This window comes from Adiantum capillus-veneris, chromosome 4 (assembly GCF_014529385.1).
Source record: "Adiantum capillus-veneris isolate H3 chromosome 4, ASM1452938v2, whole genome shotgun sequence".
NCBI classification, from domain to species: Eukaryota; Viridiplantae; Streptophyta; class Polypodiopsida; order Polypodiales; family Pteridaceae; genus Adiantum; species Adiantum capillus-veneris.
The window spans coordinates 130,659,341-130,731,429 of NC_140934.1; the positions used below are offsets into that span (position 1 = coordinate 130,659,341).

General features: G+C 41.3%; 1 protein-coding gene across 1 annotated transcript; it reads right to left on the reverse strand.

The window, feature by feature from the left end:
* Window positions 1-36,288: 36,288 nt before the first annotated feature.
* LOC147459980 (major pollen allergen Bet v 1-L-like) lies at window positions 36,289-37,961 on the reverse strand. Its single transcript, XM_086509937.1, has 2 exons — window positions 37,685-37,961; window positions 36,289-36,751 (listed from the first exon to the last, which is right to left on the reverse strand). Exons 1-2 carry the CDS (start codon window positions 37,857-37,859, stop codon window positions 36,420-36,422), a joined length of 507 nt encoding a protein of 168 aa, XP_086366063.1. The 5' UTR covers window positions 37,860-37,961; the 3' UTR covers window positions 36,289-36,419.
* Between the last annotated feature and the right edge of the window lie 34,128 nt (window positions 37,962-72,089).

Genomic DNA, 72,089 nt, shown 5'->3' on the forward strand with positions numbered 1-72,089 from the left:
TCTCTCTCTCTCTCTCTCTCTCTCTCTCTCTCTCTCTCTCTCTCTCTCTCTCTCTCTCTCTCTCTCTCTAAGATACACACGCGCGCACACACACACACACACACACACACAAAATTTATTACATCTAAACAGAGTTTGACAAGTTGCTAGCTGAGGTCTCAAGCATTGATTGGTCAGATGCAAGAAATGAAGAGGCATTCCATGATAGCATGGAAGCTTTAGAGGAAAAGGGTCGTAGTGGTGAGCCCGAGCCCGAGCCCGAGCCCGAGCCCAAGCATATTAATGTTGCTACAAGGTATACTATCCATGAAAATAAGAAAAGAAAGCTAAGAGGTGTGAGACAAAGGTCTTGGACAAAGTGGGCAGCTGAAATAAGGGACCCCAAGAAAGGTGTGCGAGTTTGGCTTGGAACCTTTAACTGGCCAGAAGATGCCGCTAGGGCTTATGATAAAAAGGCCTTCGAATTTAAAGGAGCACGTGCTCATCTAAACTTTCCAGATGAGATTTTTGGTGCTATAGAAGAAGGGTTCTCATTTTGATCTTCAAGCTATAAAAAGGGGCGCCTTTGCCAGTCTAAGACCTGCAATTAACACTATACAGTATGCCAATCAATATTGTAAATAACTAAAAAGGATGCTCTGAGCTTCAATCTATAATAGCCTTAAATATAATGAGTTATTTGCTGGATTTAAGATAGATAGTAATTAACTTTTATTTAACATATCTTTAAAGTTGTTATTGACTTGAAAATACGTGCATTAATCAATGTCAAAATAAATTGATTATCCATAATAATAACTAGATGCGACAGAATTGAATGAATTAGTGTCAAAATAAATTAATTATCCATAATAATAACTAGATGCGACAGAAGTGTCTTGCTACTCCCATAAAGTGTATGAATTTCACATAAACATGATGATTAACATTTCAAAGGTGAAGGGATGATTAGTATGGAATAGTATAGAGAGAGAGAGAGAGAGAGAGAGAGAGAGAGAGATGATGCTCACTAGGGTGTGCCATGTCGAGTTCCCAGACTATACATCGAAGATGCCTCATCACTTCACCGAAGGTTGCCTCTCTGTTAGAATAAGCATGGCTTTGCCCTCTCCTCTTTCAACTCCACCCCTGCGCTGCAACAGGGCATGAAGTGTTAGGGCATTGTTCTATAGAATATGACCCTGTTGTCATGGCTAACTTCTTGAAAGATGCTTTAACCCCCTAATCTTGAGGTAAAAGGTGAACATAAGGGTACTTGGAAGTCCTCTTTGCCTGGTCTCAACTAATTATCTTCAAGGACCGTGTGGTAGTCATGTTTTTTCCAAGCAAGTTGTCACATATGCGTAATATCGCTGCTAAAATCAACAAGGGGTTTCAGCACCCTTTGGTAGATAAAATTTTCTACTTGGGCTTTGGTATGTTCAAATTCTTGGCCTTTAACACTAGTTTCGTAACCTAACAATACATAAAAGTGTAGTTTCAAGGTTTTGGGAAAAAATTCAATCCTAATATGATATGTATGTGTTTTAAGAAGTTGTTACATAAACTCAAAGCTAAGACCACACTTTATGTGGTAAAAATAAGAAACACTCATAACTCTTGATTATACGGTCATGAGAGCTCTCAAAGCCAAAGGAGTACTCAAATTGACCAAAAACAATACATTTTCGAGGTGAAATCCCAATTTTACACAATATGCAAAATTCTCTAAAAATCAAGGATTTTTCCTATGAACATCAATGGGTTCTTGACCAATGGTTCTTGATCAATGTATGCGGTTGCTATAGGCCGAAAAAAAATTGTTTGTAAATAGAATTAAGTTTTTAAAAAATTCAATTTTTCTTGTTTTGTTGATCTATCATCAATGTTTCTATGCCTACAACTATCATCACCACTATAAATCCTTCCTTTTTACACACTTTGGTTCTTTACTTTTATGTTAAGGCATCGAAAGCATCAAAATCATCAAAACCTATCCTCATAAGACAATTTGGAACACACTTATGAAGTACAAAACCTCCACTTAAAAAAAAACTCACATCCACAATGTGGCCTTTCATATCTCTTATAAACCTGTTAAGTTGAGGCCAAATTGAGATTGTATGTTTATATTTGGACCTAAGCTTCAAAGGCACCATGTTAATTGAGTGAAATTTAGAAATTTAAAGACAACATGATCGTAACTCAAAATGAGTCTAATTTTGGTAAAAAGAAAAATCACTCCCACCTCTATGTTGTTTGCTATTTAGGGTCTTAGGGGCCCCAAAACTCAAGCAAGAATACTAACATAGTAACCACTCCATGACCGCACTGAAACTTGCCTTATAATTTTAAAAACACTTTCAAAATATTTACCAAAGTGTGATTTAAACTAATAGATCAGCAAAAAGAATTTCTCATAAATGGGCCATAGCTTCCAATACATAGGCTTTCTAGCTATTAAAAGCAGGAAAAATATCGAGAATTATCCATGCTATCTATATAGCACTTTAAAATTCATTAAGTTGTGTTTTAAGGTGGTCTACTGTCAATTTTATGAAAATTGGTCAAAAAACAGCACACATTTTTCGGCTCAGGTTAGGTTTAGAAATGCTATTTAAAACAAACTCTAAATATGAAATCACTAGCCAAAAAACTTTTCAAGTTTTTTTAAGGTCATAAACAAGCTTTGTGAATATAAACCACTTTAAAAGCTACTTGCAAGGATTTTGTAACATTTAATGGTCTAGTAACTTGTGTGTAGTGGAAAATAACATAGACATAGTGAGCATTTCATTAAGAATAGATTCATAAGTAGCATAGCAAGAGTGCTTGGATGAAGAGAGCAACGAAATCATAACACCGAGTTAAATAGGCAAGAACAATACTTCAAAAAGAGAGAGATTAAGCTATTGACAACAATTGAGGACCGGATTTACATGGAGCCGGTCCCTCATCCAAAAGGCTTTGTATTAGAGGTTTCCCCATCAAGGGAGACATTTTACAATACAATACTTTGTGTTCATTCAATAACTTGCTGGTGCAATGAAGATGGAAGCTTCAAGCACCAAGCTTACACTTGAAAACAAAACATCAATTTCCTCACAGTCTCAGACCCAAGACCTCACACACCTTCGAAGATGGTGAGAGCTAGTGGGGTATGAGAGTAGATTGAGAGGAAGAAGGAGAATTCTTACGAGAAAGAAGTATGTCTCCTCACATAATCACTCTTAATAGCTTAGCATAGCTTAGTAATTAGCATGGTGGAGGAGATGAGCATTCATTGGATCTTGGATCTTGGATCTTGGTTGGATTTTCATCACAAAGCCAAGAGTTGTTGGTGTAGGCCTCCCTTCTCACAAGCTTGGAGAGATGATGAGCTTTCCATTAAAGCTTGAGAAGGACATTGTCTTCTTTACTTCACACATGAGCTTGTGTGAGTGTGTCTGTTTGATAATGCCTTGCAAAATTCAGTCCCCCTCTCTCTCTTGGTCAATCCCTCTTGCTAATTCCTCTTGTTGGCCCCTCATTGGCTCATGCCAGGCTTAGCCAATAGGAAATTAGAAGCATAATTTCTAGCCTTGTGACGTGTGTCGCCCTTTCCCCTTTTGTGAGAGCTTTAGGTATTTAAATGATTCAATTAATCTCTCATTGGACCTCTTGGTCTTCTGGTCAATAGGAATCAGACAAGCCATTGGGCTGTTGAATGCTCATTGGACCCCTTGGGAGACTATCCAATAGTCTTTCAGAGACCTTAATTTCTATTGATTCTTTTATCAAGTGTTTTTAAATGAATTAAACTAAATGTACTTTAGCCTATTCTCATTGGTCCACCTCTATGGCCATCCAATAGGATTTGAATGAACCTTGGAGGCAACTGAGCTAGGAAGCTGACATGTGTCCACTATGCCCTTTGTGTAAAGGGAGCTTGGAAGAGTGTGTGTGTATTTCTCTCTCATCCCCTACAAAAATGGCTCGCCCCCTCCTGGAAGGGATGTGGGAAGACTTTTGAGTCTTCCCACAAGCTTCCAATTTTCCCTAAGGTTTGACCATTGAAGATTTCATTTAATTTTGGAACCTTAGCATTTTGGAAGTCTTAATGGGCTAAACCTTAGGGTCTTTGAAGCCCATTGACTCACATTGCTCTTTTGCAGATGGCCCCCCTTTGGATCCCTATTTTCCCTCCTTTGGATTCCTATTGTGACCGGTCTGCCAGCCTAACCAATATTCTAGTTTTTTCTCCCCTGGTACTTCCCTATATTAAATAATCAGTTTAACATGAGAAAATCATTTAGGAGAATTAGATATTAGTTATTATGACATTACCTCTCTCTTGAAATCATAGTCGTCCTTGACTATGAGGTAGAGACAATAAAGCCTAGTCATTAGTCCGTTTGCTAGCAGGTAGAGGACCCCTATTTTACCCTACAACATCGTCCTAGAATGGATGACTACTCCATTTGGTGCTTGAGAGCGTTAGCTGCCACAAGCATGTCTGCACATTAGTCTGTATCAATCTTCCATAGTAGAGTGACAAGATCTACTTGGTGTTCGGGAGACGTTGTCTCCACAAACATGATCCTAAGCATGCATACTCTTTAACATCTGCGCACTATAAAGAAAAAGAGAGTCTTATAAGACAAAAACTTTGTTCATTTAAACATTTTCATATTTGCTTACTCTAGGGAAGCATTTTAAGCATTGACAAGGTTTAGGTTAACCTTTAATTGTATTCCTTGCATCCATCTAGCTTTTTCAAAAGGATAGTTCTTATACTTAAAAAGATATCGTCTAGAACATAGTGGCCATTTCATTAGAATAGATTCCTAATGAGAATTACAAGAGTGCTTGGATGGAGAGAGCAACAAAAAGCATAACACCTAGTTAGATAGCATGAACAATACTTTCAAAAGAGAGAGAAATTAAGCTATTGACAAAAATTGAGGACCGGATTTGCATGGAGCCGGTCCCCCCTCCAAAGGCTTTGTATTATGGTTTCTCCCATCAAGAGAGACATTGTACAATAAAATTCTTTGTGTTCCTTCAAGACTAGCTAGTGCAATGAAGATGAAAGCTTCATGCACTAAGGAAAACACTTAGCAAACACAACATCAATTATCCCTGATCTCAGACCCAAGACCTCACACACCTTCAAAGATGGTGAGAGCTAGCAGGGTATGAGAGTAGATTGAGAGGAAGAAGGAGTATCTTACGAGAAAGATGTACATCTCCTCACATAATCACTCATATTAGCATAGCTTAGCTTAGTAATTAGCATGGTAGAGGAGATGAGCATGCATTGAAGCTTGCCTCTTGGTTGGATTTGCATCACAAAGCCAAGAGTTGTTGGTGTAGGCCTCCCTTCTCACAAGCTTGGAGTAGGTGGTAATCTTTCCATTAAAGCTTGAGAAGGAGAGAGAGAGAGTATTCTCTACTTCACACATGACATTGTTTGAGTGTGTGTGCGATAATGCCTTCCAAAAATCAGCCCCCTCTCTCTCTTGGGCGACCCCTCTCGCTATTTTCTCTTGCTATTCTCTCATTGGACCTCCCTAGGGCTAGCAATAACAATTAAGTAGCATAAGTGATATCCTTCTGACATGTGTCCCCCTTTCCCCTTTTGTGAGAGATTTAGGTAATTTAATAATTCAAATAAACTCTCATTGGACCCCTTTGCCTCCTGGCCAATAGGAATTAATCAAGCCATTGGCTGTTGAATGCTCATTGGACCCCTTCGGAGACTGTCCAATAGTCTCCTAGAGGACTTAATTCTCATTGGTTCTTTTATTAAGTGTTTTTTAATTTAATTAAACTAGATTTACTCTAGCCTGATTCTCATTGGTCCACCTCCAAGGCCATCCAATAGGAATTGGGTACACCTTGTGGGCATCTGGCGTAGGGAGCTGACATGTGTCCCTCATTCCCTTTGTGTAAAGGGATCTTGTGTGTGTGTGTGGCTTTCTCTCTCATCCCCTACATCCAAGGCTCGCCCCCTCCTAAGTAGGGATTGTAAAGACTTTTTTTTACACACACAAAGCATCCGATTCCCCTATGGTTGACCTTTGGACACAACCTTTGAATTTTGGAACCTTAGCATTTTGGAAGTCTTAATGGGATGAACCTTAGGGTCTTTTTAGCCCATTGTTGCACATGGCTCTTTTGCAGATGGCCCCCCCTTTGGATCCCTACTATGGCCGGTCTGCTAGGTTAACCAATATTCTAGTTTTTTCTCCCCTGGCACTTCCCCATATTAAATGATCAGTTTAACATGAGAAAATCATTTAGGAGAATTAGATATTGATTATTATGGCATTACCTCTCTCTTGAAATCATAGTCGTCCTCGACTATGGTGTAGAGAAGATAAAGCATATTCATGAGTCCTTTTCTTAGCGGGTAGAGGATCCCTAGGTTACCCTACGACATCATTCCACAATGGATGACTAGTCCATTTGGTGCTTGAGAGCCTGAGGCTGCCGCAAGCATGCCTGCACATTAGTCCTATCAATCTTCCATAGTAGAGTGACAAGCTCTACTTGGTGTTTGGGAGACGTCGTCTCTGCAAACTTGATCTAAGCATGCATACTACTTCATTTTTGTGCACAATAAAGAAAAAGAGAGTCTTATAAGACAAAAAATTTGTTCATTTTTAACATTTTGTACATTTGCTTACTCTTGGGAAGCATTGTAAGCATTGACAAGGTTTAGGTTATCCTTTAATTGTATGCCTTGCATCCATCTAGCATCTTCAAAAGGATAATTCTTAAACTTAATAAGATATCGTCGGATAGTCTCACTGCCTCTTAGTACCTTGTCTTCATGTCGGAGAATGGACTCGGGCTGCAACACCTACTCTTGGTCCTCGATCTCCGGTGGGTCTTCAATACTTGGTTCTTGAGGTCGCTCTCCTTTGTAAGGCTTTAATAGGCTCACATGGAAAGCATTGTGTATGAGCCAATGATTGGGCAACTTGAGTTGATAGGCCATCTCATTGATTGGCTTAAGAATCTGGAAGGGACCATAGTACCTTTTTGCTAGTTTAGCATAATACTTTTGGTGTCCCGTAGGATTCTTGCCTGCCGTGTGCCTTAATCGAGCCTTGGGAAACTTTAATAAGACCCAATCATTTTCTTTAAAGGCTTGGGCTCTTCTGTGCTTGTCAGCAGCAGCCTTTTGCCTTTGCTGTGAGATAGAGATAGCATCCTTAATCTTTTGAAAAGAATCTTGTAGGTCTCGGCTATACTCATCTGTAGCGAAGATCTTCCCATGTACCTTAAGTAGCAAGGGACTTTTTGATCTTCCCTCAATTACCTCGAAAGGTGCTTTTCCCGTGGAAGTATGTATAGTGTTATTGTAAGCATACTCCACTAAGGGTAAGTACTTCTCCCATTGGGATCTTTGACCTACTTCCGTTACATAGGCTTTTAGTAGATCGAGAATTGTTAGGTTAGCTATTTCACTTTGGCCATCCGTTTGTGGATGGTAGGCCGAAGAGAAGTTTATCTTTGTCCCTAAATTCTCAAAGAGACCCTTCCAGAAATTATTGGTCATTCTAGGATCTCTATCCGACACTATGGACATTGGCAAGCCATGGTACTTGAAAATTTGTGAAATTAAGAGAGTTGCCATTTGATGGGCTCGTCTTTTTGACAAGTATAAAATGAGCTTGTTTACTGAACCTGTCTACTATCGTCCATATTCTCGTATTCCCATGGATAGACTTAGGCAATGCAAAGATAAAATCCATGGATATGCTCTCCCATGGTGAATTAGGGATTGGAAAGGGTTGAAGCAATCCAAGTTGCTTCCCTCTATTAAATTTTGTCTTTTGGCATACCACACATTTACAAACATACTCTTGTATGTTCACTTTCATGGTAGGCCAATAGAAATATGTTTCAATTCCCTTTAAGGTAGACTGAATCCCTCTATGCCCCGCATAAGGTGGAGCATGAGATTCATACATTACTTTCTCGCGTAGTGAGTTAGTAACACATAGTCTATTGCCATAGAGAAGATAACCATCTTGTAAAGTAAATGGTTCTTCTTTCTTCCCTAATGCAAGGGCTGAAATCACATCTCTAAAATCGGGATCAATAGCGTACTCATCTATCATTGAAGATAGATCATTGTGAGTTGCTATGGAAACCGCATTCACTCTCGGCCGTCTTGAGAGTGCATCAGCTACTTGATTATGCTTGCCAGCAATGTGAGCAATATGAAAATGAAATTGCGAAAGGAAATTTGCCCACCTCATTTGTTTGTCAAAGAGCTTGGTCTGCGTCATGAAGTACTTAAGACTTTGGTGATCCGTTCGCAGAATGAAAGGAGTCGCCAATAAATAGTGCTTCCATGAGTCTAAGGCATGTAGAACTGCAAGGAGTTCCTTTTCATATATGCCTAGAGCTTGCTCAACAGGGTCGAGCCTTCGACTTTCATAGCCTATGGCGTGCCCTTCTTGGAGCAAAACAGCTCCAAGGCAATCACCACAAGCATCACATTGGACCTCAAATGGTTTTGAGACATCCGGTAGTGTAAGCACAGGTTGAGAGATAAGCTTTTCGAAAGAATTGTTCTCCTTAGTAGACCATGTATACTTAACACTTTTCTTTGTTAGGTCATGTAATGGTCCCGCAATTTGTGAGAACTTTTCTATGAAGCGTCTATAGTATGCACACATACCTATAAAGCTTCTTAGTTCATGAAGATTCTTTGGTTTAGGCCATCCTTTTATTACCTCTAACTTTGATGGATCCATTTGGATGCCATCTTGAGAGATAATGTGACCTAAATACTGAATCTCTTGCAAGAAAAATTCACTTTTCTTTCGATTAACATAAAGTTTATTCTCTCTTAAAACTTGAAATATTACCTGGAGGTGTTGCTTGTGTTCGTCTAATGAATTAGAGTAGATGATAATATCATCAAAGAACACTCCAGTGAAGGTTCGATGATGCCTGAACAGCTTCTCCATCAAGCGGTTGAATGTGGCTGGTGCATTGGTCAAGCCAAAAGGCATGAAATGTATTCGTAAAGACCAAATGTGGTGCGAAATGCGGTCTTTACAACATCTTCATCAACTATCCTTATTTGATGATAGCCACTTTTTAGGTCAATCCTACTGAAGTAGGTCGATCCTTGTAGCTTATCAAATAGGTCTTCTACCCGTGGAACGGGAAACCTATTCTTGATAGTAATCCTATTTAGTGCTCTATAGTCGATACACATACGATATGTGCCGTCTTTCTTTTGCACTAGTAGCACAGGTGAGCAAAATGGAGATTAGCTAGGCCTAACCATGCCCTTCTCAACTAACTCATGCACTTGCCGCATAATCTCCTCTTGTTGAGCTTGAGAAACTCTATAAGGAGGTTTGTTAGGCGGTGAACTTCCTGGAATAAGTTCAATTGCATGGTCATCATTACCTCGTTTAGGAGGTAGCTCACAAGGGATGTCGTCAATAAAAACATCTTGAAACCCCTTGAGAAAATTGGATAACTCTAATTCCTTTTGGTTTCTTTTATTTTCTTTTGCTAAAGCATTAGGTACATTTTGAGAATCTTTAACAAAAATCATGTACACGGAAATAGAGCTCTTTATTGACTTGTTGAAAGTTGGTGTATGTACAATGGGAATAGTGTTACCCATTTCCTTAGCATCTATATACATGTCTTTTTCCCTGAACTTAAAGGAGATTCTCCTTTCAGGGAATTTAACATTGGCAACCAGGCGATCAAACCATGGTGCCCCTAGGATTACATCCTCATGCTTGAGAGGAGAGATAAAGAAGTCCTCTTTGTCCACATAGCTTTGGACATGAAGCCTCAATTTCTCGATTAAGGGAGTGGCTGAAGCTTCTTGCTCCTTGAAAGCACTATCTGCGGGTAGGACATCTCCCATCTCGTTGGCTTGTATGCCTAGCTTGGTGGCCAACTCTATAGATATAAAATTGTGAGTAGAACCAGGGTCAAAGAGAATAAAATCAGCATGTTCTCTTACCTTTCCCCAAGCATGGCATAGAGGAGATCCTTTGTGGTGAGTTTGGTGAGTCTCCTCCTCTTGAATTTCAACCAAGGTAGCTCTAGGAGGATCTTGGCGGTTGTTCTTTTGGAGACAAACGCGGTACGCATGCCCTTGTTCGCCGCACTTGAAACACCGGTTATCCTTGCAATAACGTTCAAGCTCTTCAGGAGAGAGTTTGTTTTTACCTTTGTAAACTCCCTTCTCTTTAGCTCTATTGGAGTTGCCCTTAGGAGACTTTTGGACATTGTCCTTCCCCTTAGGCTCGTTGGAACCCTTGTTTTCCGTGGGCTTATTATTTCTTTTAGCCCTCGTTTGGAAATTGATTCGAGAGGCCACCATAGTATGGTGTATTACCGCCGATATGGTACGTGGCCTTTGGGAGTTGACATACTCCGCCATTAAGCCCGCACAAAATTGTTGCTTTTGCTCTCCAAAATCCAACTTTTTGAAGACAGTGGCTTTGAGTTGTAGGTCCCAAAACTTGTCTGCATATTTGTGGATGGATTCATAGGGAGAGAGCTTTAAGCTTCACCATTCGATGAGTACTTTGTCTTTGGCATCGGTGGCCAAAAACTGCTTCATAATGGAAGCTCTTAAAGCTTTCCAGGTTCAGGGAGCTTCACCGTTGGCTCGTAGGCTAGACCACCATTTCTGGCGGACTTGTGGACTTTTGAAAGTGCATAGCTACATGGCGTAGTTTGGAGGACTCCGTGAAGCCCTCATCTCCAAACGCCGCATCAAACTGTTGGATAAAGGCCAAGACTTTGTCCGTAGCACCAAAGGTGCCATCATAGGTAAGGAAAGAGATGCTCTTCCCTCCCTCTTTGAACTTCTTGAGCTTGGACGACCTCTTCCACGCGGCATAGGATTTCCTATGGCCTCTTCTTTTTTATGGTTCAAAGGTTGCACCATCACTTTCTTCAGAAGGTGAAGAATTTGAAGAAGATGGAGAAGAGGGTGACCTCTTTCTTGCCTTTTTCTTGTCTTGATCTTCGTCGTCTTCACCATCACTTTCATAAGAGGAAGAGGATGAAGAAGATGGAGAAGAGGGTGTACTCTTTCTCACATTTTTCTTCTCTTGCTTTTTATCATCCCTCTTTGAATTATGGTGTGGAGAAGGGTGCGATGGTCTTCTCCGCTTTGGTGGTGATGGAGAGCGTTTAGCCCGCCGTCTTCGTGGAGCCATCTCCGTCGAGGTGGCGGGAGACTCACTTCTTTCTCATTCCTTCGGTGGAGGCTCTGGAGTTCTCCTTTGGGAAGGAGATGCATCATCAAGAAGTAACTTCTTGAGCCCTTCGTATGGATTCTCTTCTTCTTCCCGAATTGGAGAGAGACCTCTTTCGGAAGTCTCACAAGGAGGCTTCCTAGCTATTCTCTCGTCATGGTGATGAGCTTGGAGAATCCCATGAGCACGGAGTTGCCGTTGCACTTCACTTTGGAGAGATGGATTGCCCATGGCTTGTTGAATCCTAGAAACAAGATAGTTAACAAGCATCAGGGCATCATTAGTAGCTTTCTCATTAGCAAAATCAAAGTTATCAACATAAATTTCACTCTCATTACTATTGTCAGCCATTCTAACAACTTTTAGGTGTAAACTTTTTAGGTGTACTTTGGCACTTCAAGCCCTAGTTGCTACTCCTCTTTACCCCTTTAGAAAAAGCACTCAAGCTATTGTACTCGTGGCTTGAATACCATTAATTGCAAGGAATAGAAGAGAGGGTCGTTCAACACCAAAACAGCATCGGCTCCTGTCAAGCTTCTAACAGCTCAATAGTGGTTAAGCCGTAGGCAAGCCCCGTAAGACTCTACTATTAAGACCGTAGCTCTTGATGGTGATGCCCCGTTAGTTGCACAAAGGCAGGCGCACTGCAAGGCTGAAAAATCCCTATTCTACTTACTCACAGGCAATTAATAATACCAACCATTTATAGCTAGCTTGAGGACCTCCCTTCTTGAGCAATAAAAGAGAAATCTTGTGCTCTAATACCAATGTAACATTTAATGGCCTAAAAACTTGTGTGTAGCGGAAATTAGCATGAACATAGTGGGCATTTCATTAGAATAGATTCCTAATGAGAATTACAAGAGTGCTTGGGTGGAGAGAGCAACAAAAAGCATAACACCTAGTTAGATAGCATGAACAATAATTTCAAAAGAGAGAGAAATTAACTATTTACAACAGTTGAGGACCAGATTTGCATGGAGCCGGTCCCCCCTCCAAAAGGCTTTGTATTATGGTTTCTCCCATCAAGAGAAACATTGTACAATAAAATTCTTTGTGTTCCTTCAAGACTAGCTAGTGCAATGAATATGAAAGCTTCATGCACTAAGCAAAACACTTAGCAAACACAACATCAATTATCCCCGGTCTCAGAACCAGGACCTCACACACCTTCAAAGATGGTGAGAGCTAGCAGGGTATGTGAGTAGATTGAGAGGAAGAAGGAGTATCTTACGAGAAAGATGTACATCTCCTCACATAATCACTCATACTAGCATAGCTTAGCTTAGTAATTAGCATGGTAGAGGAGATGAGCATGCATTGAAGCTTGTCTCTTGGTTGGATTTGCATCACAAAGCCAAGAGTTTTTGGTGTAGGCCTCCATTCTCACAAGCTTGGAGTAGGTGGTAAGCTTTCCATTAAAGCTTGAGAAGGAGAGAGAGTCTTCTTTGCTTCACACATGAGATTGTGTGAGTGTGTGTGTGATAATGCCTTCCAAAAATCAGCCCCCTCTCTCTCTTGGGAGACCCCTCTTGCTATTTGCTCTTGCTTTTCTCTCATTAGACCTCCCTAGGGCTAGCCAATGACAATTAAGCAGCATAAGTGATAGCCTTCTGACATGTGTCCCCCTTTCCCCTTTTGTGAGAGCTTTCGGTAATTTAATAATTTAACTAAAATCTCATTGGACCCCTTTGCCTCCTGGCCAATAGAAATCAAGCAAGCCATTGGCTGCTGAATGCTCATTGGACCCCTTGGGAGACTATCCAATAGTCTACTTGAGGACTTAATTCTCATTGGTTCTTTTATTAAGTGTTTTTTAAATTAATTAAACTAGATTTACTCTAGCCTAATTCTCATTGGTCCACCTCCAAGGCCATCCAATAGGAATTGGGTACACCTTGTGGGCATCTGGCGTAGGGAGCTAACATGTGTCCCTCATTCTCTTTGTGTAAAGAAAGCTTGTGTGTGTGTGTGTGTGTGTGTGTGTGTGTCTTTTTCTCTCATCCCCTACATGGAAGGCTTGCCCCCTCCTAAGTAGGGATTGTAAAGACTTTTTTTTACACACACAAAGCATCCGACTCCCCTATGGTTGACCTTTGGACACAACCTTTGAATTTTGGAACCTTAGCATTTTGGAAGTCTTAATGGGCTGAACCTTAGGGTCTTTTTAGCCCATTGTTGCACATGGCTCTTTTGCAGATGGCCCCCCCTTTGGATCCCTATTTTCCCTCCTTTGGATCCCTACTGTGGCCGGTCTGCTAGCTTAACCAATATTCTAGCTTTTTCTCCCCTGGCACTTCCCCATATTAAATGATCAGTTTAACATGAGAAAATATTTAGGAGAATTAGATATTGATTATTATGACACTTCATGTCATAGAATGGACTCGAGCTGCAGCACCTCTTCTTGGTCCTCGATCCCCGGTGGGTCTTCCATAGTTGGTTCTTGAGGTGGCTCTCCTTTGTAAGGCTTTAATAGGCTTGCATGGAAAGCATTGTGTATAAGCCAATGACTGGGAAACTTGAGTTGATAGGCCATCTCATTGATCGGCCTAAGAATCCGAAACGGACCATAGTATCTTTTTGCTAGTTTAGCATAGTACTTTTGGTGTCTCGTAGGATTCTTGCCCGTTGTGTGCCTTAGTTGAGCCTTGCGAAACTTAATCAAGACCCAATCATTTTGTTTAAAGGCTTGAGTTCTTTTGTGCTTATTAGCAGGAGCCTTTTGCCTTTGCTGTGAGATAGAGATAGCATCCTTAGTCTTTTGGAAATATTCTTGTAGGTCTCGGCTATACTCATCTGCAGCAGCAAAGATCTTCTCGTGTATCTTAAGTAGCAGGAGACTTTTAGATCTTCCCTCAATCACCTCGAAAGGTGCTTTTTTCATGGAGTTATGTACAGTATTATTGTATGCATAATCCAATAAGGGTAAGTACTTCTCCCATTGGGACCTTTGACCTACTTCCTTTAAATAGGCTTTTAGTAGATCAAGAATTGTTAGGTTATCTATTTCAATTTGGCCATCCGTTTGCGGGTGATAGGCCAAAGAGAAGCTTAGTCTTGTCCCTAAATTCTCAAAAGGACCCTTTCAAAAATTATTGGTCATTCTAGGATCTCTATCCGACACTATGGACATTGACAAGCCATAGTACTTGAAGATTTGTGATATAAAGAGGGTTGCCATTTGATGGGGTTTGATAGTCTTTTTGACAGGTATGAAATGTGCTTGTTTACTGAACTTGTCTACTATCGTCCATATTCACTATAACATATGCGCGATATTATCGCACACATTACCACTCAAAAACAAATAAAATTGTATTGTGAAATTTTCCGTAAGCGGAAATGATTGTGGCAATGACTGCGGTAATGGACTTGCGGTAATGCTTGCGGTAATGTGTGCGACTATATTTCCGCACGTATTACCGCATTTATTACTACAAGCATTTCTGCACATATTACCGCGAAGACTATTGTCACGAGCATTACCGCGTGCCGGTTTATGATAAAAAAATAGATGACCGTTTGGATGATCCTTTGCAGGACCATCCAAAAGGTCATCTATTTTTTTATTTATTTAAAATACTTTTCAAAATTATTATTGATTACAAGCAACTTAATTACAACAAAATATCAATTGAGCAAACTACAATTCTACAATACATTGAGCCAAAAAAATGATAGGTAATTGCATTTACATAAAGAGGGCAAAAAAAGCCCGCGTATACCAAATAGAGGATGATTATGGCCAAAACGCTAACGCGTGTGTGAAATTTGCTCATGGGGGACAGGGCGGCATTTCGCGTGGAACTCCTTGACTGTGCAAAACCAGAAAAATAAACAATTAACCATAATGCGTAGGAGTCCGATGGGATCTGGCCTCAACTTGGCGCGTATACATCCTCGCGCCCATTTCCCTTTCGTCCTCTTTCCCTCCCATAGCTGTCTCCCACTCCACATCATGGACATTTCCTGGCCGATAGTTGTGCTCAAGAGACTCCATTGTCTTCTTTGCAGCTCTCCTCACACTAGGATTTTTGTTCTTGAGAAATGTTTTGACATGCTCTTGCAACCATTGCCTTGAGAATTGTTGCCCCTCAGGGTTGGGAAAACGCATGTGCATGGTTGTCTCTATATATGTGAGGTTGTAGGGATCCTGTTGATCAAATTTGAGAAAACAATTGATATATGTGGAGTAGATTAATTGGTTGAGGTGTGTGCGGAATCTCCTCCCCTGTGTTGTCCCGAGATCCACCATACCTCCTGCCCTGCGTTGTCCCGAGATCCACCATACCTCCTCTATGAACCTGGTAGTATAACCCGCGAGCATCTGGTGCAGGCATGTCATGGTCCTCATCTTCTGCTAGACCAGGGAGCGGTGACTGTAGAGGATAATCTGTAGTACTCCCCCCCCCTCCAAAACAACAACGAGCTCCACTCCCTCATCGAGATCGACCCGCGCTAGCGCGCGAGCTGCCCTAGCGTTGACTTCCAAAAGAGCGCCAACGTGAATGTGGGGCAGAAGGTGGGAAAGGTGATGGATAGGTGGACGCCCGTGGCGTCGCACCCAACGGCGTCGAACCGTGGGGCGTCGGGACCTATGAAGGAAAAGATGAACCTGGAGCTGTATGTGGAAAACTTTGCAGGTACGGAGTGCCACCAGTCAAAGTAGAGACCTCAAAAAATCCAAACGCTGCTAGCTGCGCCGGTGAATAGCGCTGCGCAAGGGTCTGCTACAAACCTAAACACTCAGCCCAAAGACGCAATGCCCTCTCCACATCTGGATCGGTCACAGGTACGACAACGGACCCACCAAGAGCATCTCAAAACCAGCAAAACCTTGATGATGACTGCTGAGGTGACGGCTGTGAATGATAGGCAGAGAGAGCGTCAGGATATGACATCCCGTCCGCCATGAACTCATCAATGCTGTGAAAGCGTGGTGTGGAAGAAGAAGCCATGGTCTGCATTTCTTGCGACAAATATTAAACTCGCTAATAAAAATTGAAATATATGATTAAAAATTTACACATTGATTTTTTCAAACATTGGATTTTTTAACATTGGATTCTCTATAGTATCGAATGTGGAAAGAATCCAAGGTGTGTAACAACTACTGTTTACTCAATGCCACTATCATGACCAAATGGGTCAATATGTACTTGGAAGCCCGCGCAGCTAGAGAAAGGGATAGAGATGCATGGAAGAGGTCGGATGGAGGTAGACGCGCACCTCCTTTTCCTAAAGAGCTTGCAAAATATCCTGATTTGATTCAAGTAGAGTGGATCCATAATGCCATGATCAATTCCAAAGCACAAGGAGAACAAATAAGCCCTAAAGAATGGGAGTATGCGCGAGGATGTTTGCGCAAGGTGAGTGTGTATATGTTATGTATGCATGTATGCAAATCACTTTATGAAATGTGATGTAACCTCTTATGCATTGTGATTGTAGGGTCTCACTTTCAACTCCATTTGCCGAAGGCCGACATTTCCACACTCGCAAGATAGATGAGCGTCGGACCACTAACGATTGTGGAGTGATGGGAAACTTTGACACAACAGCAGATGAGGTCAGATATTGTGGTACTATAGAGAGAATAATCAAAGTGGATTTCAAATCTTTTCACAAATTCCTCTTTGAGTGCCGATGGTTTGCGGGTGAGGTCAAAAGACATGAAAATGGGCTCATTATGGTGGATTCCACCCAATTCCATCGGGGAAAAACTGACAACCTGGTGTATCCTAGTAGTAGCGAGCAGGTAATTTAGGCTATGCGCAATCAACTTAAATAAAAATTCAATATATGTATATCAGCTTATTGTTTGTGTGTGACGTACAGGTTTTTTATGTGCCATGTTTATATCAAAGAAGACTTTGGTATGTCATTCCAGTCACGCCGCTGGGTAGATCTATCTTTGTAGAGACGGACATTGAGCCAGTAATTAATCCCATCATACCATCACCACAAGATGCAGAGGAAGATGTAGTTGAAGTTGAAGAAGGTCAGCCAAGCCTTGCAACTAGTCATCTTGAGGAGGAGGAAGAGGGAGAAAGCGATGATGATTCTACAGGAGGTGATGGAGAGGAGGAAGAATCTCTAAACCTGTTTATTGATTTGAATACTATGGGTCTAAATATGTACCCTAGTGCTTGTAGAAATCTTATACAATATGAGAATTAATAAAACTCTCCATTCTTTTTTTTGGTGTAGTATATGATTAATTCGCAAATGTTTCATTATGTGCTACTTATGGATAGTATTTGTAATGGTTTTGTTGTGAGTATTATGATTTATGTAGAGAATTTTTAGAGTGAAAGAGAGATTAAGTGAAGTGAGCATTCTGGAGAGTGTAGGAGTTGTAGTTCGTAAATACATTTTGAGTTGTATTTGATTTAAATGGTAACCCAGGGGAGAGGAGGGGGAAAGGGGGTCTATGGCCTTGGCGGTAATGGGCGCGGTAATAAACGTCGTAATATACGCGATAATAAGCCGCATGAACAACAAACCTATTTCTCTCTCCTCATTTTGAATTTCTCTCTCTTGTTTTGCGGTAATGGTCCGCGGTAAACACTATGATCTCTCATAGTGATTCTTGTATTCCCATCAATAGACTTGGGCAATCCAAAGGTAAAATCCATGGATATGCTCTCCCATGGTGAATTAGGAATTGGCAAAGGTTGAAGTAATCCAGGTTGCTTCCCTCTATCAAACTTCGTCTTTTGGCATACCACACATGTTGAAACATACTCTTGTATGCTTGGTTTCATGGTAGGCTAATAAAAATATGTTTTTATCCCTCAGTAGGGTAGACTTAATCCCTCTATGCCCCGCATAAGGAGGAGCATCAGATTCATACATTACTTTCTCACGTAGTGAGTTAGGAACGCATAGTCTATGGCCATACAAAAGATAACCATCTTGTAAAGTAAATGGTTCTTCTTTCTTTCCTAGTGCAAGGGCTGAAATCACATATTTAAAATCAGGATCAATAGCGTACTCATCTATCATAGAAGATAGATCATTGTGAGTTGCTATGGGAATCGCATTCACTCTTGGTCTTCGTGAGAGTGCATCGGCTACTTGATTATGCTTGCCAACAGAAATGTAAAATTAAGTAGCCTTTCAACTTGGTCTACCAAGTGTAAAATCCCTCTCCATTAAATTTCATAAGTCCTTTCTCTTTCATTTCTCCTTGGAGAGGTCTTTGCACTTGGATTTTAATGTCAACGCAAATGTTTGAACTCCTCACAATTACACAGTATTAATAGGTATGCATTTCAAGATGTTTTTGTGATTAGGTGCATAAGAGTTTAAAGTTTAATTCGTTCATGAGAAAGGGGGAGAGAGAGGGGGGGGGGGGGGGGGGGGGGGGGGTGGGTGTGGTTCACTTTTGATGTGAAGCTCCTCTTCACCTATAGGGTGAATCCACTCTTCACAAATAAATTTTAATCCCTCTGAATACTCCTTGTGGGTAATTATTAGTTGGAGGATCAATTTTCCCCTTTGTTGCAGGAAAGACACCTCTTAACAAAGGGTGGTCCTGAGATAATCCCGTGGGATGGATCCCTAGGAAAGAAAAGGCTATGTGGCTTGAGAAATCTTCCAAAACTAAAGAGGGCTTGCTAGTGAGAGGAGCCTCTAGCTAGGGGTGAAACTCAAAATTCTATGAAGCATGCTTTGGCATATTTGGCAATCAATGGCTATGCAATCGGTGAGGATGCAATCGGCGGTGCCCCCCTTGTGGCATTACCTCAAATTGGAGCTTTGACCCTTTCCCACCCAACATCTAGGGAGAAAAATGCACACATCCAAACATAGGTAGTGATTAACAACTTTAATCCCTTGGGATTTGGGCTTGATCAATTTGTTGTGCATTAGATATAGCATTGGAACTAAACCAAGTGCAATTAGGAGATGCTAATCACACGTGTATAGCTATGATGCCAATTGTAGAGTTTAGGAAGGGTATATTAGAGAGTCATTCATAATGTTGGGATGGTAATGTTAATGCCAATTGCACAAAAGAAAGTGGATTAGAATGTAGACACAAACTTGATTGATTGATGTATCTAGAAGTTATACAAAAGGCTCATTATATAGAGCTAGCGTAGACATCTCATCTGACATCATGCATGACATCACATAGAGTCCCAAAAAATTGCCCAACTAAGTTGCAAACTGTGGGTGACTTTTCAAGGCACTTTAGGAGCCTCTTAACTCTTTTAGGTGAATCAGCACCCTCTACTAATGATCCCCATGGGTACCACACCCCTTACTTAGCTGCTTTTTCCACATGTTACCACATGGTTCTATGCCAACCATGCAATATAGTAGACAAGAGGTGTTACACACAACCATAGGCTAAAGCCCTTACACCTTTTTCACCACAATTCCCATATGAATTGTTGCCAATAGAAGCACTAGACTGTTGGAATTAATAGGGTTGCAGAGAAACGCACACAACTTGGAGAAGATGAAAGAAGCTCAAGGCACACAATAGAGAGTGTATTACTTAGTGTGAAATGGAAAGATAGATAGCCCTAGAGTGATGGGCGTATATACAATGCACGGGGGGAAAAACCTCCTAAAGAGGGAAAAAATGCCCCGGTGGTCGTCGTGTGTTCACACACATCACTACCACATGTATATGGTAACAAATCCCCCCTGGAGTGATGCGGTGAACGAGAGCTGGCACATGAGTAAAGGGAAGTGCCATGCCCTGAGGATATGATTAGTCCACAAAGGGGAGTAATCCCAAAGCTTTGTGGAAAGCTTCGAGCTTCTCATGAGACAATGCCTTTGTAAAAAGATCTGCAAGGTTGTCCTTTGTTGGCACATAGGCCAAGCTGATCTCTCCTGCAGAGAGCCTCTGCCTGACATAGTGGTAATGCACCTCAATGTGCTTTGTGCGAGCATGAAAAACTGGGTTCCTTGCAACAGCCAATGCGCTCTCACTGTCACTGTAGATAGAGTTGGCAGTGTCCTGGCCAACACCCAAATCAGCCATAAGACGTCTGAGCCATACACACTCAACTGTAGCTGTGAAGATTGTCCTATACTCAGCCTCACAACTCAAAGTGGCCACAGTGAGGTTACTTCTTGCTCAACCATGATATACATGAATTGCCTAGCATCGAACAAAAACCACTTGTGGACACTCACATGTCAAAACAACCAGCCCAATCTGAGTCCAAAAAAGCATGTACGTCTGGCAACAATGATCCCCCCATGGGATAAAACAAGCCAAGATGTAAAGTGCCACTAAGGTAGCAAAAAATCCTCTTGACAGTGTGCCAATGCTTAGACCCTGAGCTATGCATAAATCTGTTGACTTGTGAGACGGCAAACTGAATATCCGACCTTGTGTTGCATACATAAATAAGGCATCCAACAGCAGTTTGGTAAAGAGTGACATCAGCAGGATTGCAAGCATCATGTAGACTCAACTTCAAACCTTTTTCCATAGGAGTGGCAATAGGTTTGCAATACTCAAGTCCAAACTTACATAGCAATGTCTCTATGTAAATTTTCTGACACAAGGCAATACCACCATCACACTGCTTAAACTGTATACCCAAGTAATGGTGCAACATCCCCAAATATTTCATCTTGAAAGTAGCATTCAAATCAGCCTTGAATTCAGCAATATGCCTCTCATTTGGTCCAGTGATCAGCAAATCATATACATAAAGAACCACAATGAGAAGTACATCACCCTCCCGCTATACATACAATGTGCTTTCTGTTGTACTGTTACGAAAGCCTTGTTTGACCAAATGAGTGTCGGCTTTCTCATGCCAATCACGAGGAGATTGCTTCAACCCAAACAAAGCCTTCTTACATCTGCACACTTTGTCCTCTTGTCCTTTCTTGACAAAATCGCGAGGCTACGTTACATAAACTTCCTCAATATGTCACCATTCAAGAAAGCAGTAACAATGTCTGATTGATGTACACCTCAACCAAAATGAGTTGTCAATGCACATAGAAAACGCACAAAGTATCTTCATAATCTATGCCTTTTTGTTGTGAATAACCCTTTGCAACAAGTCGAACCTTATGGCGATCGATCTCACCATCCGGCTTGTGTTTCATCTTGTAAACCCACTTCGTACCAATGGCCTTTTTGCCAGGAGGCAAATCAAATAAAGTCCATGTGTCATTTTCTATAAGTGCATCATATTTTGATTGCATGGAAGCCATCCAATTTTTTGAATTCTGTGCTTCATCAAAAGATAGAGGTTTCTCAACATCATGTAAGCTAGACACAGCCAAAGCATAACAATCTGATGCATAAGATGCATGGCCAGAGCCTGAATGAGTACAACTAGACAAAGGTGCATCCAATTTACTGTCACGCAATGTGTGCACCAGCCATTTTGGCATACCTCTAGCCTGCTCATTTTCAGCCCTTTCCTCATCAAGTACATCATCTACATCTGCATCAGTAATAGGCCGATCTGTAACATTTTTGGAAACCCCCATAGGCTGTACATTTGAGTCATTAGAATTTACATTCGAACTTCCACCACTAAAAAGAGGCAACAAAGTGTCATAAATGTCCTGTGAGCTTACATTACTATCTCTAGTACATGACAGCAAGGGCTGAATAGAATCTTCCACAAACACTACATCTCATGAAACCAAAATATGCTTTGTTTGCAGACGATACAACCAGTAACCTTTGCTTTCAGCACTATAACCAATAAAAATACATTTGACAGCTTTATCATCCAATTTTTTGCGTTGTGTTTGTGGCACCAAAGCATATGCCAACAGCCAAAAACACGCATGTTCTCAATAGAAGGCTTTCTATCATGCCATGATTCATATGAAGTAATAGATTTCAAAGCTTAGGTAGGACACCTGTTAAGTACATAAGTGGCACACATGATGGCCTGAAGCCAAAAAGAATGCAGCAAAGCTTGACTTTTGACCATACATCGTGTCATTCCTGTAAGTGACCTGTTTTTCATCTCAGTAACACCATTTTGTTGAGGTGTATAAGGCACTGTACATTGGTTTTTTATCCCACGACTAGCCAGAAATGCATTAAATTCATGAGCCACATACTCCCCCCTCGATCGGAACAACGGAGGGTGCCCACAGTCCATTTCGAGACATTTCAGTCATATCCAAAAAAAAAAATGAAGCACATAAAAACTTTGGACTTCGCTTTAAGCGCAAATACCGATGCATTCCTGGAGTAATCATCAATGAAAGTCACGAAGTAAAGGTAATTGCCCAAGGAAGGAGTTTGCATGGGTCCACAAACATCATTATGCACAAGATGTAACCTGCATGTGGCTCTAATTGAACCATCCTTTGGAACCTTCAAACGTTGCATCTTACCTAAAATACAACCTTCACAAACATATTTGAGAGGTGCTTCAAGGGGCGGCAAAGAAGCAACCATATCAGATTTCTGCAAACCTAGCAAACTGACAAAATTCAGATGACCAAAATGTAATGGAATTTGCCTATTCAATTTGAGAATAGCGGAATTTAATGAGAGTACTTTCAAGAAATGATTTTGTGAGCATAGCGGGTAGACATAATTGAAGATAGCAACATAATCATAGCAATTAGTTAACTTGGCATAGACAATAATTTTGCAAGAGAGAGAGTTTAGAGAACATGACAACAATTGAGGACCGGATTTATGTGGAGCCGGTCCCCCCTCCAATAGGCATTTGTATTATGATTTCTCCCATAAAGAGAGACTTGTTACAATACAGTCTTTGTGTTCCTTGTGACCTAGGTGATGCCATGAAGATGGAAGGCTTCATGCACCACAAACATAACATAAACTTGAAGAAAGCTTTAACTATCCCAAGCCTCAGTCCCAAGACCTCAAACACCTTCGAAGGTGGAGAGAGCTAGCAGGGAATGAGGGTAGGGAAGAGGAAGAAGAAACATTTCGTAGGAGAAAGAATTAGTTCCTCACTTATCATACTCTTATTGCTAGCATACATAATAGCATAGTAATGAAGAAGAAGGATATGGCAAGCTTAAGCATTGAAGCATGGCTCTTGGTTGGATTTGCACTCCATAGCCAAGAGTGTTGGTGTAGGCTCTCAACCTCTACTTGCTTGGAGAGGGAGCTCTTGCACTTTGCATATCACACAATGAGAGTGCTTGTGAGTGTGTGTGGGTGAGTATACCCCCTAGGCACCCCCTAGCTTGCTTGGGTCGACCCCCCCTTGTAGCTCATGCCTGAAGCTCATTGGACCCTTCCAGGCCTAGCCAATCACAAGCAAGAGCCATTACAAGCAACATGGGTAGCCTTGGGACAAGTGTCCCCCTTTCCCCTTTGAGAGAGAGGACTTGATAAATGCTAAAACAATTAGATAATTCATGTAATTATCATTGGACCCCTTTGAAGCCTAGCCAATAGGCTTCAAGCAACACATGAAGGTAACATGGGTAGGGGCCTGACATGTGTCCTTGCTGCCTCTTCAAGTTGGGCTTCCCTTGTGTGTGTGTGAGTGGGTGTTCTCTCTCTAGCCCCTAGGAAAAGGGCTCGCCCCCCCTCTTGTAGGAATGCTTTTGACTTTTAGGTGATCAAGCACCTTACTCACCAAGCATGACAAAGCACTTGAAGTAGGGGGTGTTCCCACAAGCATCTCAGGCAAGCTTCTCAAGGCACCTCAAGTACTTTAATCATGCAGCAAGTCAAGCACCTCAAGCATGGAGCCAGTCAAGCACCTCAAGCATCTTAATCAAGCACCTCAAGCATGAAAAACACCTCAAGCATGACAAGCACCTCGAGCTTGGGCCGGGTTCCCACCTCAAGCTCAGCCCTAGCTTACTTAAGGTCAAAGGACTTTTACACACATTTATTGGAGGTCTTCAATGAAGCTAACCCTAAGGTCTTATGCTCCATTGGTTAGCCTTGACCATCTCCCTTTTGGGCCCCTTTACCATTGGCCCGTGTTGAGATAGATCTATAAGCACATACCTATATCTTAACACTTGTTCCCGTTTATTCTCCCACATTAAGTGATCAATTTAATATGAGAAAATCATTTGGGTTAGTTAGATATTAGATTTTATGACATTACCTCTCTCTTGAAATCATAGTCGTCCTCGACTATGAGGTAGAAAAGATAAAGGCTTAGTCATTAGTCAATCGTACTTAGCGGGTAAAGGATCCCTTTTTACCCTATGACATCTTTCCAAGATGGATGACTAATCCATTTGGTGCTTGGGAGACATAGCTGCCGCAAGCATGTCTGCTCTTTAGTCCATTTCATTCTCCCAAAGTAGAGTGACAAATTCTACTTGGTGTTTGAGAGACGTCGTCATCACAAACATGATTCTAAGCATGCATACTAGTTAAATTTTGTGCACAATTAAAAAGAGGACTAATCATATAAGACAAAAAACATGAGTTATTTAAAAGAAATTTGTACATTTGCTTACTCTAATGTAGCATTGTAAGCATTGACAAGGTTCATACTATCCTTAAGTTGTACTCCTTGCATCCATTTAGCATCTTCAAAAGGATAATTTTTGAACTAATAAGATATCGTCGGATTATCTTACCATGTCGTAGTACCTTGTCTTCATGCCGAAGGATAGCTTCGGGTTGTAGCACCTCTTCTTGGTCTTCAACTTTGGGAGGGTCTTCAATAATTGGTTCAATTGGTGGCTCTCCTTTGTAGGGCTTAAGTAAGCTTACATGAAAGGCATTGTGTATAAGCCAATGGTTGGGCAACTTGAGTTGATAAGCCGTCTCATTGATAGGCTTCAAGATTTGGAAAGGACCATATAGTATCTTTTTGCTAGTTTAGCATAATACTTTTGATGGCCCGTAGGATTTTTGCCCGTCATTTGCCTTAATCGAGCCTTAGGAAACTTGAGTAAGACCCAATCATTTTCTTTGAACATTAAGGCTCTTCTGTGCTTATCAGCAGCAGCTTTTTGCCTTTGTTGAGAGATGGCTATAGCCTCCCTAATCTTTTGAAAAGATTCTTGTAGGTCACGGCTATACTCATCGGCGGCGAAGATTTCCCATGTACTTTCAGTAGCAAGGACTTTTAGGTTCCTTCTATGATCTCGAAAGGTGCTTTGCCGTCAGAAGTATGTACAGTATTATTGTAGGCATACTCTACTAGCGGTAAATACTTTTCCCATTGTGAGCGTTGATCTACTTCGGTAACAATAAGTCTTGAGTAGATCGAGTATCGTAAGATTGGCTATCTCACTTTGCCATCCGTTTGTGGGTGATAGGCCTCGAGTATCGTAAGATTGGCTATCTCACTTTGGCCATCCGTTTGTGGGTGATAGGCCGAAGAGAAATTCAATCTTGTTCCTAGATTTTCAAAGAGACCTTTCCAGAAATTACTGGTCATTCTAGGATCTCTATCTGACACGATGGATGTGGGTAATCCATGGTTTTGAAAATCTGAGATATGAAGAGAGTTGCCATTTGATGTGCCTTAATAGTCTTTTTGACAGGAATAAAATGTGCTTGCTTGCTAAACCTGTCGACTATTGTCCATATTCCTGTATTCCCATGGATAGACTTGGGTAATCCAAAGATGAAATCCATGGATATACTCTCCCATGGTGAATTTGGAATAGGCAATGGCTGGAGTAATCCAGGTTGCTTCCCTCTATCATACTTGGTCTTTTGGCATACTACACATTTTGAAACATACTTTGTATGTCCACTTTCATGGTAGGCCAATAGAAATACGTCTCTACTCCTCGGAGAGTAGGTTGAATACCTCTATGCCCTGCATATGGAGGAGCATGGGATTCATACATAACCTTCTCACGAAGGGAATGGGTAACACATAGCCTATTGCCGTGGAGAAGATAACCATCCTGCAAGGTGAATGGTTCCTCTTTCTTCCCCAAAGCAAGGGCTGACATTATGTCTCTAAAGTCAGGGTTAGTAGCATACTCATCTATCATAGAGGATAGATCATTGTGAGTAGCTATAGACACCGCATTAACTTTTGGTCGTCGTGAAAGTGCATCGGCAACTTGATTGTGCTTACCAGCTATGTGAGCAATATGAAAATTAAATTGCGAAAGAAAATTTGCCCACCTCATTTGTTTGTCGGAAAGCTTGGTTTGCGTCATGAAATACTTGAGACTTTGGTGGTCGGTTCGTAGGATAAATGGAGTCCCCAATAGGTAGTGCTTCCATGTGTCTAGGGCATGTAGAACAGCTAAAAGCTCTTTCTCATAAATGCCCAAGACTCGTTCATCACCATTGAGCCTTCGGCTCTCATATGCTATGGCATGCCCTTCTTGAAGCAAAACCGCTCCAAGGCAATCACCACAAGCATCACATTGGACCTCAAAGGGCTTTGAGAGATCCGGAAGCACGAGGACTGGTTGGGAAGTAAGCTTCTCTTTGAGTTTTTCAAAAGCATTTTGCTCCTTAGCAGTCCATACAAACTTAACGTTCTTCTTGGTTAAGTCGTGTAGTGGTCCTGCCACTTGAGAGAATTTTGCTATGAAGCGTCTATAGTATGCACACATACCAATAAAGCTTCTTAGCTCATGTAGATTCCTTGGGTTAGGCCATGATTTTATTACCTCTAACTTTGATGGATCCATACGAATACCATCGTGAGAGATAATATGGCCTAGATATTGAATCTCTTGAAGGAAGAATTCACTTTTCTTTTGGTTGAGAAAAAGTTTGTTCTCCCTCAAGGCTTGAAAAATCACTTGGAGATGTTGCTTATGTTCCTCCAAAGACTTGGAGTAGATGATGATATCATCGAAGAACACTCCAGTGAATTTTTGATATGGTCTAAAAATTTTCTCCATCAAACGATTGAACGTAGCTGGTGCATTAGTCAAGCCAAAAGGCATGACTAGATATTCATAAAGACCAAATGTTGTGCGAAACGCGGTCTTTAAGATATCCTCATCCACTATCCTTATTTGATGATAGCCACTCTTAAGGTCAATCCTACTGAAGTAGGTAGAGCCTTGTAGCTTATCAAACAGATCTTCTACCCGAGGTACGGGAAATCTGTTTTTAATAGTGATATGGTTTAGTGCTCGATAGTCCACACACATACGGTATGTACCATCTTTCTTTTGCACTAAAAGGACTGGAGAACAAAAGGGAGAGGAACTAGGCCTCACCATCCCTTTGTCTACCAGCTCTTGTACTTGCCTCATGATCTCCTCTTGTTGAGCTTGTGAGACTCGATAAGGAGGTTTGTTAGGCGGTGAGCTTCCTGGAAGGAGCTCAATACGATGGTCATCATCCCCTCGTTTTGGAGGTAGGTCCATAGGGATATCATCGATGAACACATCTTGGAATCCTTTTAGAAAAGTAGACAAGTCTAACTCTTCTTGATTCCTATCATTTTCATTTGATGAAACATTATTAGCTTTTAGAGACTCTTTGACATAAATCATGTACGCAGAAACTGAGCTCTTCATTGATTTATCAAAAGAAAGAGGATTTACAAGTGGATTGAGCTCTTCATTGATTTATCAAAAGAAAGAGGATTTACAAGTGGAATAGTGCGACCACGCTCACTAGCATCTACATACATGTTCTTTCCCTGTAGGTGAAGTAAATTCTCCTTTCAGGGAACTTCATGTTGGCAGCCATGCGATCAAACCATGGTGCCCCTAGGATAACATCCTGATGTTGGAGGGGAGAGATGAAGAAGTCTTCTTTGTCGACATAGCTTTGGACATGAAGCCTCAACTTCCCAATCAAGGGAGTAACGGAGGCTTGTTGTCCCTTGAAAGCTGCATCAGCTGTTACTATATCTCCCATCTCAAAAGCTTGAATGCCCAACTTGGTGGCCAACTCTATTGATATGAAGTTGAGAGTAGAGCAAGGGTCAAAGAAGATGAAGGCATCATGCTCTCGTACCTTTCCCCAAGCATAGGAGAGTGATGATCCTTTGCAATGAGCATCCTCTTTTGGAGCTTCGACGGTGGAAGCCCTAGGAGTCTCATTGCGAGTATTCTTCTTGGGGCAAGAACGATAGCCATGTCCTTGCTCCCCACACTTGAAACACTTATGGTCCTTGCGAAAAGCTTCAAGCTCTTCAGGAGAGAGTTTGTTTTTACCTTTGTAAACTCCCTTCTCCTTGGACCGATTGTTGTTGTTGTTGTTGGAAGTGCCTTGGGAATTATTTTGAGCATTGGATTTCCCCTTTGCATCATTTTTATCTTTGTTTTCCATGGGCTTGACATTACGTCTAGCCCCTTCATGGAAATTGATGCGTGAAGCAACCATGGTGTGGTGGATTACTTCGGTAATAGTACCGGGCCGTTGAGAGTTGATATATTCGGCCATCTCTTCAGGTAATCCCGCACAGAATTGCTGTCTTTGCTCGGCAAAGTCTATCTTTTGAAAGACAGCAGCTTTGAGATGTAAATCCCAAAACTTATCTACATACTTGTTGATAGACTCATGAGAGAGGAGCTTCAAGCCGCGCCATTCGGTAAGAACTTTATCTTTAGTATCGCTTGGAAGAAATTGCTTCATGATGGAAACTCGTAGAGTTTTCCATGTCTTTGGGGCTTCTCCATTGCCACGAAGGCTAGCCCACCATTGACGAGCTGATTTTTGGAAGTGCATAGCTGCATGGCATAGCTTGGAGGACTCTGTGAAGCCCTCGTCCCCAAAGGCCGCATCAAATTGTTGGATGAGTCCAACACTTTGTCGGTAGCACCAAAGGTGCCATCAGCCCCTTTTCTTCCTTTGTTTCCTCTCTTGACTTTGAGAGTGATGAGGAGGAGAAAGGACTATGGGTTGTACTCTTTTCCTCTTCGGGGAGAGAGTAGGCGATCGTCTAGAACCGCCTTCTTCGTGGAGCCACATCTTCAGAAGAACTTAGACTTTCATTGTTTTCCTTTCTCTTTGGATTCCTCCTCTCGAATGGGAGAGAGTCTTCTTTTGGGGGTCTCTTCAAGAGGCCTCCTAAGCTCTCTCTCCTCTTGGAGAGGAAGGGAAATTCCATAGGCACGAAGTTGTTGAGTAACTTCGGCTTGCAAGGTAGGGTTGCCCATAGCTTGTTGCACAACCTAGTCACAAGATAATTCACAAACATGGGAGCATCATCATTAGCACCTTCATGTGCAAATCAAAGCATATCAATGTTCATTCTACTACTCTTGATTATTGTCAGCCATGTTAACAAATTTTATGTATGTTACTTAGTGTATGCTTTGGCAATTCAAAACCTTAGTTGCCACTCCTCTTAGCCTTTGAAAATCGACTCTTAAGTATCTACACCCACGGCTCAAAGTGGTTAATTATAGAGAGTAGAGGTGTAGGTCTAACATAGCAGAGTTGCCAAGGGCTAGCTCCTTTCGGACTTCTTATGGCTCAATAATGGTAAAGCCGTAGGCAAGTCTAAAAAGACTCCATTATTAAGTCCAAAGCTCCCGAGGTGTGCACCATCCCCCACATAGTGGGCTTAACAAAACCGGTATTAGATCCCAGTTCCACTTACTCTATTATAATTAACAACATCAACCATTTATAAGCTACTTAAGGACCTCTCTTCTTAAGCAAGAAAAGAGAAACCAAATGCTCTGATACCAATGTAATGGAATTTGCCTATTCAATTTGAGAATAGCGGAATTTAATGAGAGTACTTTCAAGAAATGATTTTGTGAGCATAGCGGGTAGACATAATTGGAAGATACGCAAACATAATCATAAGCAATTAGTTAACTTGGCATAGACAATACTTTTGCAAGAGAGAGAGTTTAGAGAACATGACAACAATTGATGACCGGATTTATGTGGAGCCGGTCCCCCCTCCAATAGGCATTTGTATTATGATTTCTCCCATAAAGAGAGACTTGTTACAATACAGTCTTTGTGTTCCCTTGTGACCTAGGTGATGCCATGAAGATGGAAGGCCTTCATGCACCACAAACATAACATAAACTTGAAGAAAGCTTTAAACTATCCCAAGCCTCAGTCCCAAGACCTCAAACACCTTCGAAGGTGGAGAGAGCTAGCAGGGAATGAGGGTAGGGAAGAGAAGAAGAAACATTTCGTAGGAGAAAAGAATTAGTTCCTCACTTATCATACTCTTGTTGCTAGCATACATAATAGCATAGTAATGAAGAAGAAGGATATGGCAAGCTTAAGCATTGAAGCATGGCTCTTGGTTGGATTTGCACTCCATAGCCAAGAGTGTTGGTTGTATGTAGGCTCTCAACCTCTACTTGCTTGGAGAGGGAGCTCTTGCACTTTGCATATCACACAATGAGAAGTGCTTGTGAGTGTGTGTGTGGGTGAGTATACCCCCCTAGGCACCCCCCTAGCTTTGCTTGGGTCGACCCCCCCTTGTAGCTCATGCCTGAAGCTCATTGGACCCTTCCATGCCTAGCCAATCACAAGCAAGAGCCATTACAAGCAACATGGGAAGCCTTGGGACAAGTGTCCCCCTTTCCCCTTTGAGAGAGAGGGACTTGATAAATGCTAAAACAATTAGATAATTCATGTAATATATCATTGTACCCCTTTGAAGCCTAGCCAATAGCTTCAAGAAACACATGAAGGTAACATGGTAGGGGCCTGACATGTGTCCTTGCTGCCTCTTCAAGTTGGGCTTCCCTTTGTGTGTGAGTGGTGTTCTCTCTCTAACCCCTAGGAAAAGGCTCGCCCCCCCTCTTGTAGGAATGCTTTTGACTTTTAGGTGATCAAGCACCTTACTCACCAAGCATGACAAAGCACTTGAACTAGGGGTGTTCCCACAAAGCATCTCAGGCAAGCTTCTCAAGGCACCTCAAGTACTTTAATCATGCAGCAAGTCAAGCACCTCAAGCATGGAGCCATCAAGCACCTCAAGCATCTTAATCAAGCACCTCAAGCATGAAAAACACCTCAAGCATGACAAGCACCTCAAGCATGACAAGCACCTCGAGCTTGGGCCGGGTTCCCACCTCAAGCTCAGCCCTAGCTTACTTAAGGTCAAAGGACTTTTACACACATTTATTGGAGGTCTTCAATGAAGCTAACCCTAAGGTCTTATGCTCCATTGGTTAGCCTTGCTCTTTGATAGACCATCTCCCTTTTGGGCCCCTTTACCATTGGCCCCGTGTTGAGATAGATCTATAAGCACATACCTATATCTTAACACTTGTTCCCGTTTATTCTCCCACATTAAGTGATCAATTTAATATGAGAAAATCATTTGGGTTAGTTAGATATTAGATTTTATGACAAAAACGTGCATGCCAAAGTTTTGCATCTGAAATAGCCCTTGAATCTGCAACTTCATTTGCAAAATTTTGTCCACACTTGTCATAGAAAGTGATCTTATACAACCCATGGCACAAAAGCCCAGATGCAGCAATTTCATCACAAAAACTGAGATCATGAACTGTACATCTATCATCCACAAATTTGACTACAAGTCCAACTTTAGCAAGTGCAGATACAGACAATAGATTTTTCTTGATCCCGGGTACATAAAGTGCATCAACAAGTGTGAAAGAACTGCCATTTGCAGCAGTAAGCACAATCTTTCCAACTCCATGAATCGGAAAAGAGGCATTGTTGGCACAACTGACAAAATTCCCAAGAAGGACAGACTCGAGAGAGGTGAACAATTCACGATGTGAGGTATTGTGCTTTGTAGCACCACTGTCAAAATACCACACATTTGAATCTGCAGCAACTGACATGCATGCATCATGGACAGCAGGATCGTAAGTGCACTCTGCACTAAAAGCCCATTCTGCATCAACATCAACATCACAGTCTCCTTTTACAAAAGACTCAACAATGGCTGCATTTGTAGTGGAACCAGAATTTGCAGTGGAACCACCCTCTTTCTTCTTAGCCTCTTTGGCCTTCAACTTAGGACACTGCTTGATCAAGTCATCATTAGCTTTACAATAATGGCAATGCATCTTTTTTTTGCCCTTATCACCAGAATTGCCAGACGAAGTGCTGCCAGCAAAAGCATTGGGAACAGAAGTTTTGCCACTCGCAGCAGAACCATAAGAAGTGGTTGCATTGTTGTTACCACCCTTTCTTTGAGAAGCAATAAAAGCCTATTCAACTACACGACGCTGACTAGTCTTGTTTTTTCTGAAAAGTGACTCTTGCAACAGCAATGTGCATAATGTATCAAACTTGACAACTTTAGGATTTCCTTGGATCATAAGTCTCTAAGTACTAGCAAAAGTCTGGTAAGAAGCTGGTAAGGCATCAAGAACAGTCTACACAAGGGAACTGTCTGAAATGACTTCACCTGCAGAGATAAGTTGCTCATTGATATCCTTGACACCAGCAAGGAACGTATCCATATCATCTTCCTCATGCATAATCTTTGACTCTAGCTCTTTACGTAGAAGCAAAGCAATTTTAGCCTCATTGCAACTTGCAAAAGTCTGGTAAGAATCTGGTAAGGCATCAAGAACAGTCTACACAAGGGAACTGTCTGAAATGACTTCACCTGCAGAGATAAGTTGCTCATTGATATCCTTGACACCAGCAAGGAACGTATCCATATCATCTTCCTCATGCATAATCTTTGACTCTAGCTCTTTACGTAGAAGCAAAGCAATTTTAGCCTCATTGTGACTTGCATAAAGACCAGCCAAAATATCCCAAGTCTGTTTTGCAAATTTTGTTGAACGAATGTGAGGAAAAATGGTGCGCTTCACAAAGAACGCAATCAATGCTTGAGCATGTGCATCCTTTACATCCCAACGAGATTATTCTGTCGTAGGCAAAACAACTCTAATAGCAGCAATCCTTGTAGCAAGACCTGCCCCATCCTCAACATTGCCTACATCCTCAGAACCAGGACGTATATCAATGCACTGCACAATATTCCATACGCCCTTTGACACAAGAACATGTTGCATCATATAAGCCCACATAGGGTAATTGTCCCCATCCAAATTGTCCTCAGCAGCAAACATCTTGAACACGTCTGTGTTGTTGTCAGCCATGGTAAAGGTTGCACCTGATGTGAAAACTGCCCGAAAAGAGGAGAAACAAAGCGGGAACAACACATGCTATATAGCACAAACCGTAGAAGACTTTAAGGCACCTGTTCAGCAGAAAACAGAACTGACAAAAATTTTGCATGTGCAGACCTGTCTGTAGTGGAAACGAAGACCGAAATGAGTCCGAATCAGAAATCTCAGTAGACTAAGCTCTATGAGCTTACCATAAATATTTGTCGACCTGTGAACGCTCGCTAAACCTCACTGAAATCCGAGAAAGTGAGCAAGTGTGTGCTGGAGCAGCTGGCGACTAAGCCCGGGAGGACGCAACCTGCTCTAATACCAATTGTTGGAATTAGGGTTGCAGAGAAATGCACAGAGCTTGGAGAAGACGAAGGAAGCTCAAGGCACACAATAGAGAGTGTATTACTTAGTGTACAACAATGGAAAGATAGATAGCACTAGAGTGATGGACGTATATACAATGCACGGGGGAAAAAACCTCCTAAAGAGAGAAAAAATGCCCCGGCAGTCCTAGTGTGTTCACACACATCACTACCACATGTATATGGTAACATAGACATGGGTAATCTGCTACTCAGAGAAGAACCATGAGAAGTTGCTGCATTGCTATTATCACCTTTTCTTTGACAGCAACAAAAGATTGTTCAATTGCACACTGTTTAGACATGTTCTTTCTTAAAAGTGACCTCTATAACAGAAATACGCATAATGCATCAAATTTGATAGCTTGAGGGTTCCTTGGGTCACAAGTCTCTAATTATTAACAAAAATCTAGTAATAGTCTAGCAAAGTATCAAGATCGATCTGCACAAGTGAATTATTATAATAACTTCACCTAGAGAAATGATTTTCTCATTGATATCCTTGATACCAACAAGAAAATACCCATGTCATCTTTCTCTTGCATAATCTTTGATTCTAGCTCGTTACATAGCAATGCTATTTTAGCCTCATTGTTGCATAAAGACCGAGCAGAGTATCCAAGCCTGTTTTACTGATTTTGCTAAGTAAATGTGAGAAGCAATAGCGCGCTTCATTACGAATGCAATTAATGCATGAACCTGTGCATCTCTAACATCCCAATGAGATTGCTCAATTGTAGGCAAAACAACTCTAGCAGCAACATACCTACTAGAATTTGTAACATCCTCAACAGAGCTTATATCCACAATAGGTGGACGTAAACCAATGCCTTGCACACCATTCTAGACTCCCTTTGAGAAAAGAACATGTGTCATCATGTCAATCCACATTGGATGGTTATCCCCATCCAATTTGCACTCTGGAACAAACATCTTGAAAACATCTGTGTTATTGTCAGTCATGGTGAGTGACTACACCTAATGTGAAAACTACTCCAAAAGAGGAAAAATGAAGTAGGACTAACACATGCTATGTAGCATAACGTGAAGAGAACTATAAAGGACTTTCTTTGCATAAAAATGAACTTACAAAAAAATTTGCATATAAGGACAAAATTATCTGCACATTACTGCCTATAGTTGTTGACTCTTACCAAAGCTCACCCAATTCGAAGAAAATGTGTAGGGGATGCTAGCGACACTAGCGACTATGCCCAAGAGGATGCAAGGGGTTTGTAATTATGTAGCTCAAGGCATAACGGTTTACAGCAGACGTGGGCAACGTCATTCATGCTCGAGGCAGTTCAACCCTTGATGGCGCTCATGTCCATATTTACCCCCTTGGATCGTCTTCTATTTTGCCCCCCTTTTTGTTATAAAGGATTTTGAAATCCTATCGCGCTTGAGCTATGGAGTAGCAATCGTGCTACCGTCTTTTGATGCAGATGCTCGAGATCAAGATGCATCAGACGCACCCTCCCCCGCCTAGAATGGCTCTGCATAGCTGGAGCTAGAGGCGCCAAGATTTCAATGCCTCTAAATTGGTTCCTCTACCCTATTTGTTGTCGTCACAAAACCTTGGGACAACTCTACCCTATTTGTTGTCGTCACAAAACCTTGGAGTTGTCCCAGTGGTTTTTCTGGTTTTTCCAGTAATTAGTCTAGGGAGCTCCAAAGGTCGTTAACTTCTTAGAGTGTTGCAATGCTTGGTTGCAAAAACAGTTTCCTTGTATGGTAAAGGGGCCATGTTAAGCACCTTTACGAGGACGCCGGGGCGCTTTTGTTGGGTGTTGCAACGTTAGCAAGTCTGTCTAGCGCAAAACGTAGGCAAGACGAAGGGCACCCTGCAGCAAAAACCTTGGGTGAAATGGAAACCTCCAACAACGAGCGCGACAGGCGTAAAGAATTTCCTTTGTTGAAATAATGGGTATCAGTGCGAGAACATCACGGAAGTATTCAAGACTGAAGGCGCCATCGAGGATCGAACGCGCACTGTGGCCAATTAGATTTCAGGTTCACTCAATGTAACCATGCCGCCTCCTGAGCTTTTGCATGTGCTCCAGTACTCGTGCTATTCCATGTTAGTTTATTCTGCTCACTCCGTTTCAAAAAAGGGGGCCATGCCATTATTGGTCCCCGTACCCTAATGCTTTTCACGGATTTTATCTTTTTGGTTCTTGTCTAAGTCTCATTTACAATGATCTTTGTTCTTAGTATTGATCCTTATGTTTTTTTTTTTTTTTTAAACCATCAGCACGGGAAAGGTAGTAGGGAGAAACTATACACATATCATGTATTTACAACCGTACATTGCTGTAAGTTACACCCTCGAGGGGTAACTGTGGGAACCCCCCCCCCCCCCCCCCCCCGCCCCCATAAAGGAGGAGAATACACCCAAGAGAACGCAACATGTGAGCCTTGAACCCTCAATCTTGGGGTTACATCACAAAGGTCTCACCAATTGAGCTACGCTTCTTGCGTTTTCCCCCGAAGCTAAGATCGGGAGTTTTTATTACCCATGGTTGCATCTTGTAATATCCTCCGGTTATTTATTGTTTCTCCCTTTAGTTATAAATCTACATCATTGGCAGCTTGTGGTTTGTAATTATGTAATATTTCAGGTGGTTTTCACTACTAGTTATATGTCTTGCCTATGGGCTTCTGTAATTCCTTAGTGTTTTGATGTCATTCATTGATGTAATACAAAAGGATATACAGCCCACTTTGAGAGAGAGAGAGAGAGAGAGAGAGACAGAGAGAGACTTTTGCTTTTCAAGTAGTATATGGGGTACATTTAGGTGGAGTGATTTCACATATAAAACTAATAGTTTCTTTTCTTTTTTGTTCCTTTGTTGTGTGATATGTCTTGTACTAACTACATCTACTCCTTGTAATCATCATGGGAAAGCAAGTATGACTCTATTGCTTTGTAGCCTAGTGGGACCAGCTCCTGGAAGACCGTGAGGATGTGAGCCTGGTGTTCCTCAGATAGAGCTTCGTATTCAACATACCAATGCACTATACAAGTGTTGGGGCTTGTCCCCTCAATGTGCACAGATTGAGTGTATTTTTTCACTAAGATGTTCAAAAAGCCACCCTCTAGGAATTTCCCTTTCATCTTGAAATTTTGGGGATCGACCTTCTCAAGTTGCTCCTTCACATGGTAAACCACATGTTGTGGATGTTGTTCTTGGGACAGATGTTCTGCATAACCTACACATTCAAGCAAGCAATGGTTGTCATCCGTTGTTTGGAAGAAAGCAAAGCCATGTTCTCGTGTGAGACCAGTGTACATAGATATCACAATGTGTAATGATAGAAAAGACAACAATACATTTCACAATACCCCAGTGTGAGACCTCAATTTCTTCAAGCTTCTCTACTTGATTTTGCCTGAGCCTTCTCTAAAAGCATTTTCAAGTGAATAATGGTTTGTTCTTATCAACTTTTCTTTTATATTGCATGATTTTTGTGGAGTGCTAATGTTTAATTAACATTTGGGTGGACTTGCTAATTGCATCAAGCAATAACTTTGTGGTGTATAGACTTGTATATTGTGAACAAACTTGTTGGGACAAAGTGAAAAAACTTGTTAGGGCATCCTAAAGCATAAGGTTTTGTCCTACCAAATGAACTACTATCATCAAAAAGCTCTCAATAGGTTTATAACTTTTTGTCATGATAAGCTCTCAATAGGTTAATAACTTTATGTCATGATACACAGACATAATCTGATGTAGATCTTGTTTTTTTGGCAATCTTATGCTTCGCATTAGCTAGTTTTACGGAATTGTGCCCACAAAACCCACACCCGCAGGGGGTTGAACCATAGCGGGTGCGCTTAAAGCCTTTATTGCTAAGTGAAGTCCCCTTGACAGATATGATGAACATCTTAATTTGAATCATAGACCAAGAGTTCAATGCTGTAATAATGGCTTATGTAGGCCAAAAAGATGAAAAATTCTCTTAAGATGTATCATAGACCAAGAGTTCAATGCTGTGTAATGGCTTATGTAGGCCAAAAAGATGAAAAATTCTCTCTCTCTCTCTCTCTCTCTCTCTCTCTCTCTCTCACACACACACACACACACACACACAGTGCCCCAGTTTGAAACCTGTCAAAATGTGGTGAGAAGGCGAGCTTACTGCGGTGCAAGTGGATGGTCCTGAGAGAGCCTTGAGAGAAGCCAGGGCCATCGTAGGAGACGTGGGAGATGGCATGAGTTACAGCCTTGGGCATGCATGTGTGCCCATCTTCAAATGCCGCCTTCCACATCCTCTTTGCCGCCACCGCGCACTCCACCTTGCCACCCACCTCCATTCTCTCTCTCTCTCTCTCTCTCTCTCTCTCTCTCTCTCTCTCTGCAATACGCCGACACTCTCTTTGACAGCAGGGCAATTCTTCTCTCCGTCTCGTTCGCTCTCTCGCTCTTTGCCACTCACAGTTTAATAGACGTTTGCTCGACCTACCTCGTAGCCGCCCTCACCTACAACATGTTAGATAACGCAACACGCCAAACGAACTGACCTTGACCAAGATTACAAGTCTAAAGACAGAGAAAAGAAGAAGAAGAAGAAGAGAGTTTTAACGTGGTAGGAAACTATCCCAAGACACCTCAAAGATCTATATGACGAGGAGAATTGAACTCAAGACCTCTTACTCGAGAGGGAAATGGCATAACCAATCTACCACACTTGGATGGATGTGGGGGTGCAGAAAGACATTTAGTACCTCAATGAAATCACAAAATATGCCAAATTTTGTTGTATTTTTTTCACTCCTTTGAAATATTGCAGGCCTTTTTTCCTTTCCCTCCCAAACCATTTTTGATGCATTGCTTGTGCTTGGATAGGGCAAACACAACCCACTCCCGTACACAACGATTTGTCAAGAATTTGCATCAACTGGGTAAGACTCAACAGTACTTGAATCTAAGGTTACAGAAATGAAGGTGTAGGGAATGGTTTGTCAGTGACCATTCCTCATAATCATTGTGACCACGTGGCGATTGACGGGGATCCGGGAGCCATGGAGGGAGCAGTGATTACGAAGGAATGGTCACTGACGGACCATTCTACATCGTCAAATGGTCGGGGGGAGATGGGCCAACGTAAAATATTACTGCTACTGACTTGTCGAGCTGTGAGCAGATTCTGGCTACTGAGGTGTTGCACTATTTCTGTTGCATTCATTGGAATGCAGGAATGGTAATTCCATGCGCTGAGTTGGACGCGCTCCATTGGTGTGCAGTCTGTGTGACTCTGACAATATTCCAGGTGCTTACGTGTCCAACATCCCGCGGTGTGCTCGAAAATTGTGTTGGATAATTGCAAGTAGATGTGTGGATGTACTTTGCAGCCCATCGACCCCCAACTTTGACGATGGGTTGCATTTCACTCTAGAAGTGCACCTTAAAGTTCTCAGCACATGATGATGGTTACTAATGTAGGATTAGTAGGTGATGTAGATGCAAGAAAGGGACCCCAGCATAAAGCTCCAAATGTAAATGACATAAAAAATGGCTCCAAGTCACACAATTGCAAAGACTACCTTCACATGAATTTTTAGAGAGAGAGAGAGAGAGAAAGAGAGAGAGCAGGTTTGCAGTAGGGCTTTTTGACTTGGGAGCCTACCACCTAGTATCATTTGTTAACGTTTCATGACCGAACTTATATGCTTTCATGTTAAGCTTGCTTGGGACAAAACTTTGTGACTTGGGACACTCTCACATGGCTAGAATAGCTTTCGGGGTTGTATTCACACTGCTATACAAGGGGACAACAGCATATCCAGTTTTTTGAGGCTGCATGACCTATATGCTTTCAAATGAATTTGGTTTGCAACATAGCTTTGTGACTTGGAGTGCTCCCACATGGCTAGCCACACTACCATATAAGGGGACACAACATATCCAGTTTTTCTGTATAAGGGGACAACAACATAGCTAGAATACTTTTCAGGGTCGTAATCATAGTGCTATAAGGGCACAACAACATATCCACCTACTCACTCCATTCTCAATTCAATTCATTTACTTATGAGATTCCTTTGAATCCTAGCTGGCAATGCCAACTTTACAATTTCCAAAGATGAAGTGTACCTCTACAAGGTAGAGCCTACTATTCAAAAGGTTTATCATTGGGAGGGCTCAAACCTTAGCCCTCTCATAGATGCACTCTCCCATGATGAATTGAACCGTTATGCCAACATGATCAATTTGTGTTATCCTTTCTATTGACAAATAAATATACAATGTCATCCCAGCCCCAACATGGCCGAGGTCTCTCTCTCTCTCTCTCTCTCTCTCTCCCAATAGACATATACATATACATGCACTACACAGTTGGCATCCCCCTCCCATCTACCTCACAAGCCAACTGCCTCATCGGCTGCGGCCTCGCCCCCTTCCGCCTCTCCCCTCAACACTTGGAGCATTTCCATTAGTATCATTTTCAAAAAAAATGTTTTCTATCATCTACACCTCATCAACTTGCCCTCTAATTTACATGCACGGGGATCTCCAATATATGAGGGGAAAGAGGGGGGGGGGAGAGATCTTTTTTTCCATGTGTGGGTGTGATAGGATTTACCCACTATCACACCCTCACATGGACAATAAGATCTCAAAAAGGATTTACCCACTATCACACTCATACATGGAAAATAAGATCTCTCTCTCTCTCTCTCTCCATCTCTCCACTTGCCATCTCCCACATCTTTCCTCTCAAAGGCTTGGGAGCATCTCCTTTAGATTATCTTTAATAAAACCAAAAAAAAAGATTTTATTTATGAAAATTGGGATATATAAAGGGCACACTAGACATTGTTGCCGTCATTAGGATAAATATCAACCCTTTAGGGGCTCTTTGGGATTAAGGTTAATTAGAGGCCATCCAATAGGAAGAGGGTGGTTGACACACTCTCTGCCCTCAAAAAAGTAGGGAGACAAAGTAGCTTTACACCTCTTAATGGCCTCTTACCTAGTGAGAAGGTAAGGGAAGTGACTAGGGGAACGGGATAGGGGTAGGTGACCACTTTGACCTTTTTTCACCCACTTTTTGGTTCGGATTTAAAACATTAGGCAAAATTTGGACTCACAAAGGGGCCCTTTAAGGAGTTTGACTTTACCTCTCGCTACCAAAACGGGCGCATGGATAAATTTTTGCAAATAAACTCCAAAGTTGACGGAGGTCTGATAGTTAGAATGTCCTCTTCAAGCTCTATCTACTGATATATAGCACGCCATGAGATTCCTCATATTTTAAAAGATTCTTTTTTTTATTCACCTATGATGTGACTCTGTCGAAATCTAAGTGAATCAAAAAAAGAATCTTCTAAAATATGAAGAATCTCATGGCGTGCTATATATCAGTAGATAGGGCTTGAAGAGGACATTCTAACTGTCAAACCTCCGCCAACTTTGGAGTTTATTTACAAAAATTTATCCATGTGCCCGTTTTGGTAGAGAGAGGTAAAGTCAAACTCCTTAAAGGGCCCCTTTGTGAGTCCAAATTTTGCCTAATGATACACTAAAAATTTAAAATTTTCAAAAGAAAAATCAAATTTCAAGTTTTTCTTCCTTCATCCCCAAACTTATTTCATGGTCAAAAAAGCATTTTTGACCTCCAAAAGTAAAAAAACGTACACTAAAAAATCCAAAAAATAGATTTTTTTCAAAAAAATCAAAACATCATTTTTCACCCTCCAAAGTCTTTCCAAACCTATTCTATAGGTAAAAACTAATTTTCTCTCTCTATAAACCCTTTTCCAAGCTGTTCATTGCTTCAACAACCACATGCACCCCCTATAGTCCAGCATTATCTCTCTGCTAGCTTTCTCCCACTTCCATTGTAGCACCAAGCAAGCTCCTTCCTCATCTCTTTTCCTTACCCACCACATAATTTCACACCAAGCTAGCTCCTCTCCCTTCTCTCGCCTCCATTACAACATGAAACAACATTCTACTCCTTCTACTTTCATTCAGTCACAATACATGGAAACCTCTACTCCCGAAGGTGGCAAAAGTATGAGCTCACATGACTTGTATACTACAACAACATGAGGTGTGAATAGTGCGTGGACATTGCAAGGGTTCACCTCCAACATAAAGATAGAATGGTAAGAAAACTGCCCTTGTAGCTTACGTTCAAAGCTTAACATCATCTTCATATTTAAGTTTATCATGTTGGAGAACCTCTTTATGGCTTTCAATGTTTAGGCTTCACTCCTCATAACATTGAGATATGCTATTTTGTTGATGGCTTTGGTGCGCCATCTATAGTTGTGTAGCATGTGATTGAGTCTCACAATGCAAGTAAGTTGTGTTATCTATGGAGAGTCCTCAAACATTCTCCTTCAAATTTCTTCTTTGTATAGTTGTCACTAGATTATTAGAATGATATCATTTTGTACTTTATAACTTTGTGCTCACAAAATCTACTGTTTACTTACAGAGTCAACTTATTTTGAGAGGACATGAGTAAGTAACCATGTGCAGAGATGGAAATCACTCTATTTTTGGTCCGGGGAAGAACCTTTCACTACCCTGTTAAAAGATTTTGATAAGAATAGTAAGATTTGTGTAGAATCTTGAACAAATAGGTACTCTCTAGGAGCTCTTAAAAAAGCCATCCATAAAGTATTACTATCTTCCCTAGTGTCATTGACACACAAATACTCAAGTGTATATGAATCTCTAGATGAGGAAGACAAATACTTGTAAGAGAAGCATGACAACAACAACATTGTCTTAGTTTGCAATTATTTCATGAGGTTGGATTCCTCTATAAAGGCTTTTGTATTTATACTCATTTTGGTGCAATATAATTATATTTTTTTGTTAAATGGTGTCGCATTGAGTGAGAGTATTTAATTTAGATTACTAGAGGTTCATACAGATTTGAGAAACATTATTGACCTTTATGGATATTTTGATTTGCATGTAAGATGTTTCAAGTCTCAAGTCTTAATCACTCCACCATGAAGAAATTCAAGCAATATTTTGATTTAAGTTTAATCATCAATGGTTATTCTTATTAAAGTGGATCATAACCTTTGTCATGATGTCCTCATTTGGGGATGTTGAATATATATCATTCGCAATGTTTCACAAGTTGAGAAAGCTAAATTTTTTCTTTCCAACATGTTATTGTTTTCATACTATTCCTATAACAAGCTTGACTTAGAGAAAGGACAACTTGAGATGGAGGTGTCGATGTATAGAAGTGATTGATAGGTGAGCAATTAACTTATTATTGACTCGTGTTTCAGCATACTTATATTGTAAAGCCTTTGAGTTTCCACCTTTTTGAGTAGTGTTGACAAGTTTTTGGTATCAAATCTTCTTAAATATCCCTATTCATTAGCTATTGGTAGCTATTTCTTTGGTATTGCTAAAGATGATACCAATAGCTATCACCTTGTGAACTTAACTGTTAAATTGTGGATTTAATTTTTACTATATATCTCATTTGAATAGAGAGAGTGTGAACATAAATTATAGATACATGCATTGTTAACATAGAAGATATGTACCACTCGAGCGTATGTAAACTGCTCATCAAGAAACCTTTGGTTGGATACTATAACAATAGGGGTCACATGTGGTTTCAAATACCAAAGAAATGGATTTACCAAAGCATTCCCAAGAACACTAGGTGGACACAAGGAAGTAAAAATTGGCTCCTTGTTTGGTCGATTTCTAGCGATGAATGTTTAGTGCACAGGATTTATGAGGCCTTTGACCCGGGGAGTTCACTAAAGTATATGTAACATAGCACATGTATTCAACAGAAGGGATTTTATATTCTTGTAAAGTTACAGAAACATGTGAAGGTAAGGACTATAAGGGATACTTTTAATCCATTTTGGTGAACTCACGTGATATAGGAAAATTTTACATAGTGAATGTCCCGCAACCTTTGAACACATAGCAAAAAGGGGCGGGGGGGTATTGCTCTGAGTACATCACACAATACACCTCTATCTCATGGCCATGCATTAGAAAAGGAAAATATTTGTCATTTTCTTCAAAAGTAAGTTATTGCTAAAATTTTGAAAATAGGCTCCCCTTGGACTCCCCACAAAGATAGAAATCAAAGGGTTCAAGCAGAGATATGTTGTCACAAGTGCATGGTAGGAATCTCACCAAAGTTTACTCCTTGAAGATCTCTTGTAGTTTATCATGTCTTCTCATGTATAGTCTTATCTGCAAAAGCAAATTTACGCTTTAAATGACTACAAATCTTATTTAACTTATCAAACAATCTAAAATATGGTAGACCTAGAGTGCTCTTACACATCAACAAACAAAAAAGTCCAAATTTTCTTTTCATTAACTTTGATAAAGATACATTCATTAAAAACTTCCAAGGGGTAGTGCGGTCATAGTTCTTGCATCCATTCCATGACATGGTATGATCATGGGGTGACCTATCACATAAAAATATCTTTGGTGGGGGTGCCCTCATGTTAGGAAAGGTGTGTTGCTAATGGAAAGCTATTGTATTGTCCTACTAGGGATCTCTCCATGTTAGCATAATGATTCTTGGTGTAGTGGGAGCCACATTGCTTGAGGAGAGCTTTGTGCCACTGTAAAAGATTCATGTTATGCCAGTTCCTTGAGCCATTGTTGCAAACACCACCACTCAACTAGCATAGTAAGAGGTCACCTTGTACCATGATGCGTTAGATACTTGTTCTTCAAACAAAAACATGTATGAATTTAACATTTTCAAGTTGTATAATAAAGACACTTGTTAAGTATATGTTGTATAAATTTGTAAGGATTTCCATCTAGCTGTATAATAAAGACACTTGTATTTGCAAGTATTTCCATTCAACATTTGCAAGTTGTATAATAAAGACACTTGTTAAGTATATGCTGTATAAATTTGCAAGTATTTCCATCCAACTGGGAATAAACAATTTTAAAATATACATTAGGATGAGATTACCCACCTCTAATAAGCATGGATTTGAAGCACCTATCTGCAAGATGTAACAAAGAAAGTTGTTTTAAAGAAAAAGTGGTGAAACTTAACCTCTCTAACCTTCGACCTTTCACTATTTAACACTATCAAGTTTCAGCACAAAAGAAACCTTTGTGCCAAGCACTACAAAACAAGTAGAGGCAACAGCTCAAACTTCAAAGTCTATGATAAAAGGAACATAACCAAAAGTAACAATTATATTGTTCCCTTGCGTCAAGGTGTGTTTCTTTCAAAAATGTGATGGTATTGGCAAGCTTCATAATGTGCACATACTTTTCCTGCATTTGTTGTTGGACAGTTTCGGCCTCCCTCGCCGAAGAGGCAGTACTTTCTTGTACTGCCACTATTTTGAGCTGAAGAGCTTGACATTCGTGCATCCATGAATGCAAAGAATCACCTGCACCCATACACAATTGATTGCAATACACTAACAAGCCTGCTTCTCTCCTCCCAAGATATTGAAGAACCATTAACATTCGTCTCACCAACGATACAACATTCTTGGGATGACCTCTGCTCAGCCTTACATGCGGCTTTCGGTGCAAACGTTGTGGACAAGTGAATATGTACGCTTTTGGTGTGCGGAGTACATGGTGGTGGAGTCACACAATTTGTGATGCATGTGAGCACCATGACAGCTGTTGCATAGGAAAAACGAAAAGAGAGGGGGGGGGAGGGAGAGGGAGGAAGATGGGAGGAGAGAAGGGGGCAGGGGGGAGAGGGAGAGAGAGGGGAGGAGGAGGAGAGAAGGGGCCAGGAAGGGAGAGGAGAGAGAAGGAGGAGAGAACAAATTTTTAATTTTTTGGAATTTTTTTGGAAAAAATGGACTCAATGCTTGTAGGTTAAAAAAAGTGGTCAAAAAATGATTTTTTGATATGTAAATATGTTGGGGGAGAGTTTTAAGTCAAAAATAAGTAAAAATGTCTTTTTTAAAAAAATTCAAATTTTGGCTCTTAGTGATCCACGTTTTTAGTGATGTGGCCACACCCCTTTACTCCCTTCACTTTCAGAAAGCTAGAGAGAGAAAGTGACCTCTTAGGTCCACATCCTACATGTGTCTTGAAAAAAAGTCTAGAAAAGCCTACTCAAAACTAACTTCTTGAATGCCCTTGTCCCCTTAGCCCTACACAACATTAGGCTTAATCCCTGAAAAATAGGATTCCTTCACAAGGCCCATGCAAACTCCATATTTCTCCTAATTTTCTATGGTATATGATTTTGACCCCCTCACACACGTCATTGACTTTGTAATACGTGGTATTACTTCCTGGAAATTTTGGAAGGTTAGATGCATACCATTATTTTGAGTGCCACCCTTTCCTTGATATTTGATATTTTGGTTGAGATATGGTCCGAGTTATGGCATACTTTTGCACAATCCATTAGACACATCATCTGGGTCTTCCAGGGCAGCTAGAAAGTGTCATAGAGCTTTTCTTGGGCAGTGGGCTCACACTTCACTCCTCTTCATTAAGGATCAAGGATACACTACCAGGCACTACACACCTTCTTGGTGGTTCAATTTACATTCTTCATAAATGCCACCACGATATAGAGATTTCTCTTGCACATTGGCTTTTCTCACAACATTCATCTTCTATTGGGTGATTGGTTCATAGGAGCCTCCCTAGAGGCCTATTTGCACTTAGTATAGGTTGGATATGTGCGTTTTAGCCTATGCTCCCTTCTAGTTCTTGTACACATTGTGTGTACTCACATGTGTCCTAGAGCCTATATGGCAGAGTGTCTTGTGATTATCATGTGAGGGACTTCTGCTCTTGCTAAGTTGTACACGTAGATTAGTGAGGTGTACCATATCCAAAGGAGATTCTCCTCTTTCTAGGGTCTACCAATATTTGTAGGGATGGTTTTGGAGTTGTGCTACACCTTGTATTAACCGTAGATGGTTATCCTCTCCTACATAAGGGGCAATGTTGTACACATTTTTTGTTCTTTTAAGCTATTGTCTTTGCAATCATACGTAAGGGGATACACTCAAATAATTTTGCAATAAAGAAGAATATCGTCAGGTACACAGGGCTCTTTTATTTACTTGCATTGTCTTATGAATTGTCAAATCAAGCATCTTAAGACATGGATTTTATTTGTGCTAAATGAGATGATTAATCATTAAGCCATACAACTACTCACATGAGCTCAAGTGATTTGGGATCATCGATAATAAAACCCCCTAGTGGCCCTTCAACAATTGAGAGCACACAAACCTAGGCTATGACTGCAAAAGCCTAGTGAAGGATGAACAAGCCCAAGGTACCATCAACGCTTCATTTAATGAAAATCGAAACTTTGTACAATACAATTCTTTGTGTTCCTCGGTAAAAACTCGTTGATACAATGAAGATGGAAGCTTCATACACCAAACTTACCGCGTGATAACACATAACGGCAGTTTCCTCGCGGTCTCAGACCCAAGACCTCACACACCTTCGAAGATGGTGAGAGCTAGCAGGGTATGAGAATAGATGTAGAGGAAGAAGAAGTATTCTTACGAGAAAGAATTATTTCCTCACTTAATTACTCTTGTAGCTTAGCTTAGCTTAGCTTAGTAATTAGATAATAGAGGAGAGAAGCATGGCATTGAAGCTTGGCTCTTGGTTGGATTTGAAAGAATAAAACTTAATGGAGTTAAACCTAGAGGTCTTTTAAACCCATTGATGTACTTTGCTCTTTAGCAGACCATCCCCATCTGGATCTCCAATTCCCGTCTTTTGGATCCACTGTTGAGACCGGTCTGGCAGCCTTTCCAATATCCAACCTTTGCTCCCCCCTGGTATTTTCCTATATTAAATGATCAGTTTAATATGAGAAAATCATTTGGGGAAAGCAGATATTAGGTTTTTATGAAATTACCCCTCTCTTGATATCATAGTCGTCCTCAACTATGAGGTAGAGAAGATAAAGCCTAATCATTAGTCCGTTTTCTAGCGGGTAGAGGATCCCTATTTTGCCCTACGGCATCGCTCCAAAATGGATGACTAATCCATTTGGTGCTTGAGAGACTTAGCTGCCGCTGCAAGCATGTCTGCTCATTAGTCCGTATCAATCTTCCATAGTAGAGTGACAAGCTCTACTTGGTATTTGGGAGACGTCGTCGCCACAAACATGATCCTAAGCATGCATACTTCTTAAAATTTGTGCACAATAAAGAAAAAGAGAGTTTTATAAGACAAAAACATTAATCATTTAAAACATATTTACATTTGCTTACTCTAGGGAATCATTGTAAGCATTGACAAGGTGGTTATTCTTTAATTTTATGCCTTGCATCCATCTAGCATCTTCAAAAGGATAATTCTTAAACTTAATAATATACCATTGGATAATCTTACCGCCTCTCAATACCTTGTCTTCATGTCAGAGAATGGACTCGGGCTGCAGTACCTCTTCTTGGTCTTCGATCTCCGGTGGGTCTTCTATGGTTGCTTCTGTTAGGAAATATGACGTAGCTAAATAGATATTTGAGTAGCTCACTTAATGGAGAGAGGTAGATTTCACACACAACAGATAATAGAGTAGACAGAGAGAGAGAGAGAGAGAGAGAGAGAGAGAGAGAGAGAGAGAGAGAGAGAGTCCACACAAATCCACTTTTGAATTCGGCCACACCGGCCATTGACTTCCGACCACCGGCCATCGGCCAACCGACCGGTCGTTTTCTGACCACTTAATATTCCGGCGAAAATGAATATTCTGGCGAAGGAAAAAAAAAGTCTCGGGGATGGAAGTTGCCCCTGAATTTTGGCCGTGAAGATTTTTATTTCCGACGAGTGATTTTCCTTCACACACGATGGCTTCTCCTCATAATGGGGGCCTTACAAATGTGCGTTTTTACCACAGAAAATTACAAGGGGTGAATCAGGCTCTATACATAACAATCTCCCACTTGGAGACTGATCTCCAAACCAAACCTATGACTACTTTCCATCCTGGCTTCTTATCCTTGAATGCCAATTGAAGATGAGCAAAAGCTCAACTTCTCCTTGTTGACCACCTTTGTAAACATGTATGCAGGATTTTCACTTGTATGCACCTTTCCTAGCTTTAGTTGTCCCTCTTCCAAAAGAGTGTGTATGAAGTGATATCTCACCTCAATGTGCTTTGTCCTTGAATGAAAGGCTGAGTTCTTTGCAAGATGGATAGCGCTTTGGCTATCACTGTACAAGACACAATTGTCTTGCTTGAATCCAAGCTCTTCTAAGAATCTGTGAAGCCACAGAATTTCTTTGCTTGCCTCCGTCATTGCTACATACTCTGCTTCTGTGGTAGAAAGTGAGACCACTTTCTACAGCTTTGAAGCCCAGCTTACTGTTGTGTCTACAGCCTGAACACATAGCCAGTAGTGCTCCTTCGAGTATCTTTCTCACCTGCCATATCTACATCAACATACCCTTCTAGAAAAATTTTAGTTCCTCCAAAATACAAAGCATTTGTTGTTGTCACTTTAGATACGTAAATATCCACTTCACAGCTTGCCAATGCTCTTTACCTAGGTTGTCCATGAACCTACTCACAACTCCCACTACATGTGCAATATCTGGCCTTGTCCATACCATAGCATACATTAGAGAACCTACTGCTGCAGCATATGGAACTTTAGACATATAGGCTATCTCCTCTTGTGTCTTTGGACACATATCCTTCGTTAATATAAAGTTACCAGACAAAGGTGTAGAAACTGGTTTTGCATTTTGCATTGCAAACCTTTCTAGTACCTTCTTGATGTAATCCTCTTGAGATAGCTTTATTGTCTTCTTCGTCCTGTCCCTTGATATTCTCATACCAAGTATCCTCTTTGCAGCACCTAGATCTTTCATTGAAAAGATTTAGACAGCTCCTCTTTTAGGTCTTTGATGTCCTGCATGTTAGCACTTCCAATCAACATGTCATCAACATATAACATTAGGATGATAAATTTCCCATCTCCCAAATTCTTCGTGTAGACGCAGTGATCCGAGTTGCATCTTGTGAATCCATGATTCAACATCCATCGATCAAACTTCAAGTACCATTGTCTTGATGCTTGCTTTAAACCATACAAGCTCTTCTTTAATCTGCAAACCATTTTCTCCTTACCTTTTACTTCATACCCCTTTGGTTGAAGCATGTAAATTTCCTCCTCTAAGTCACCGTGAGGGAATGCCGTATTTACATCCATTTTCTCGAGATTTAAATCATGAGCAGCCACAAGGCTTAAGACAAGCCTAATTGAGTTCATTTTTACAATAGGAGAAAATATTTCATTGAAGTCAATACCTTTCTTTTGAGAAAATCCTTTTACCACAAGCCTGGACTTGTACCTTTTCTTCCCACCTTTTTCTTCCTTCACCTTGTACACCCATTTGTTTTGAAGTGCCCGCTTACCTTTAGGCAACTCAACCAACTCCCATGTTTGCTTGTGATGTAGTGAGTCCATCTCAACTTGCATGCTCTTCGTCCATTCTTCTTAGGATTCATGTTGCATAGCTTCTTCGTATGATTCCGGCTCTCCAGAATATGAGATCAAGAGATGGTTGAAGGAAGGAACAAACCTTTTTGGAGGTCTACTTGCTCTTGTAGATCTTTGGGGAATAGGTTTAGGCTCCTCAATTGGTTGACATTGTTGCACATTGTCCCCGTTTGCAGTCCTTGAGTCTTCACTGTCCTCAAGCTCCATGTACTCATCACCTGTTTCTTTTATTTGTTTCCTTTCCAAGTAATCTTTGTACATATTATGTTCGTTAAAAATTACGTCCCTACTCCTTAAGATTTTACCATCTTCAGGATTTCATAGGTGATACCCAAAGTCACCTTCTCCATAGCCAATGAAGAAACACTTTTTGGACTTTGCATCTAGCTTTGATCTTAGGCTTCTATCTATGTGCATGAAAGCCTCACACCCAAACACTTTGAGAAATGCATAATTCACCGATTTACCTGTCCATCCCTCTTCTGGAACTCCCCCATCCAATGCCGTTGAGGGTGACCGATTGATTAAGTACACAGACGTACTTACAGCTTCCGCCCAAAGCTCAAGCGGTAGGCTTGCATGTAGCCGCATGCTTCATGCTCGCTCCATGATTGTCTTGTTCATCCTTTCTAAAATCCCATTTTGTTGAGGTGTCCTTGGGGTTGTCCCTTGTCTCCAAATGCCATTGCTAGCACAAAATCTTTCAAAAGCTTGGCTGCAATATTCGCCTCCACTGTCGAATCTGAGGCATTTAACCTTGGTACCTGTTTCATTTTCCACAAAGGCTTTCCACCTTTGAAATATGGAAAATACATTGGATTTATTCTTCATAACATAAACCCATGTTTTTTTAGTCGCATCGTCTATGAATGTTACATAGTACAACGAGCCACCAAGTGATGGTGTACTTGCAAGACCCCAAACATCAGAATGAACCAACTCAAGTTTTTAATTTTTTCTTTCATTTCCTGATTTTTGAAATTTTACCCTCTTTTGTTTACCATAAACACAATCTTCATAGAACTCTAAGTCCACTTCTTTCAAACCTGGCAGAAGCTTCTTTGTTTGAAGGATTTGCATTCCTTTGGCACTCATATGCCCAAGCCGGTAGTGCCACACCGCACTGTCAACTTCTGTAATTGCTGCACAAGCTGAAGGTCGCGTGCTCATAGTACATAAGTAAAGTGTACCCACCTTTTCTCCCTTGGAAACCACCAAAGATCCCTTTGAGATCTTCCACCGTTTGTTTCCGAATGGAATGTTGTGACCTTCATCGTCCAATTGTCCTGTAGAGATCAAATTTTTCCGAAGAGAAGGAACATGCCTAACGTCTTTAAGCTTCCATTCATTCCCGTTAGCAGTTTTGATAAAAAAATGTACCTTTGCCGACAATTTCACAAGCTTCATCATCTTCCAAGTATAGATACCCAAAATTACCTTTGGTGTAATCTTGGAAATGTTGCTTGTGTGGTGTCGCATGGAATGAAGCCCCAAAATCTACTATCCAGGAATTAGACACATTGTCTAATGACAGAATTAGATCATCTTGCTCTACTTTACCTACCACATTGGCCTCCGATGTTGGCTTGTTGTCTTGAGACTCACTCTCCTTCTTCTTCTTGGCCCAGCAATCCTTCTTGACGTGGACCTTCTTACCGCAGTTTCAACATTCAAGAACTGACTTTGTGCGTGAATTGCTCCGTCTTGAGCGATCACGACCCTTTTGGTTTTTGAACCTCTCCTTAGGCCTTCCTCTTGTTTCCACTAACAGTGCAGCACTTGATGATTCTTTTGTGCTTCTCCTTCATATTTCCTCGCTTAGGAGAACACCCACAGCATCATCAAACTTAAGAGTATTTGTGCCACAAATAGAATTACTTACAACCATCACAAGCATGTCCCAATTATCCGGTAGAGATAATAGTATAAGGAGAGCTCGCACTTCGTCATCGAAATTGATTTTCACCGATCGAAGTTCACTTATGTTTGTGTTAAAGTCATTTAGGTGTTCTGCAACTGAACCATTCTCTACCATCTTTAGATTGAACAAGCACTTCATAAATAATACCTTATTGGATGCCGATGGTTTCTCGTAGAAGTCGTCAAGTGACTTCATCAAGTCCTCTGTGGTCTTCATCTTCAAAACATTGAAGGCCACCGTTGACGCCAAGCTTAACCGGATTGTTTCCAGTGCCTTTCGATCAAGGACAATCCATGCTTCATCTGCCATTGTTGCGGGCTTCTTCGCAAGACCGCCTAGTGGGAAATAAAGGTCCTTCTGGTAGAGATAGTCTTCAATCTGCATCTTCCAATGTTGGTAGTTTTTACCGTTCAACTTTTCAATCTTGAGCTTCCCTTCCTCCGCCATAACTCCCACGCAATTCAAGGAATCCTTTTCTTGAGATAACTTAGCTACGAGCAAACCTTGCTCTGATACCAGTTGTTAGGAAATATGACGTAGCTAAATAGATATTTGAGTAGCTCACTTAATGGAGAGAGGTAGATTTCACACACAAAAGATTATAGAGTAGAGAGAGAGAGAGAGAGAGTACACACGATATACGTGGTTCACCCAATGTGGGCTACGTCCACGGGAAAGCAGCCACTCAATGGCTTTAGTACTTCAAAACAAGAAGTAGTTTACAAAGGGATTAGACCCTTAATCGAACTCCCGCCTTGCTTCACTCTCACCAACTCACACTCACCTTTTTGCGTCAACTTCACACAATGAAATGTGTGTAGAAATGTCCTCCTTTTATAGGCCAAAAGGGTTGTCCTCTCTCATGAGAGGCAGCCATGTGTAGCCGCCCTTGTGTAGATAAGTCCAAATTGGACCCTCCAATCCGCCCATGTGTGGCGGCCCTTGAGAAGACAAGTCCACTTTTGAATCTAGCCACCGGCCACCGGCCATTGACTTCCGACCATCGGCCATCGGCCATTCACTACCGGCCAACCGACCTGTCGTTTTCCGACCACTTTCCGGTCGGCGTCCGGCCATAATATTCCGGCCAAAAGGAATATTTCGGCGAAGGAAAAAAAAGTCTCGGGGATGGAATTTGCCTATGACTTTTGGCCGTGAAGATTTTTATTTCCGGCGAGTGATTTTCCTTCACGCACGATGGCTTCTCCTCATAATGGGGGCCTTATAAATGTGCATTTTTACCACAGAAAATTACAAGGGGTGAATGAGGCTCCATACTTAGCAGCTTCTCAGGGTGGCTCTCCTTGGTAAGGCTTTAACAGGCTCACATGGAAATCATTGTGTATGAGCCAGTGGTTGGGAAACTTGAGCTGATAAGACATCTCATTGATTGGCTTAAGAATCTGAAAGGGGCCATAGTACCTTTTTGCTAGTTTAGCATAGTACTTTTGGTGTCCTTTGCCGTAATCGAGCCTTGGGAAATCTAAGAAAGACCCAATCATTTTCTTTAAAGGTCAGGGCTCTTTTGTGCTTGTTAGCAACAGCCTTTTGCCTTTGCTATGAGATGGATATAGCATCTTTAATCTTTTGGAAATATTCTTGTAGGTCGCGGCTATATTCATCTGCAATGAAGATCTGCAGTGAAGATATTACCTTAAGTAGCAGGAAACTTTTTTATCTTCCCTCAATTACCTCAAAAGGTGCTTTTCCCGTGGATGTATGTATTGTGTTATTGTAATCATACTCCACTAAAGGTAAGTACTTCTCCCATTGGGACCTTTGATCTACTTCAGTGACATAAGCTTTTAGTAGATCAAGAATTTTTAGGTTAGCTATCTCACTTTGGCCATCCGTTTGCGGGTGATAGGCCGAAGAGAAATTTAGCCTTGTACCTAAATTATCAAAGAGACCCTTCCAAAAATTGCTGGTCATTCTAGGATCTCTATCCGACACTATTGACATTGGCAAGTTGTGGTACTTAAAGATTTGTGATATAAAGAGGGTTGCCATTTGATGGGCCTTAAAGTCTTTTTGATAGGTATGAAATGCGCTTGTTTGTTGAACCTATCTACTATTGTTCTATTCCCGTATTCCCATGGATAGACTTAGGGAATCCAAAGATAAAATCCATGGATATGCTCTCCCAGGGTGAATTAGGGATTGGCAAAGGTTGAAGAAAACTAGGTTGCTTCCCTCTATCAAACTTCGTCTTTTGGCAAACCACACATTTTGAAACATACTCTTGTATGTTCGCTTTCATGGTAGGCCAATAGAAGTACATTTCTATCCCTCTTAGGGTAGCTTGAATCCCTCTATGCCCCGCATATGGAGGAGCATGAGATTCATATTTTACTTTCTCACGTAGTGAGTTAGTAACACATAGCCTATTACCATAGAGAAGATAACCATCTTGTAGGGTAGATGGTTCCTCTTTCTTCCCTAGTGCAAGGGCTGACATTACATCTTTAAAATCGGGATCGGTAGTGTACTCATCTATCATAGAAGATAGATCATTCTGAGTTGCTATGGAAACCGCATTCACTCTCGCTCGTCTTGAGAGTGCATCGGCTACAATTGCCTTTCAGGGAACTTGATGTTGGCCGCCATCCGATCAAACCATGGTGCCCCTAGGATTACATCCTCATGCTTAAGGGGAGAGATGAAGAAATCCTCTTTGTCCACACAGTTTTGGAAATGAAGCCTCGATTTCCCACTTAAGGGAGTAATTGAGACTTCTTCTCCCTTGAAAGCACCATCGGCTGGTAGGGTGTCTCCCATGTCAAAGGCTTGGATGCCTAGCTTAGTGGCCAACTACGTGGACATGAAATTGTGAGTAGAGCCATTGTCAAAGAGAATGAAAGCATCATGTTCTCTTACCTTTCCCCAAGCATGGCATAGAGGAGATCCTTTGCAAGGAGCATCTTCTTCTTGAACTTCAACTATGGAAGCTCTAGGAGGTTCATTGCGTGTGTTCTTTTGTGGGCAAGCACGATAAGCATGCCCTTGATCCCCACATTTGAAACAACGGTTATCCTTGCAATAACGCTTAGCTCTTCAGGAGAGAGTCTATTTTTGCCTTTGTAGAATCCCTTCTCCTTAGCTTTGTTGTTGTTGAAGTGGCCCTTGGGAGACTTTTGGACATGGTCCTTCCCCTTAGGCTCATTACGATCTTTGCTTTTTATGGGCTTAAGATTTTTCTTAGCCCCTCGTTGGAAGTTGATTCATGAAGCCACCATAGTATGGTGTATGACCGCTGAAATAATGTGAGGCCTTTGGGAGTTGACATACTCCCGCATCTCTTCAAATAAACCCACACAAAATTGTTGTTTTTGCTCTCCAAAATCTATCTCTTTGTAGATAGTGGCATTGAGATGTAAATCCCAAAACTTGTCTACGTATTTGTGAATAGATTTGTAGGGAGAGATCTTCAAGCTTCGCCATTCGGTAAGAACTTTATCTTTGGCATCGCTAGCCAAAAACTGATTCATAATGGAAGCTCTTAAAGCTTTCCATGTTTACAAAGCTTCACCGTTTGCTCGTAGGCTAGACCACCATTGCCTGGCAGACTTTTGGAGATGCTTGGCTACGTGACGTATCTTGGAGGACTCCGACAGAAGCCCTCGTCTCCAAATGCCGCATAAAATTGTTGAATAAAGGCCAAGACTTTGTCCGTAGCACCAAAGGTGCCATCGTAGGTAAGAAAAGAGATACTCTTTCCTCCCTCCTTGAATTGTTTGAGCTTGGACGACCTCTTCCAAGCGGCATAGGATTTCCTATGGCCTCTCCTTTTGAGTTCTTTAGAAGCTGCACCATCACTTCCTTCAGAAGAGGAGGAGGCAGTTGAAGATGAAGAAGAGGGTGACCTCTTTCTCGCCTTTTTCTTCTCATACTTCCTTCTTTGAATTATGGTGAGAAAGACTATGCAATGGTCTTCTCTCTTTAGGGGGTGTTGGAGAGTGTTTTGCCCGCCGTCTTCATGGTGCCATCTCCACCGAGGTGGCGGGAGATTCACTTCTTTCTCGTTCTTTTGGTGGGGGCTCTACCGTTGAGATTTGGGCTCTCCTTTGTGAGAGAGTTTCTCCATCAACTTGTAAGCTTTTGAGCCCTTCGTATGGGTCCTCCTCTTCTCTCACCGTAGAGAGCCCTCTTTTAGAAATCTCACTAGGAGCTTTCATAGGCACTCCCTCTTCTAGGTGAAGAGATTGAAGAACCCCATGGATGCGTAATTGTTGTTGCACTTCACCTTTGGGGATGGTCTACTAAAGACAAAAGTACATCAATGGGTTTAAAAGGCCTCCAGGTTTAACTACATTAGGACTTCCATAGGGCAAAGTTCCAAATTTTTACTCTAAAAGTCCTAGGCCATGGGAACTGCTCTTAGTGACTAAAGTGTTGAATGCTAAAGTCAACAAAGTGGCAACAATAAGAAGACAAGAGAGTGGGCCGCGAGCTGGGATGAGACAGAACACACACGCACACGCACACGCACGCACACACACACACACACACACACACACACACACACGCACGCACACGCACACGCACACGCACACACACACAAACTTACCTTCACACCTAAAAGCAAATAGGACACATGTCAGGCATGCAACAAAACCCCCAATTTTGCATGAATCCTATTGGATGGACAAAGAGGCAGATCAACGAGTATTGAGCTAGTGTAAATTCAATTCCTTATTTTAGAAACTCTTGATAAAAGAACCTATGAGAATTAATCTCCCAAAAAAACTATTGGACAGTCAAAAGGTCCAATGAGAAATAAGCAGCCCAAAAATTTGCTTAATTCCTATTGGCCAGAAGACTAAAAGGTCCAATAAGAATTTAGATAATTAAATTAATTATCTAAGCTTTTACAAAAAGGGGAAAAGGGTGGACACTTGTCACAAGGCTCTTGACTTGGCATCTCAAATGCTATTGGCTAAGCTTTTCAAGGGCCAATAGGGAGCCAACAAGAGTAAAATTGGAGAAGGGGTCGCCCAAGAAGAGAGAGAAGCCTCACTTTTGCCTAGACAATTACACACACACAAACACACACACAAAACTCATGTGTAGAGCAAGAAAGTCGTCTCCTTCTCCAAGATTTAATGGAAAGCTCATCTTCTTTTCCAAGTTTTGAGAATAGAGTCCTACACCAACAATTATTGGATATGGAATTCAAATCCAACCAAGAGCCAAGCTTCAATGCCATGCTTCTCTCCTCTATTATCTAATTACTAAGCTAAGCTAAGCTACAAGAGTAATTAAGTGAGGAAATAATTCTTTCTCGTAAGAATACTTCTTCTTCCTCTACATCTAGTCTCATACCCTGCTAGCTCGTACCATCTTCGAAGGTGTGTGAGGTCCTGGGTTTGAGACCGCGAAGGAATTGATGTTATGTGTTATCACGTGTAAGTTTGGTGCATGGAGCTTCCATCTTCATTGCACCAACAAGTTTTTACCAAGGAACACAAAGAATTGTATTGTACAAAGTCTCTCTTAATGGGAGAAGCTATAATACAATTGCCTAATGGAGGGGGGACCGGTCCATGTAAATCCGGTCCTCAATTGTTGTCAATTGTTCTATTTCTCTCCCTCTTTCAAGTATTGTTATGCCAAACTAATTAGGCATTATGCTAATGTTGCTGTTTCTGACCAAGCACTCTTCTATGCTCATTAGGAACTTGCGCTTAATAAAATGCTCACTATGCTAAGTTATTTTTTGCTATTTACAAGCTATTTAAACCATTAAATGTTACATTGGTATCAGAGCTATCGGTTTTTGTTTTCTTGCTCAAGAAGAGAGGTCCTAAAGCTTGCTACAAATGGTTGGTATTATTAATTGCATGAGGGTAAGTAGAATAGGGATTTATTATCCTTGAGGTACGCCTGCTTAGTGTAGTTAATAGGGTATCACCATCGAGAGCTATGGTCTTAATAATGGAGTCCCCAGGGGCTTGCCTCTATGGCTTAACCATTATTGAGCTATTAGCAGCTTGATAGGAACCGGTGCCAATTGGGCTATGATAAACCCTCTCTTCTATTCCTTGCAATTAATGATATTTCGAGCCACTGGTATATATGCTTGAGTGCTTATCTTTGAAAGTAAAGAGGAGTAGCAACTAGGGCTTGAAGTGCCAAAGTACAAGTAAAAATTTACACCTAAAACTTAGTTAGAACGGCTGACAATAGTAGAGAGAGTGAACTTAATGTTGATGGCTTTGCTTTTGCTAATGATCAAGCTACTAAATGATACCCCTATGCTTGTGAATTATCTGGTTACTAGGCTTCAACAAGCCATGGGCAACCCATCCCCTGTTGAAACCAGCCTTGCAGCCTTTCCAATATCCAACCTTCGCTCCCCCCCTAGTATTTTCTTATATTAAATGATCAGTTTAATATGAGAAAATCATTTGGGAAAGGTAGATGTTAGCTTTTTATGACACAAATAGAGAAGAATGATAAACTGAGCTTAATGAAAACTAAAGAATATTAGCATGAAAAAATGTAGAAGCCACAAGTGCAGCTCACAACAAAGGCACTCGATGACCTCCAGGGGATAATACTATTTGATAGAATGCCAATAATAACCCTAAAAGAGTAAGAATCCAACCCAAGCATGGAACTAGAGACACAACTCAAAGCAATGATGGTCCATAAACACTATGACCCTCCAAGCATAGCACATATTCATGGCAGTGGTTGAGGGGGCATCTAGTTACAAAATCAATGAGGAAAAGGAGGGTCTGGCACGAAAAAATAAACAGTTAGAAGAGCAGGTGAGGGAGCTGGAGGGATAGTTTGGAAGAAAAGCAAAAATAGAGGGAAAACTAGGAGGCAAAGAGAGGGAAATGGGCCAAGACCAAAACTAAATTGAAGAAACAAGTCTCCTCGGCTCAAAAGGAGATGAATAAGCAGAATAAAACGGCTTAGAAAGAAACTGCCAGGGCCAAGGACTGCCAAGAATACTTAAACCTAGCGGTACTACTAAGGATATTAGAGAGCATGAAGGTACACCCAAAGGAAGGGATATGGGTGAATAGTGATTAGTTACAAAGCCTCATGCAAAATTCAATGGAACTAATCGATCAGCATAGTCAAGAGCTCTTGCAACAATTGAGCAAGAAGAAAACAGATCAGGCAAACAGCCAACAAAAGAATGAAGATGAAAATGAGGATGAGGATGAGGAAGATAAAGACAAACCGGATTCAAACAATGATGATGAGAAGATAAAGAAAAACCTGATTCAAACAATGATGATGAGGAGGAGCAGGAGGAGGAAGGAGTAGGGGAAAGGATAAACAAGCAACAAATAATGGGCAATCTAAGTCAGAGGAGGAACCCAAGAAGGGGAAAATACAAGAAGACACCACGACCCAAAACAAGGGACAACTAAAGAGCAAATAAAGAAACACTATATTAGAGAGTTTGAGACTTTAGAGCTAATTTGGGAATTATCAATTTCTTGAAGATTTGGCCATACGGACAAATCTCAAACTACTTTTTAAAACTAAATCCTTCCACAAGGTAGGACTTGAAAAGATCTTCCAAGCCATGCTCTCAAAACTTTTCATGGTCAAATCTTAAGCTCTGTTGAAAGTGGGAATTGGTAAATTTCCAAATTCACTAATATGGTGTTAAGAGGAGTCAAGTTGAATCCTCCTATGAAAAAGAAACCGATTATTCTCAAATTCATGAGGAAGCTAATAGAGGAACACAAGGAGCTGAAATGATTCAGAAGGGATGCCAAGCTCAAGAAATTGACCAAGGAAGGGGTAAAAATATGAGGATAAACTGCAAAATTGAAACACACGGTCATAAGTTTCTTCAAGAAGTGTCCAAGACAATATCCTCATGATAAAACCAAATGCCAATTACACCCCCACCCCTCATGTATTCAAGTGCTAGAAAGGCTGCCCAAGGTGATCCCAACTAAGGAAATGGGGTGCACCACCTTCAATCTAGAGAGACTGGCTGTGGGCTTGGAACTACTATTGGGTGATAGGCCCATGTATGCATGTATGGAATACTGTAAACAAGCTATCAAGGAAATCAAATGGTGAGATAGTTGAAGAGATAAGGGTTAGAGCAATAAATATAGAACTTGGAGGAGGCTTGGAGATTTCATTAGAAAGAAATGATGCAAGTGTCTGGGAGGAGTACCTAGTCAAAAGTCATCAAATTGCTAAATCACTGGTACCAGTTGGCTAGGGAAGAGGTGCACTTCATGGAAACTTGTGTAGAACAACTTCTAGATAATTTCACACTATCGTATACCATAGCATTGTCAACTAAAGCTATGCCCAGCTTTTATCCAGTGATATACCCAGGGATGACAGAGCCAGCAAATGCTGAAGAATATGTGGTGTTGGTGGAGAAATTTATTGAATGGGGTGAGAAAATGGAGTAAAACCACAAGGTCATAAAGTAGAGGCTTCAAGAAAACCGAGAGGGGGATACATTCAAGGAAATCTTTGCAGAATGGGCCCAGCATTTTTAAAAATGGTCAAATTCTGCAATATTGTGCTGCAGCATCACATTTTAGTACAAAAGATGCCAGTAGAGAAGCAAAAAACAACCAGTATGGACCTGGATATGCAATGGTTGGCCGAGAGGCTGTTGAAAGGGAGGGTGGAAACCAATCGTCGAGCCTTTGGAACTTGGTTTGCAATGCACTCATATGGCAAGAGAAAGGATAAGTTATGATCCGATAATGGTAGAATACACAGAGGGAGGGAGATGCAAGCGCCAGATGCTTCACCTGTATGAAAGAGTCAAGGTCCTAGACATAGGCAAATCCATTCAGCACAATTCTCAGACCATGGATCTTCTAGAAATCAGGGAAACCAAAAGAGGGAAACCTTATGACAAGAAAGTAAAAGAGAGCCTCCACCATGACCATGAACAAGATCTCATGCAGGTCATAGCCACATACCAAGAAAATCAAGACATGGTTGCTAGGAAAAAGAGGGCCAAAACTTTGGCTAAATGGGGAGAGTTTGGACCCAAAACAAAAGATTTGGATCCATGCTATAATTTGACAACAGTGATTAAGGTCAGCCACCAAATAATTCATGCGCTTTTGGCTTTGGTATTGGGACCCGCCACCCACGAAAAACAGCCTGAGAAGCTAATTCAAAAAAGGGAGGATGTTAGCGGCGGTGATAATCCAAAAATGGGCAACCAACAGCCATGGGGAATTAGAATCAAAAAGAAAGATTCAAGAAGTATTATTGATATCGCAAGTAAGGATAAAAGGAAGCCGATTTCTAAATGCTAGGCACAGATGTGTGAGTGCATGGTCTAGTGTGTGAGTGTATGTCTTCCTTGAGTACCATTGTAAGACGTAATTGAGTGCTTAACTCTTGTATGGTCCCAAGTCTACATCTTGTAACCATCCATCTCTAAAATTCATGAATGAGCAAGTGATGTGGCAATTTCTAGTTGTACATCTCAAAGAAGGCTCTATCACTTGTGTGTCTAGTACTGGCATAGTCATGAACTACAGCCAGAGTTAACTAACCCTATTATTTAGAAGTCTTTAAGGGTGTAAGTTTTAGGAACAATGGGGGCGCTCCCTTGAGTGAGCCACTCTTAAGATGGGTAATTCACACGTGGGGACGCCCTTTTCTCAAGGCGCTTTGGGAGAGTGATGGGCCCGAGAGGAATAGGGGAGATTGAGGGAGACACTGAGAGCTTGAGAGGGACGGAGGGAGAGAGGAGATTGGGGTATTGAGTGAGAGAGGAAAGGGTGTTAGAGAGAGAGAGAGAGAGAGAGAGATAGAGAGAGAGAGAGAGAGACGAGTGGACTAGAGAGGGAATATAAGTGATTGTTTAAATCAAATATTATTTTTTACCAAAAAACTTTAATCAAATAACTATTATTTAATTAATCATAACAGCTACTTAATTTTATTTTTTATATAAAATTAATATTCTTTATGTTTAAGAAGAGGTTAGCTTATAGTTTTTTCTTTATATTGAGTTAATTTTTTTATTTATTATCTTTCTTTATGTTGAGTTTTTAAAATTAATTAATTATTATTTAATTAATCTTAACAACTACTTAATTTTATTTTTCATATAAAATTAATCTTCTTTATGTTTAAAAAGATTTTAGCTTACTTCAATCACGTCTTACATTATCATATTTTGTATAGCAGTATTAATACATAGCTTGGGACAATACCAACTATTTAGCGAGTGTAAATTGGCACAAATCTTACACTAGAGGAAGTGTAGAAATTGTATGAAGGTGGGGTATCAAGTGGAGCAATTTTCACGAAGGGAGTGTACTTAAAAGAGTATGTGATGAAGGCATTGCATACTTCAATGCAAAGTGGTCATTTTGACACTCAAAATGGGGTACAAAACAAAGTACCACACAACAATTTTAGTGGAGGTAGCTCGCAAAATTACTTCCGCTCTATCTTTGAAGGCAAGAGTGCTAGAGGAGATTTACCAGGCCAAAGGAGTGAATGAAGTTTTCAAGGTGAAAACACTTGGAAAAGGAAATCATGGCAATATGTATGAAGTTTAAATTTTCAAAGAGCCAACTTACACGTGCTCAGATTTACAAAATCGTCGTGCACACAGGCAACCATATCTTGCATGTAAACATGTATACTTTGTATGCTTGCATGTTTTAAGCATAAGCCACGACGAGAATGTATTTATCCACCAACCAATTATTGGTTAAGTTCAAGTCTTTAATGCACTCAATAGGGATCGTATTTATTATACCATACAACTATAACAGGGTTTTAATTTGCTTTCTCCTACAATGAAACATGTTCTCTCCACTTCAAGTATTTGCAATTTTGGAATCCCAATTATTAAAAATTTATAAATAGTTTCAATTTTTTTAATGTCATTGATTTTGTAATGTATCTTCTTCATCTTGTTCACATTATAGTGTTACCATATACATGTGGTAGTGCTGTGTGTGAACACATGTAGGATCGCCGAGCATTTTTTATCTCGCTAGGAGTTTTTTTTCCTCGTGCATTGTATATACGCCCATCACTCTAGGGCTATCTCATCTCTCCATTGCACAATAAGTATTACTACCCTCTATTGTGTGCCTTGAGCTTCCTTCGTCTTCTCCAAGCTGTGTGTTTCCCTGCAACCCTATTTCTAACAATTGGTATCAGAGCAATTTGCATCCTCCCGGGCTTCGTCATCAGCATCGCTGATTGACGATCTTGAGACGTCCATCAAGTTTGCTTGGGATGCCTTGGATGCCATCATCAATGGCGAAGCCACATATGGAGCACAATGGTTCAAGCAGGTAGTCAAGGAAAAAGTAGAAATGTATGACCTTTATCAAAGGTTCGCCAAGCTCAAGATGTGCTCATTGCTAAGCTTGGAATGAAAAGAGGCAATTCACTATCTCTTACTAAAAGACAGTTCAGATCATCATAAAGGAGGATTAGTGGAGACCAAAGGAGAAGTTGGAGCATGTGGGGAATAATCTCTTGCCCATAAAGTCCAGTACTCCTACAAAACCCGAGCCTTTAAGAAATTGATTCCAGACACAACATATGAAGTGTTGCCTTATGCCCTACCAGTGATAATGCTTTCTATGAATAATAGGTGCCCATCTTTTTGAAGCTTTGTTTTTGTTGTCCAAGATCTAAGCAATGAATCATTTTGTTATTTATGATATATATACCTATCTCTTACATGATCTCTCTCGTCTCTCTCTCTCTCTCTCTCTCTCTCAATGGAGATGGAGAGAGAGGGATGGAGAGCTAGGGAAATAGATCAGAGGGTTCTTTGTGGTATTCATTCTTTTACTACCTTTCTCTCTCCCCCCATATTTGCTCTCTAAATTTTTTTTAAAATATGCTCGTCAAATTCCCAAAGTACTTGGTTAAAAATGAAAAACACCTCATAATGTTACTTACAAGAAGTTACAAAAAATATAATCATTGATGTAAATGAAAATGAAAAAAGGTATATTTAAAATCTTCTTCAGTTATGTTCTAATTTCCCAATCATCCAAAAGTGTATGTATACAAAAAGGACAAACTTTTGTGGCAGCTTAATCTCCCATGTATCGAGTGTAAAGGAAAAAAGAATCTCAAACATGGTGGACAATGTTGCCATAAATAGAAGTAGATGCATAATTGTACTAATAATTATTTTAGACGTCAAAAAAAGGAATGAAATCCTTGTATGAATTGAACATAGTGGGAGAGCATCATTATACGACATAAATTTCTTCTGATATGGAGCATGCAAATGCTAAATAATACACCTCCATCCACATGCCCTGTTGAAGTTAGCATTACCCTTCTAGTAGTAATAGGCCTTGAATGCACAACCTTGTCCACTTGTCCATCCTTTAGATGACTCATGATCACACTTTCGGAGTGGGATCTACTTTTTGTGATAGAACAAATTATAGAGAAGTAACTTGCCATAATTACATTTTTTAGACTCAAATAAAAAGAAGAGCTAAATAATCATGCTACTTAAGGAGGCTCTTTCTTTGACCTTTTTGTTTAGAAGATAAAAAGGGCATGTCATCCTACAACTTCTTTAGAAGCCATGATGCCAATGATATGCAACCATGCATATGAAGATTTCAGGCTTATGATTGAAAGGGTAAGGTGGGTAATCTAATGAGGCATTCATAATGATTGTATAATTAGAAGTCTAAGAATGCTAATTACACACTTAGATAATCAATACACACAAGAGAATAGCATAGGTACACAATGATTATTGCATTGGTTATTGAGTATATACACAAGCTCATTTTATAGCCTTGAGCTAAGAATATTTGCAAACACAGGTGATGATTCCACAAAGATTGTCAAATAGGTTGCACGTGAAGATTTATCACATGGTCTATCACATGTCATAAGTTGACTAGGCATCCACATTTAAGAGGGTGCTCACACACATGTTTATCACATGGTCTATCACATGTCATAAGTTGACTAGGCATCCACATTTAAGAGGGTGCTCACACACATTAGGTGCTACAAAACCCACACCCTAACAACCCTCCCCGTGTGGGTTTTGTTTGCACTAAAGAACTCACACTACCTCCCCTCAAAACACACTAGGGGTAGGTATATAGGACGCAATGAACACAAATAGGGTTGAAGAACACATGGCTAAAGTGCTCACAATATGTCACAGTAAACTAAACCAACAGATTCATCTTTGGTGTCAGAATCTTCAGCAAAAACGTTAATTTGATTTTTGCCTTTGTCTTTGTAGTGGTTTTTTGTTGCTTGTGTTTGCTTTGTGTTTATTGTAGTTATCTTTGTGCTTGTTGTTGTTATATTTTTATCTACAATACTTGGATGAGTGATTATTCTTGCCACAATGCTTGCAAGGGTTCACTACAAATGATTGGTACGGTCACAATGTGTGCACTTGAGGTTGCTTTTGTTTTTGTTGTAGTGGCAGTTGGTGAGTGCATATGCTCCTCCATTGTTGCTATTGCCTTTTATCTTCTCTCAAAATCTTGCAAAGAGTTTATGGCATCCTTAAGAGAGGGTATTGAGTCCTCTTTGAGTACATTCACAATATGTCCATGCACAGCATCTGGGAGTGCTTTGAGAAGCACTACCACTTGATCATCACATTATCTACAACACTAGATGTATGTGAACTGCGTGCAAATGCTTTTAAGCCAGATCATTAGTGAGGCTATATCTTTAGTGGATTCCATGCAAGCTATAGAGCTCCATTTTTAGAGAAATTTTTGAGTATTTGGCTATGGTTCCAAAGTGCTTCTCTAGTGTGGTCCAACCTCATAAGAGGTTTTGCAACTATCTAAATATTGTAGAAAATTATCATCAAGTAATGTGAGAAGTATGTCCAAAGCTTGCTCATTTTTTGCGTGAATTAAGCAACACTTTGTCGGTTTTTAATTTCTCACTCTCGCCCAATAGTTTGACCACAAACTAGAGTTGTTTTTTCATTAAGTACCCTTTGGTCTTTGCTTGCTATGTGTGCCTATGCTATGCTCTTGTGTGTTTTAACTATCTAATATGAATTAGCATTCTTAGTCTTCTAATTATTCAATTAGTATAAATTCTTTATAAATTACCCACCTTAACCTTTCAACTGGTATTAGAGCTTGAGGGCTCTAAATGAAGTCAAAATCAAAGAGGTCTGCACACACACTCCAATGGAATTGGCTTGGCTATTGAGTATAGACAAGCTCAATTTATAGCCTTCAAGTAAGCATATTTGCACACACAAGTGATGATGTCACAGAGATTCCCAACAAGTAGGCTACACATTAGGATTGATCACATGGTCTATCGCATCTCATAAGTTGACCACGCGTCCACATGTAATAGGGTGCTCACACACATTACGTGCTACAAAACCCGCACCCTAACAATGATTTTCAAAAGTTTAGACCTATTTAATAATTGGCTTATCAAAATAAAAACGACGTTAAAAAGGGTTTACACCATGAGTTGGCATGCAGAAACAATGTAAGTCCCTCTTGATTTCGGTTTTTTTATGTGCTCAAGATAATATTTTGCTTTAAGAAGCAACCACCTCATATGTATAATTACCAAATGTAAAGCAGAGAACAAGTTTCTTAGAAAGAAATTTGGGTTTTAGGTCAAATTATCTGAAAGGATAGTATCTGTATGAATCCTCACAGGAGATAATAAATGCATGGCCTATATCAAAGAATCTATAGGCAGATAACCAGAAGATCCCATGAATTTATTCTTGGACGTCCAATGAGCAATAATTATTCACTGAAGTAGAAAACAGATGCAGGTCTCAAATTAGTGCTAAAGCAGCTCAATATAGCACCTTTTGAGTTCTATTATGATGCCGAAGCAATTTTCTTGGAAGGTGTCTTCTTCAAGAAGGGAATGCAAAAGCACATCTACGATACCCAAAAGTTTTTACAAGGATCTTCACACATAGTCGCTATGACTCCACAAAGCAAACCAAACTCTACGATAACTAATTAAGATGCACATTTTTCTTTTATATTGTACTTTTCTAGGTGTTCACCTTGTCAACCAACACAATTCAGTGTTTACAACATTCTTATAATGTTGGGGTAAAGGCATTGCGCCTTTGCCCGGGACAGGACGTCCGATGTCCGATCGCTCGCCCACCATGTAAGCACCCTTATTCTTTGCTCCTCACTCACTACTTCTCGAGGTTTCTCCACCCACACTCTCCTGCTCCTCCCCTTCTCCACACACATCGCACTGTGCACACAACTGGTATCAGAGTTACGGCGGCGAATCATGCGTGCGACGGCTTCCCGTGACTGACGCGAAAACACAGAACTCGGCTATGGTGGCTTGAGCTCAACAACGGTGGATCCAGCTTGACGGCGTCGGATCAGACCTCCTCGGTGAGCAACGCGAAGGAGATCGGGCGAGATCTCGGCATACCCGTGTGTGCAACCGCATCTTGAGAGGTTTGAAGGAATCTCTGCAAGAAAGGTGGATCTGCAGAGAAATGGGGAAAAGCCTGCACAGTGTCGTGCTTGGAGAGTTTTGGAGCTTAAAAGCTTGAAGGAAGCCTTGCCAAATCGAGCACCAAGGAGTAGCAGGTGCTGTAGAGAGTAAGCAAGCTTGGAAGTAGCATGGAGTAGTTGTAAAAGCATCGAGTGCAAGTAGCAGGTTTTTGGTGGTGTGTGTGTGTGGCGCGCGCGCGCACACACACACACACACACACACACACACAAAATCGGATTTGGTATTGCAAGCCATGAATCGGACTGCAGACAAGTGCTCCGGAAGGCATTGAAGCATTAGAAAATGGAGCAAGCCTGCGAGCAGGCAGTGCTGGGGAATTAAAGCAAGGAATCAAGCAGCATGCAAACGAAAGGTAGCTCTGGGAGACTTGAACGTGTTGCAGCGCTGGCTGACAGAACGAGCAGCAGCAGCAAGGGAAATGGAGCTAGCCTTGGGGTGCAAATCAAGGCAGCGAGGAGCAGCTCCCGAGCATAGAAAGCAGGGAGGAAATCGAGCGCAGAGGAAACAATTGGGAGTGTGTTCGTCACACACACTCACACACTTAGAGAAGCTTGGAATCGAACACTCTCTTGAAATCGGGCGTGAGAGAAAAGCACTGATAGCGCTTTTCTCGATTCTCCAAGTGTCAGCGCTAAGCAAGGAGAGAATCGAGCATACACCAAACTCACCCACCTCCCCTCGTCCCTATATGGCACGGTTTTGGGTCACAGAGGATCTAGGGCGTAAATTTGAGGGCGCGAAGCGGCTTTAATCTCCGTCGTTTGATCACAAAGTGAACTAGGGGTGGATGAACTCAGGTGAACTAGGGGCGGGTGAACTAGAGGTGCCTAAACTAGTGTATGATCATGTGCCATGCCAACATGGACATCGACGCGAGCTAGCATGGTGGTAGGGCATTCGTGTGACAACCGAGATATCCCAGGTTCGACCCACACCCCACAAGGCGGGTGAACTAAGAGTGAAATTGGGGCGCCATTTTTGCTCCGAGTTCACCCCCAATTCACTGTGTGATCCGACGATCGAGATTAAAGCCGCCTCACGTCCCCAAATTTGGGCCTTAGATCCCCCCTGGCCAGAGCCGTGCCATATAGTGACGAGGCCCACCTCCCATCTCGTCCAACTCGTCAGATCTCGCAGACTCCAATTTGACAGTTTGCACAATAATGTCAATTTTTAAAAAAAAGGATTGCACACTTAGTGTGTGCAAGCCCCTATTCCCACACACATCCTTTGAGAGACCCTTGAGTTATCGGTATTGGAGTAGACATAGAGAGAGAGAGAGAGAGAGAGAGAGAGAGAGAGAGAGAGAGAACAATTCTCTCACCGTGGGAAAGCTTGAGAGATTTGAGCGAGCGAGTGAGAGAGTGAGAGCGAGCATGCTCTAAAGTACCTAGCTTGACTCGATTTTCGAGCATTTCGACCCTCAACATCGACAGCATCCTCTCTCGGGATTGCGGCCACGCCTTCTTTCTGGCATCGGCTCCGTTTCACATTGGCTCGATATCGGCTCTTGACATTAGCTCGACATTGGTTTCGACACTGATCAGATGGCTATTCGACTAGCGTGTTTTCGCACGCGACGGCGTAAGGTGACATCAACTGTTTTCTCTCACTTCCAGCACAAGTGGCCACAGCATAAACACTTCCGCTCGGCGGCGGAAGACGGAATCGACGAGATTTTCCTCGGCTTCGACTTAGTGAGAGTGAGCAAGAGCGGCAGCGTTCTCCTCCGACGTAGCCTCACCGTCGGCTTTCCCTCCCATGCTCATTCTGGAGCAGATTTGGCTCTGACGCACATCCTCGGCACCCCGACATCCCAACCTCGACATTGCAGGAGACTGACGAGCGAGAGCGGCATCGGCTCTCCTCTAGCCCCCATCCGGAGCAGATTGCCAAAGAAGCCCGTAGTGGCTTGGTATATCTATGCATGTGTCTTGAGGTTCGAGACGGCATAGTCTCGGTTTTGTTGCTGGCATGCTTTGAGCAAGAGACGAGACGCGTCTCCTTTACAGGTGAGCTCCATCATGTTCACGAGACAGAGCATTTAGTTGTGCAGAACGTGCTAGTGGACCTATAGAGACAGAGATAGAGCGGCAATGCTCTAGTAAGACACAACATGTGTTGTCAAAGTTTGTCCAGGCAGAGGTAGAGCAAATATGCTCCCTACAAACACAGGCAAAGATGACAGACATGGAGTTCTTTGATATGCTCATGTTAGAGGTTGATGAGTCGATACCAGGATACACATGGATGAGAGAGACGTAGTCATCCCAATGTCGACATTGACACATCCATACGCTATGAGTAGTCATAATGATGTAGTACATGCAGATAGCGCAGGGAAGGCGAGTACAGCCAGGTTTGCGCAGATTTTGTCAATATTCAGATGTCTCATGTTCGATTGGTTAGTGTCGAGGCCCGACCCAGCAGCTGTAGTGGGAGCATTTGCAACAAGGATTGTCAATCGTACGGTGACTGACACTAGCATGACGCTTCGTGGAGCTTTGCAAACCATACAGAGTTGTCTACGGGATTCACATGCAGGCTGTAATATGGATACGCACGCTTGCCTACCACTATAGCCGATACGTCTGCATGTAGATCGACTAAGTGAGTCAGTGGGTATAGGTTGAGAGAGTCTCTCACCTCGTTTCTAGTAGTTTAGCTAGTAGGTCTCACTTAAAAGCGCATCACCTTTAAGTGGGAGTTTGTTGAGGTAAAGACGTTGCGCCTTTGCCCGTGGCCGGACGTCCGATATCCGATCGTCCATCCACCATGTATACTCACCCTTATTCTTTCACATACAAAGAATAAGGAGCCCCTCACTCACACTACTTCCTGAGGTTGCTCCACCCACGCTCTCATGCTCTTTCCCTTCCCCGCACCACGCGTGCACGTGCCCTCACATTATATAGCCTCGGTCTACCATTGTGACAATCACATCCTACAATGATCTTACCACTATGGTAAATGCATGTCACTAATCCAAAATATTTCAGAATGCCCCCAAAATTTTGAAGGGGTTTCTTAGGGCAAAGCTATATTTTTTAATCTCAATCATATGCCCAATTCCAAACAGGTAATTCTTTGGTGCGAAATCCCCTAAATGTAGACACTCAATGGGAGAAGTCTTTGCTACTCAAAGAGTATGCATACATAATATTCTCCATAGTCCAACTAACAAGATCACAAGTCACTCCAATTTTGGAAAGGCATGGAAAAAATTTGAATACAATCATGACTTACAAAATGCTTCCGCTAAGACCAAACAAGCCATATATAATCAATAAATAGGAAAAAGGCAAGGGCTACTATTGATAACCATAGAAGAATGCTATAGGTTGAAGATGATGATTGATAATGAAAGAGACAGGAAGAAGGGCTAGTCGCCTGCAAAGGTATGCAAGTTCCCAGGGCCTCAATTGAAACTTGAGAGAGATTTCCAGGTCGAAGAGCCAGTCAAAGGCTGCAGATGATCATACATGAGCCCAAACGCGAACTCCCTTGTTGTGAATGGCGAGGGCAAGTCTAGAGGTATCCACCTGAACATCTTTGTAGGTGACCCAGGGCAGCTAGATGGAGTCATTCAACAACAAAGGCTGGCTATGGTTCGATTTCCAGTTAGGGCTCAATCTAAACTTGTGTCTGTTCCATGCTCCTCCGTCCTCTCCCTCAAAGGTATAGTGTGGTCAGGTGGTTTCCTTCTTTTCCATCCTCGAGTCGTACCTAAGCCCCTCTCTCCCCCCTCCACATCATCTTGAATCAGCGATGGGGTCTCTCCCTCGAGAGGAAGCAATGGAACTTTAAATTTAGGACCCTATGGTCAACCGCCTCTTCCCCCTAAGAAATCCGCCCTCCTTTGGCTGATCATCTACAAAGCTGTCTGGACTGGTCAAAAACTTGGGGACGCCGGCCTTGCTCTTGGAACTTGCCCCAGATGCAAGAATTGTCCCGAAGACCTTCCTCACCTCTTCATGATCTGCTCTTTCAACTTTCCCTTTTGGAAACTAGTTCTGAGTTGTCTTGGCCGCACACTCATTAGGAAATTTCAGAGGTCATTTGGAGGGCCATATGAAGAGAGAGAAAAATAGAGCGCGTCCAATGAGCATGAAGGCTACGTTACGTAGGAAAGTACGTGGAAAGACTCAAAAAATAGGAAAATAGCATAAAACTTTCACGAAACTAGGATTGTAGCATAGTAATTTCCTTCCTTTTACCGAGCTTTTAGGTGCTTGCGTGTGGTCCCACTTCTGATATTCTCTTATGGTCATTAACGTACTGGAGGGTGACCATTAAGCCCGCACAAGATATTGGAATTCTAAAACACTTTCCCTCCATTAGAATGCTTTCAAAGTGAATCTCCCTCCACTAAAGCTTTTCTCTGAGAGTTATGGCGTCCACGTCTTCTCGCCCAAGAGCCTCCAGGTGTTTACTGTCTCTCACACCAACAACCAACAACGGCACTTTGCCTAGAAGGCCAAGTAGTAGCATATCCTCAATTACAATACCAGCTTCAATAAGTGCAGAGAACCAATGGGTTGGACAAAGGATAAACAAAGGTTCATGGGTCCTCATGCAACCAAGAAGACCCAAAAGGTCTAGTGGTATCAACGTTTACCGCTCAGCATGGAAGGCCAGGGTGTTGGATTTCAAAGTTGAAATCGGCAAAAGATCTGTAAAGGAAGTTC

Excerpts from the sequence above, each read along its gene's own strand:
- LOC147459980 (XM_086509937.1), bottom strand. The coding sequence starts at position 37,859 with ATGGAGGTGGGTGGCAAGGTGGAGTGCGCGGTGGCGGCAAAGAGGATG. Across the intron at positions 36,752-37,684 it reads GACCATCCACTTGCACCGCA|GTTATGCAGAACATCTGTCC; the intron begins GTAAGCTCGCCT and ends TTGAATGTGTAG.